We start from the raw sequence: 72,089 nt of genomic DNA on the forward strand, positions 1-72,089 counted from the left end.
CCTCACCCCCACTCCCCCTCTGTATAGTATAACACAGAGGCATGAGAACTTAAAATTTGGAGTAGTTTATTTATGGTAATAATGAAGTTATGAGCAGATCTGATGAAATTATGACTACTTTTTTTTTTTCATTTAGGCAGCCATTTTTATTAGTACATAATAGGTACAGTCATGAAACTTCATACATAATTAGATATTCATATTATCATTTTATCATGTAAAAATTCTCCTTCCTAGGTGTAGTAGTTGCAAAGTCGTAATAGAAAAATGTATTGGGCCTTTGAAATTTGTTGCACAGGCCTCATTGAAATGTTCATTCATTCATTCATTGCCAGACGCCATGTATCCCAAACAGGGTGGCCAAGGGCTTAGAGTTAATTGTTTTACAGGGAGGGGCACTAATCCTTCACCAACCCCACTTGACACGTAGGGAGTGAAATGTGCATTTTTTTTTTTTTTTTTTACTTTTCCATTGTTTTAAAAAAAGCTACTTAAAATACAGCATAATACATATGAAAAGGCACCAGTTCACCATGAAACACATAACTATGTGAAATTTTATAACTCTATGGTGAATACATTCTGATTTCTGGCCCAGAAACGAAATCTCTACAGCACCTTTTGTTGTTGATCTCAGTGATAACAATACCCTCCTCTGTCTTCGACAGGCGAAGAGTAAAAATAGAAACAAGAAGGACCATTCAAAGTGTGGAACAACCGCGCCCTAACAATCCCTAATATTTTACTTTGTCTGGTGGCTTTGACTTTTGGTCATCTGGTTTCAGTATGTACAGTCAATCACGCTTAACTTTTTTTTTTTTTTTTAAATAACAGAACGGAGGAAGGAAAAACAAATGGGGAAAAAAAAATAATCCATAACCAGATTACTGGTGTCCTCTATTCATAAAATACCTGTAACAGTTAGACTTGAACAGTTGTGGGTTGAAATTTGCAGGAAAACAACTCTGGGGAAGCAAGTTCCAGAGAGATGCAGTTCGGGGAATGAAAGAATTCTGATAGGCAGAAGTTCTGCAATATGGTTGAGTGACATTCCAGTCATGAGCGCTACCAGATGCCCGTGTAGCACGAGGGAAGGCATGGAGAGGTGGCACCATGGACGCAACTTCGTCTGAGCATTTGCCAAAAAAATATCTGTAAAATAATGCAAGGGAGGCAACATTCCTTCTTACTTGCAGGGGAGGTAGTTTATATGTAATGGCAGGGTTGTTAATGATTCTAACAGCTTTATTCTGAATTTTGTCTAGTTGTCTTAATGCAACCTCTCCACAACCATTCCACAAGGGTGAGCAATATTCAAGCTGAGAGCGCACATGACTCTTATAAATTATAGCTAACTGCTCATCGGCGAAAAAGTTACGGACTCTATACAATAATCCAAGTTTCTTTGAGGCGGTTTTAGCAAGTGATCTGACATGAGAGGTCCAGCTGAGGGCACTGTTAAGTGAGACACCAAGAATTTCAATACTTTTGGTGATGGGAATATTAGTAGCACCGAAGGTAATGTACGAATCTGGCAATATCTGTCTATTAGTAAACTGTATATAATTAGTTTTACTAGCATTAAAAGAGACAAGGTTGTTTTGTCCCCATTCACTGATTGTAGCTAGATCTTGATTTATGGAGATGGTTGTACTGAGTTGAGAGGCAGAGATATTAGACTTTGTAAGTGGATGTCTGAGTGTGAATGAACTATGTAGTGTTGAGTCATCTGCATATGAGTGAACGGGATTGTGAGTGACAGATAAGAGATCATTAATATGAACCAGAAATAGGGTTGGTGCCAGAACCGATCCCTGCGGCACGCCGGCGTTAATTGAGTGGAAATTCGAATATACATCATCTACTTTTACTCTTATTTTCCTGTCACTAAGATAAGAAGAAATCAAAGGAACAAAAGACGTTAGTCCATAGCAAGGGAGTTTGGACAGCAGGGAACGGTGCCATACTCTGTCAAAAGCTTTAGAGATATCGAGAGCTACTGCATGAGTTTCTCCAAAAAGATCAATTGAGTGATGGATGGTATGAGTTAAGAGGTTGAGTATATCAATGGTGGATCTTTCGTGGCGAAAACCGTATTGTCTATCACTAATTAAGTTGTTGGATTCAAGATGTTTAACAATATGCTTATTAATTAAAGTTTCAAATACCTTACCAACAAAATTGTTTAAGCTGATATTGCCCTTTGACCTTGACCTTTGACCTATTGTATTCAAAATCATATGTTTTCATCTTTAGCTAACCCCAGTTCGTCCACTAAGTTTGGCCCGAGTAAAATAAAAACATTTCAAGTTACAGGGTCGAATATTAGGCCGTGCCTTATAACCTTGATCTTTGCCAGATTGTTCTATTTGAATTCCTTCATCCTTGGTTTTCCCCCAACCCTCCAGCAACTAAACTCACTTGAGGCAAACACCACGGAGCACATAGACTTACTTACCCCCGACTCACCACATGGAAGGGTCTCTCAGTGCAGGCCACCATGCAGCGGCTCTTTTCCCTTCGGTATCTCACGGAATGAAAAATTGACTTGCTTCAGTCATGAGCTTTGCGACCTAAACCTTGCTCCCCACCACCCCAGGCTGACTCTTTCAAATATCACCTTGTAAGCAGGATCAGCCATAGATAACCTAGCCAAGCATCCATATAACTGGAGTTGGTCTTCATGTATAATACAGATAATTGGCCGGGCCAGTCTCATGGAAAAATTACATGCATTAAGTACCCAGTAGTACCAGATGCCTCATGATAATTGAAACCACTCAGTAACAAATAGTGAGTCATTTCAAAGTACTCTTAAGTATCCATTCAGTATTCTTATCGGTTAAAGGAGCTCTCTAACACATTTTGCCAAGCGATTTATTTTTCTTAATGCACCTTACTGTCGTCTTCTGTGTCATATAAATCCTTCTAATATCTCAATACTCTAAATAAATAACTTATAAAACAATATTAACTAGTCATATCCAAAAATAAATCGTTAAGGAAGAGGTGCTAGGGAGCTTCCTGACCAGACGAGAGTACGAACCCATGTCCCACAGCCACAAATAAAGACGGGCAGCACCAGCGCCTTGAAGATGCACCTCTATTTCACGAACGCCTCACCCAATATGCATAAAACGTGCTATTTTGAATTATGTGTGGGAATGACGAGAGAGAGAGAGAGAGAGAGAGAGAGAGAGAGAGAGAGAGAGAGAGAGAGAGACAGACAGACAGACAGACAGACAGACAGACAAACAGACAGACAGAGAGAGAGAGAGAGAGAGAGAGAGAGAGAGAGAGAGAGAGAGAGAGAGAGAATCAATTTCGAAGTAAATCAATTAAAGGTCACAGGTCAACGTTAAGTTCCTTGGAGTTGCGTCATTGTGCTCTGGAAACATATTCTTTATTTTTTTTATCTGTTTCTCCTTCACTTTTTTCTCCTCTCCTTCCTCTTTTCTCACTATTTTTTCATCTTTTTCTCTCTCTGGTCACTCTTAACTGTATAAAAGCCATCTTTCATGCTGATGTTTAAAAGATAAGAACAACACACAAGATACCAATAAGGGGTAGTATGGAAAGTAAGTCGCTAAGGAAAAGGTATTAGCGAGCTTCCTTGAACTGATGCGAATATGGATCTTCGGCTCTTGTAACTCTCTCCCAGCTGAATAAAATCGTCTGGAGTTAGCTGGAATAGAAAGCCAGATGTCAAGACCATTGGAATTGATTGTGCAGGTATTACTACTTTTATTTATGCTTGGCCTAAAATTGTCATCTCTCCGTCCTGAATGCCGAGTTGTAGCAATAGATTAACACCAGAACTCGATGCTAGTCAGGATGAGGTGCCATGGAAGGAGGTATGTCCGTAGCACCGGCGCTTGTCACTGAGTTACGTGAAATAAACTTCAACAGGACGAAAATCTTAGCCAGGTTAGTGTAAAAGGAGGCTCCTATGACTCACTTTCGGCCATTGTAAGGGATTACGGTCAGTATTCTCGCCGGTTAAGAAAGCTCCCGAACACCTCCTCCTTTGCAATTAATGATGTCTGTTTAATATAATTTTGTACTTTTTATGCTGAGTATGGTTTTATGAGAAGGATTTATACAAGACAGAAGAGGATAGTAAGGTGTAATAAAATAAATCGCTTAGGAAAAGGCGTTAGCAAGGTTAAACCGTCGAGAATACTGGCTCAGGGGTGTAAACCTCACACACAGCAATACAAAACTGTCTGCGGCCAGCTGGAAGAAAATAAGAGAGTTTCTTAGACCATGAAAGAGTTAATTCATTCATCTTGCATGTTTTTATCTTGCTCTTTCGCATCTCATTGTTCCATCTTCTTAATGTATTTTCCCTTCAGTTTGTATGTCTGTCTATCTATTGCCAGACGCCTTAATCCCATACTGGGTGGCCACAAACAAATCGCCTCCACGTTGCCCTGTCCCCCGCCATTTCACTGCCCTGCTCCCATCTCACACACCCCTCTCTCATATGCCTCTCCACTCCATCCCTCCATCTCATCCTTGGCTTCCCCCTCCCTCTCTCCCCTTCCATCTCATTCACATACACTCTCATCAGTCTCTCACTCTCCATCTTCAATTTCTGCTTTCTCATCTTTTCTTACTCCTTATCCTTATCCTCTTCACTTCCCTCTCCTCCTCATTTTCTTTCCCTTCCCTCTCTCTTCACTTATCCTCTTCTCGTCCTCTCATCTTCTTTTATCCTCTTCATGTCTCTCCTCTCTACATCCTTTTTCTCTCCTCTTTCTTCTCTCAGCGCCCATCCTATGATCTGCTGTCCTCGTTCTTTACTCTTTTCTCAATATCTCCTTTCCTTCGCCTTTTTTTAAGTTTCCTGTTTTCTTTTTTTTTTCTTTTCTTTCTTCCTATCCTCTCTGTCCCCGTCTCTTCAGTTGATTTTCCTATTTCTCTTTCTTTCCTTTTCTTCCTCCTCTCGTCATCTCTTTTTTCTCCCTCAAATGTCGCTTCCTCTCCTCCTCATTTACTCTTCCACCTCACTCCATCCTAAACTCACTATCTATCTTTCCCGTACTCAGTTCCTCTTCTTTTCCTTCTTTTCTTCTCATCTTCATTTTTTCCTTTCCTCTGCTTTTCTCATTATCATCTCCCCTATCTTTCCTCCTCCTCCCTCCATTCCCTTCACATAGTCCTTTCATCTCTCTCCTTCCTCCCTCGGTTTTGCTTCTTTCAGCGACCCGTCCTTTCATCCGGCATATCTCACTCTCCCCTGTCCTCTTTTTATGCTCTTCTCCCTACTCCTCTTTTTCTCCTCTCTTCTCTTGCTTTTATGTCTCCATGTCCCCTCTGAATTTATCTTTCCTAGCTACTCTTTTTCCTTTTTCCTTCCCTCCTTTCTCTCTCCCTGTCTGTCTGTCTGTCTGTGTCTCTCTGTCTCTGTCTGTCTGTCAGTCTGTCTGTTTCTCTCTCTCTCTCTCTTTCTCTGTCTCTGTCTCTGTCTGTCTGTCTGTCTGTCCGTTTCTCTCTCTCTCTCTCTCTCTCTCTCTCTCCACTCTCTGCACTTATGCCCACCCTTCATTTTTTTCCTCCTTCGTCTCCACCCCCCTACCTCCCGTCCTTCCTTCCTTCCTTCCTTCCTTACATACTATCTTCCCTTCCATCCTATATTTTCATTTTTCTTCTTTCCTTCTTTCCTCCCCTCTTCCTGCCCTCCTTCCTGCCTGTCACCCCTCCTGCCTGCTCTTCTGCCTTTTTTGCTTGTCCTCACTTTTTTCTTACCTCCTTCCCGCCTGCCTCTCTTTCTCCTGTCTGCCTGTCTGTCTTTCCGTCTGTCTGTATGCCTTGCTTTCCCTTCCTCCTTTCCCCTCTTCCATCCTTCATGTCTGTATTGTCTGTCTTCTCTTCTGCCTACTTCCCTTGTTTTCCTACTTCCCCTCCTTCCTGCCTACCTCCACTTCTTCCTTCCTACCTCTCCTCCTTCCTGTCCACCTCCACTCCTTCCAGCTCACCTTCCCTCCTTCCTGCCTACCTCCACTTCTTCCTACATTCCTGCCCTCCTTTCTGCCTACTTTCCCTCCTTCCTTTCCTGCCTACTTCCCCTCCTTCCTGCCTACCTCCCCTCCTTCCTGTCTACCTCCCCTTCTTCCTACCTCCCTCCCTCCCTCCGTTCCTACTCATCTCCCCTCCTTTCAGTCAAACTCTCTTCCTCCACCTCCTTCTTCCCCACATCGCCTTCTTCCTCCTTTCCTTCCCTCATGTCTTCCTACCTACCTTCCTTCCTACTTCCCTTGGTTGCCGACCTTCCATCCCTCCTGTCTGCTGTCCTTCCTCCTTTTCTTTCTTTTCCTCCATTCCTCTCTTCCTTTCTTCTTGCAAAGTTGTTTCCCCTCCCGATCACCTCCTTTCCTTCCTTCTGTCTTCCTTCCACTCCTGCCTTCCTTTTTTCCTGCCTGCCTCCTTTAGTGTCCGCATGTATCATTTCATCCATCCATTATTTCTTCTTTGTCTTCCTACTCTCCTTTTTCACATGCCTTCGTTGTTCTCCCTCCATTTCTCCTTCATTTCAGTCTTCTTTCCTTCCTTCTTTCTCCTTCCTTCCATCATTCTTCCTTGTCCTCTTCCTTTCCACCTCCTTTCCTTCCCATCAACCTTCCCGTCTTTTATTCGTTCAGAAGGCCTTGTTGTTTTCCTTGCTTCCTTTCTCGCCTGTTTCCCTCCTTTATGCACCTCTCTCCCCCTCTCTTCTTTGTTCCTTTTCTCCCTACCTCCCTTTCTGCCTACTTGTGTACCTACCACTCTTCCTGCCTACCTACCTGCCTGCCTCATTCAGTCACTGCCAATTCTATTTAATTATTACCTTATTCCAATCCAGTTCCAATCTGCTTCATCCCTCTTTCTCTCTCTTTTCTTGTTGTCCCGGTCCTACTCTCTTTCTCTCGCTCTCCCTTGTTCCTGTCTTCTTATGTCTCTCTGTTTTATTTATTTTGTTCCTCTTTCCTCTTGTTTTCTTCTTTTCTTAGCTTTTCCTGTCATCCCCAGTTATATTCTTTTTCTCTCCTCCAATTGCCTGTCGTCTCCCTGTCATCCTCTTTTTCTCTCTCGTTTCTTTTTCTCTCATTCTCTCCCCGCTTTCTCTCTCTTTCTCCTCCCTTCCTTACATCCCTCTTCCTCTTAACATTTATCTCTCTCTTTTCCTCTCGACTTCCTGTTTTTCTCTCTTCCCTCCAACCTTCTCTCTCTCTCTCTCTCCTTCCTATGTTGTATTCTCTCCCACAACCCTTTCCCTCCGACTTCCATCACTTCTCTTTCTACCATGTACCTACTTGTCTACCTACATACATGCATCCATACACATCAGTATACCTATCTACGAATAGAGTATATCTTCCTAGCATGTTACATACCTACGAAGCTACCTGCCTAACTTTTTCTCTAATTACCTGACAGCAATTATTGTACCAACTTAATTATGTATGTGCCTAGCTACTGGCCTAACTCTGTATTTACCTACCTACCGACTTACCTGCCTACTTACTTGCATACCTCTCTAGCTTATTTACTAACCTGCTGACAAATAAACTTAACAATGTCTTCTAACTTACCTACCCTTCTCCTTACCTGCCTAAAACTTACCATCCTACCTATCCACCTATCTGCCTGCTACCTACCTACCATTCTACCTAAGAACTTACTTGCCTGTTGCCTAAAACACCATCCTACCTACCTACCTACCTAGTTACTTCTTCCATAACCTTATTCTGTTTCTGTGTTTCTCCTCTCCCCCCCTTTCTCTTCCTACTTCTGTCTTTCCTTCCTGTCATATTTATTACTTTTCACTCTTTTTCAGGTTGCTATGGAATGAGCGGCAAGCCTTGAGATTCCAAGTAACCCATGAAACCACTACAACGCCGGGTGGTAACCATATAATCAGAAAACTGGGTGATGTGGAGCCTACTATGGTGCCCTGTTAACTGGTTGGAGAGAAGCAAATGCGGCATCTATCCAGGAACCAAACCTCCACACTTTTCCCCGCGCCTCTCTGTGACGAGGCGCTGTCATCAGCAAGGGAACTTCGATTCACTACACGGGACAGCAATGAAGGGGCAGCAGTTGCTTTTCTGCGGTTGATGGGTTTGCTCCGCCAGACAGACCGGGTTTGATTAACAACAACTACAACCTACCTATCTACCTGCCAGTCTAAACTACCATTCTACGCATCTGCCTGCATACATAGTACATACCTACCATCCTACCTCCTTACCTACCTACCTACTTGCCTGTTATCTGCCTACCATCATATTTACCTGTCCTGCCTACCTGCTTATAACCAACCTACCACCCTACCTACCTACTACCTACTTACCATCTTACCTAGTACTCTTCATACCTACCTAACATTCAGTTTCCTTCTGTCATTATCTTACTTTTCCTTCCTGTCTTCCATGCAAAGTACCAACCGACCTACTTGCATACCTACTTACCTCATTTCCTCGGGCTTCAAGAGGTGGGTGAGAAGTGGATGGAAGTCTAGGATCTTCATAATTTAACATATTTTTAGGCCACACGAGCAAACACGGGCTCTTCCCTAGCACCCAGAGGAGAGAGAGAGAGAGAGAGAGAGAGAGAGAGAGAGAGAGAGATTTTGAAAATACTGTCAACAATTAAAGGATAAGGTGACAAAACTGAGGAAAAGGACACACTGACAAGTGTAAAAGAAGAAAAAAAGAACGAACAGGAGAAATGATGCACCAAACAACAACAACAACAACAGCATCATCAACAACAACAACAACAACAACAACAACAGCATCATCAACAACAACAACAACAACAACAACAGCATCATCAACAACAACAACAACAACAACAGCATCATCAACAACAACAACAACAACAACAACAGCATCATCAACAACAACAACAACAACAACAGCAGCATCAACAACAACAACAACACTGAAATAATGGGCAGGAAACTGAGGAAAACAAGGAAGAGAAATTGGGAAGAAGGAAGGGAAAAAGAAACCATCTCGGGCCGTATAAGACAGCTACGTAAAAACGTCTGACTTTAGCTAGAATGAGTTACTAGAGCTGCCCTGACCATGAGAGGGTTAAAGGTGACTATTACACAGTCTCCTAATACTCACGAAGCTGAATAAAAAGGTCTGACAAAAAGGGAAAAAATTACTAAGAAATCGCGACCATGAAAAGGTTAAAGGATAGAGTGAACAACGAAAGAGGGAAGAAAAGACTTTAAAAGAGGGAAAAGACAAAGAGTGGAAGAATGAAAGAAAAATTTGTGAATTGGAAACGAAAGAGAAAATGAGAGAATGACCAAGAGAAAAAAATGATACTTTTTAATAATGAAAAGAAGAGAAACCTAAAAGAAAGGATAATTATGAAAGACAGGAGAAAATTAAGAGAAGAGAAACCGTCGAAGGAAGGAGAGGCGGAGAGGAATTGAGAGAGTCTAGAGAGAAAATAGTGGTTGAAGGAAAGAAAGCAACGAAAAAGGGAAGTGCAGGAGGGAGTGTAGAGAGTCTGGAGAGAAAATAGAGAAAGACTGGAGACAAGATAGACACAGAGGAGGAGAACATGGAGAAACATGGAGAATTTAGAGAAATGAATACAGTGACAGAGAGAGAGAGAGAGAGAGAGAGAGAGAGAGAGAGAGAGAGTCAGAACGTGATTGTAAGAACTGGGAGATGTAGGTAAGAATGGGGAAGGATGAGGAAAAATGGAGATAAGCCGAGACAGGAAGCAAGGTAAGATGGAGGAAGGTAGACAGGAAATGAAGGTAAGCTGGAAGGATGTAGGAAAGTATGAACTGAAGCATAAGAGAGGAAAGATGAAGAAAACTTGACTCAGGATAAAAAGTGAGTCAGGCAGGGAGGCAACATGGCTGAAGATTGGGGTACGAAAGTAACGAAATAGGAAAAGGAAACAGGAGAGTTACAAGAAATGGTTCATGTATGAAAAAGGGAAAGCATGAAGGACATGTTAAGTAAGGCAGAAAATAAGAAACTAGCAGGCAAGCAGATGCACAAGAGGAAAGAAGGCAGGCAGGGGAGTTCTGGTAGGCCTGATGGAAGTAGGAAATGACAAGAGTATTCAACAATGTGGCGGATTCAGCTAAAAATATGAGAAGTCACAAAATGAGGCAGGAAGGAGAAAAAAAAAAAAAAGATGGCGATAGTTGGGCAGTGCGGAAGGGTAGGCAGGACGGTTACAGGAAAAGTGGCAGGTAGGCAGAGGTGAGGCAGAAAGATGAAAATATGAAGTCAGGCAGATAATAAGGTAAGCAAGAGAGGCAAGAAAAGATGGAAGAATCAAGGCAGGATATAGGGCGGAGCTGAAGGAGGTAGGAAACATTAAGGTTGGAGTCTATCAACCTACAGCCAGAAGCTATAATCATATAAGCGGTGGCCGTTTGTCTTTCAGTTAGTTGTTTTACGGGAAGAGGCACTAACCCTCCTCCAGCCCACTCGTTGACACGTAGAGAACAATATGAGTTGGTTATATGGTTACCACCCAGCATGATTAATGGTTCCCTGGCTTACAGGAAACCATTAGGCTTTCCACTCAATGTAAAGTCACCTGAATAAGAAAGAAGAGCAATAAAACCGACAGGAAAGATGGGGGCAATAGAAAGAGAGGAGGGCAGACACAGAAAGAGAATGATAAAGGTAAAGGAATTAGTAGGCAGCGCTATATCAAGTGAGTGAATGATGGTCGTCACCACCTATCACCTAGGTTGGAGTATTATTTAAGAATTTAGGAGGAGGAGGAGGAGGAGGAGGAGGAGAAGAAGAAGAGGAAGAAGAAGAAGAAGAAGAAGAAGAAGAAGAAGAAAAGAAGAAGAAAAAAAGAACAAGAGGAGACAGACAGACAGACAGACAGACAGTTAAAGATTAGGAAGTAACAGAGTTGGTGGAGAGATATAGTTGAAGGAGTGGGAGGGCGGTAAAGAGGGATGAAGTGATAGTCAGTAGAAAAGAAGAAAGAGAGAGCACGAAAGAGTAGATGAATATAAAGAGCAGAAGAGTCTGGTGCAAAGAAAGATTAATAAGAGAGTGAGAGCGGAAGAAAGAAGGTATATATGAAGAGAAGGAAGTGAGAATAAAGAGAGAAGGAAGAAAGGTGGGACCGGATATTAATGTGGAAATGAATACAAAAAGTGTGAAAACAAAGGCAAAGCAATAAGAGAGACAAAGGGCCAGAAAAAGGAAAATAATTGGGTTACATGAGAGAGAGAGAGAGAGAGAGAGAGAGAGAGAGAGAGAGAGAGAGAGAGAGAGAGAGAGAGAGAGAGAGAGAGAGAGGCCAGCAGTATGAAGCAGAAGAGGTGATACCGAAAGAAAAATGACAACACGACAGAGGAAACTGAGATGGAAAAACAGGAAGAGGGAAGGTAAAGAGAAACTGAGAATTAAAAATGCCACCCATCTCAAGTAAATTTAAGATGGTCTCAACACAGCTACATTTCACTGATACACTTCTGTGCAAACTGTTATGATGATCATTCGTACGCTTGTGTGGTTCAGCCTTTGATCCCACAAATCCTTTAAAAAACTTAATATATATATATATATATATATATATATATATATATATATATATATATATATATATATATATATATATATATATATATAAAGAAATAATTTAACAAGGCTGAAGTAAACTAGCGAAAAAAGGAGGAAAGAATATCAAACTGAGAAATACTGGGTGGAAAAAAACACAAAAACAAAGACACAGCAACGCGCACAAGCATAAACACACTCACACACACACACACACACACACACACACACACACACACACACGTCATAAAATGACTAAATGTCATAAAAGACTTTGTGGTTCCTTTGTGGTTGAGTTATATATATATTTGACTTATGGACGAGCGGTTTTTATATCTTGGAGTAGCTTCCCATTTGTCATGTAGTGACAGGAGAGGTAAAGAATAGTATGGGACTATTTTTATTTGTCTTGGAAATATTAACAAGTCTCTCACACGGAGCGGAGTACTGAGTCCAGTCCCGCTAGCTATCTGTCTCTGTCTCTCTCTGTCTCTCTCTCTCAAGTTGCCAAGCCCTTCCTTTTTCTGACCTGCCTGTTCTAAGGCTTGTCTCCTTCTGAGCTCTCTTTCCTAAATTCTGGTGTAGCAGGGGTGTGTCACGTGTGTTCCTTGTGAGTGGAAAGTTCTAGCAGCCTGTGTGTGAGTATGTGTGTATGTGTGTGTATGGTCACTAGGTCTTTGTTCACAGTTGGACTGCTGACAAGTAACTGCATCATCTCCTTACTGGTCGCTGTCGTCAGCTTTCCTCAGTGTAATTTGCAAGCTCATTTCCTTTTCCCAGGCTCGCATAGGGCTGTCTATCTATCTATTTATCTATCTATCTATTATGATTTGCAGTTATAATATGGAGTCCTAACACACTGCTCGGCCGCGCGAAAATGGCGTACCATCGACAGTTAATAGTTCTAACATATTAATATATATTATATACACATTATAATGAACTTATAAGCTAATTAAGTGAAATACATAATATTGTAAAAGTAACATAATTGTATGAATATTGTATACATATAATATTCATAGTAAATAGTGATTATTTAGTAATATTACATTTTAAACAAGTTGTATACATTTTGTGAGATGTGTATGTATAACAGACATACGCATATAATTGTGCAATGGTAATACTGCTAGGTTATACATTACATATTTGAGTTATCACTTTAGTAATGTCTAATATTTCACCTAACTTGTATGCTGATACTGGTAAAACAGAATTGTGCTATAATTGTATGACTTATATTGTGTTAATGCATAATTGTGTTGGCCTTATATAAGTGTCTTGGCCTTATAATTGTAGTTAAAGTTACATAAAAGTTACATCTTGTTAATGCAACTGTTAATTGGCAAAGTGTAACATAATGCAATCGTTTGTCGTTACATAATTGTTACATATCGTTTGTAGTTACATTATTGTAGTTAAAGTTACATAAAAGTTACATCTTGTTAATGCAACTGTCACAGAAATGGTACATATTGTTTGTAGTATTGTTTGTAGTTACATAATTGTAGTTAAAGTTACATAAAAGTTACATCTTGTTAATGCAACTGTCACATAAATTGGTACATATTGTTTGTAGTTACATAATTGTAGCAAGTGTAACATAATGTAATCGTTTGTCGTTACATAATTATAATATGGAGTTACATAATTGTAATAATTGCAGTCCTAACATATGCTGCGGTCGATGATAGTGATGATGTGTCATGCCACTTGCTTGTGGAGACAACAATTTGCTTTTTTGTTTGTAGTTTATGTGGTATTTTGGCATATGTAGTAACACTTACACTTATTTTCATTTGTTTGTTATGTGATCTTACTCTATTTCTCTTTTTTCTGTTTTACTTTCTTTCTTTCTTTTTTTTTTTTTTGTATGTATTGATTTTCTATAGTTTGTTTTTCTTCGCTTGTGTACGCTTTTTCTATGTTGTTCATGGTTGCATAATTACTGGCTAATTTCCTTGGGATACTTTTTTAAAGTTTAGTTTATATTGCACATGTATTACTGAAAATGATGTTATATAGTCCCATATTTTGTTATTTTATATAAAAAATATATACACTATATACATTATTAACTATACACACTGACTTGTTGTTCACCTGTACCTATCGTGAGTAATATGTGTGTCAGCAGTGTGTGGAAATCATTGTCTTCACGATTGTGTTGAAGATGTTCACTCTTGCTAACGTCATTTGTGTTGGCCATTTTTTTTTTTTTTCTAGTTTACCTTGTAACTTAATTTATATGTTTCCACTAGGTAGCTTTAATTAATAAATGTTCAATGCAGTTTTTTTTAATTGCTCACTGAGTAACTGTGATGGTATATTTTCTTTATTACTTTGTAGATGTAATAATGTATAGTTGTATATATGAAACACGTATTTTATGTAGGTATAAATGGCAACACTCGTTGGTAGTAAATAAATGCTATAATAAATGAATGAATATATACAGTGTAGAATATTTATTGTTGGTGATTATTTAGTGTTTGAGTTATGCAGATAACTGAAGTAAGTATGTGTATTTAAGCTGTAACTATACAGCACGTTTTATATATTTGTGCAGAAGCTTATTGTCTATCACTGTGTATTGTATAAATGAAGTAACTATGTAACTCACTAATTTTTACCGTGGTGGGAAATGGTGTGAGTGGTGTTGCACGTGGTAATAGCGTTGTCCTTCGCGGGTTGATTAACGTGTTGTCGTCTCAGCACATGGTGACGTCGGCTTCCCACACTGGTAGCTGTCGTGAGTGAATGAGTAGCGATGAGTAACTTGAGTGAAGACGGGTGAGTAAGATGAGTTGTGAATATGGACTTGGTGTTTTGCTGCGTGTCTTGACCTCAGCATCAGCGAATGGCGGGAGAGAGTGGTGGGGGCTTGTGTGCTTGTTGGTCTCTCCTCTTCTTTACTTGCTTTGTTTTATATTCTTCTTGTTGCTGCTTGAAGTTACGTGAAGATTATAGAGTTGTTTTGTAGACTTGTAGGCTATTTGCATTGTAGGCTGTATTTTGTAGGGATTCACTGTAGAACTGAAGCTAATCTTGTAGAGTCTCGCCTGCTTTTGTAGAAATTTGCTTTTAATTCGGAGACGATGTCCGTAGATTCGCTGGTTCGTCGTAGAAGTTGCAAGATCGTATCAATATTTTGTTAAACTACTTGCAAGGCGTCGTGTGATCTCCTGACCTGTGCATCAGCATGATGATCGTGGAGACGGAGGGGGCTGGTTGGAGAGAATACTGTCAGGAGCTGGTTGTGTTGTGAGAGGTATTCTTTTTTTTTTTTTTAATCTTGATATTTTGGAGGAATTCAATGTTGATTCGCAGACGAGGTTCGTATACGTTCGCTGCCACCAAATGTCATAAAATGACTAAATGTCATAAAAGACTTTGTGGTTCCTTTGTGGTTGAGTTATATATATATTAGACTTATGGACGAGCGGTTTTTATATCTTGGGGTAGCTTCCCATTTGTCATGTAGTGACAGGAGAGGTAAAGAATAGTATGGGACTATTTTTATTTGTCTTGGAAATATTAACAAGTCTCTCGCACGGAGCGGAGTATAGAGTCCAGTCCCGCTAGCTATCTCTCTGTCTCTCTCTCTCTCTGTCTCTCTCTCTCTCAAGTTGCCAAGCCCTTCCTTTTTCTGACCTGCCTGTTCTAAGGCTTGTCTCCTTCTGAGCTCTCTTTCCTAAATTCTGGTGTAGCAGGGGTGTGTCACGTGTGTTCCTTGTGAGTGGAAAGTTCTAGCAGCCTGTGTGTGAGTATGTGTGTATGTGTGTGTATGGTCACTAGGTCTTTGTTCACGGTTGGACTGCTGACAAGTAACTGCATCATCTCCTTACTGGCCGCTGTCGTCAGCTTTCCTCAATGTAATTTGCAAGCTCATTTCCTTTTCCCAGGCTCGCATAGGGCTGTCTATCTATCTATTTATCTATCTATCTATTTTGATTTGCAATTATAATATGGAGTCCTAACACACACACACACACACACACAAACAAACAGTCGTCAGCAGTGTATGAGAGTCTAAAAGCAAAAACACAAAAAGGACGAAGGCAAAACTATTAAATGCACAATAAACAAACAGGGAGGAGAGAGGACAATGGAAAGAGAAAAATAAATTAGTTCTTGTAAGTCCGTCTGGCAACCCCACATACATAAAATGGCATGGTTGTAAAATTTAGTAGATCATAGCAGTAGAATTGCCACGATCTCGAAAAAGTTAATGATTAAAACTCCATTCTATCCGACAGAGAGAGTTTTCACCGTTTTTTTTTTTTTTTTTTTTTTAATGTGAGGAAGAAGGAACCAAAGGCAATGAGCCCGCAAAACTGTTCCTTCCAAGAGAAAAACAAAATACAAGAGAGAGCCAAATTCAAGATCCATTCATTTCGAGATGCCTGGACACACTGCTTTTGAAAGACTGGAGATCATAGGAAGCAGGTAATACAGACAGATGGAGACAGTTCCAGAGTTGACCTGTTGCATAAATGAAGGACTGGGAGTAACGGTTAACTCTTGCATTAGAGAATTGGACAGAAAAAGGGTGAGAGTTTGCTGCTAGATTGTGGAAGTGGAGGAATGCATGCAGACAGCTCAGAGGAACAGTGACCATTGAAGTAACGATAGAAAAGAGATAAAGATGCAACACTGCGGCAGAGACAGAGGTTGAAGGGAGTCAGTAAGAAGAGGAGAGTTAATGAGACGAGAAGCCTTTGACTCCACCCTATTGAGAAGAGCTGTATGTGGGTAGCCTCCCCACACATGAGAGCTGTACTCCACACAGGGGCGGATAAAACTCCTGTATAGAGTCAACAATTGTGCTGGGGCAAAGAAGGAACGGAGTCGGCTTAGCACACCCAATCGCTTGGAAGCAGATTTTACAAGAGATGTAATATGATCTTCCCAAGACAAGTCCCAAGCAAGTGAAACCCCAAGCATGTTCAACGATGATGCAGGATTAAGCTGAGCATTATTAAACATAAGTGGGTATACCTGTGGAAGATTTTGTAGGGTTGATAGGTGCAAAAACTGAGTCTTTGATGCATTAAAAACAACCAGATTATTTTTACCTCAGTCAGAGATACGAGCCAAGTCAGACATTAGGTGTGCCATAGCCTCATCCCTTGCCTGTTGAGGTAACTGCTGAGATGGACGTTGTGGGAATCGAATGGAAAGGTGAAGGGTGGAGTCATCAGCATATGAGTGGATAGGGTTAGATGTACAGCTTAGAAGGTCATTGATGAATAAAAGGAAGAGAGTTGGTGATAGGACAGAGCCCTGAGGAACACCACTGTTAATAGATCTAGGAGAAGAACTATAGCCGTCTACAACAGTGGCTATAGAAGGACCAGAAAGGAAGCTAGAGATGAAGGCACAGATAGAAGGATAGAAACCATTAGAGGGCAGTTTGGAAATTAAAGATTTATGCCAGACTCGATCGAATACCTTTGAGATGTCAAGTGCAATGGCAAAGCTTTCGCCAAAGTCCCGAAAGGAGGATGACCAGGAGTCTGAAAGGTAGGTGAGAAGATCGGCTGTGGAGCGTCCCTGACGGAACCCATACTGACGATCAGAAAGAAGGTTGTGATAGGAAAGATGCTTAAAATTTTTCTATTAAGAATAGACTCAAAAACTTTTGAGATACAGGATGTTAAAGTTTTTGCCGGCATTGGTTTGATTGTTTATTTGTTAGTCTGTATGTTTTCTGTCTGTCTGTTAGCAACTTCACTCAAAAAGTTATGAACGAATTTTGATGAAATTTTGTGGAAAGGTGGGCCATGGACCAAGGAAGAAATAATTAGATCTGGGGGCTGATCCGGATCCGGATCCGGAGTATCCCGCACAATATCTCCAAAGGTTTTCAATGAATTTCAATGAAAATTTGTGAAAAAGTCGGCCATATACCAAGACAAAATTCATTAACTTTGGGGGTGGATCCGGATCCTATACCCACGGACCCGGATCCGGATCCGGATCCTTTTTAATGGCAATGGCATTGGAGGAGGTATGCGCTCTCTGAACTTTTGGGACAAGTCCGGTTCGTATTACAGATTCAGAATCCAGAAAACATTTTTTTGCCAAACCCTAATCAATGATGAGAAATTACGTTGCCCTTTTCGGAGAGATGCGCTCTACTGTGTGCCCCTCTAGTGATCAGTTAGATTACCAATGACCTACCCTGCTAAAATCGCCTGGAACTAACCGAAATAAAATACAAACTAGAAAGTGCGTCAGAGAGTGCGTACCTCCGCCAATGCCATTGTCATTAAAAATTAATCGGATCCGAAAACGCCCCCAGATTTAATCATTTCTTTCCTGGTCGTTAGTCCACTTTTCCACAAAACTTCATTGAAATTCATGAAGAATTTTTGAACATATTGTGTTCTATACGAGTACTTCGGATCCGGATCCGGATCCGTCTCAAAATTTAATAGTTTCTTCCTTCGCCCATGGCCCACCCCTCAACAAAATTTAATCAAAATCCGCTCGTAACTTTTTTAATTATCCTGCAAAAAGACAGAAAGACAAGCATACAGACTACGAGACAAACTAAAAACAAACAAAAGCCGGCAAAAACATAACCTCCTTAGAGGAGGTAACAAGATGCGGACGTGAGTGGATTCAACAAAAAGAAGCAATGAAAGAACGAGGAGAGAATATTAACTGAAGGAAAAGAGAAAGTAAAAGAAAGATGAATGGATACATAAAAAGACGGGAAAGGAAAACAAATTAAAAGATTGGCGAAGAGGGGAAAGTGAAATCTGAAAATAATGACAAGAGGGGAAGCAAATAAGACAGGATAAAGATGAGAGTGAGAAACGATAACACACGGGAGATCAGAAAACTTCCAAGGAGTGAGAGGTGGAATAGAGAGGGTTTAGAGAGAAAATAAAGGCTGGAGGAAAGAAATCAAGGAAAGAAGGAAATGCAGGAAGAAATATAGAGTGTGGAGAGAAAAGAGATACACTGGAGACAAAATAAATGTAGACGACGAAAACAGAGAAATTCAAGGAAAATGCACAAAGGCTGAAGTTAAACAGAGAGAGAGAGAGAGAGAGAGAGAGAGAGTAGATAAACAGAACGAGGGAAAGCAAGACAAAGAATATATAAAGAGGGGAAGGGAGTTTGTTTAAATAAAGAGTAGAAGCAGTGAGAGTGGAAGAAAGAAGGCATATATGAAGAGAAGAAAGAACTGAGAGAAAAAAAAAAAAAAAGAGAAGGAAGAAGACAGGAACTGGAAGATTATGTGAAAATATGTGCAAAAAAAACGTGAAAACAAATTTAAAGCAGGAAAGAAAAAAAAGAACTAGGAAAATAACTGGTTTACATAAAAAGGAGAGAAAGACAGACAAACAGACAGACAGGCAGACGGAGGACAACAGTGTAAAGACGAAGAGGGGAAACTGAAAGAAAAATAACAGCACTAAGGAACTGGATACGGAGAAACTGGAAGGCTGGAAAGAACAATTAAAAACGCCACAAATCCCAAGGGAATAAAGGAGAAAATTGGTTCCCCAAACTTGTACGTTTGTATGGGTTAGCCTATGATCCCAGAAGTACATTAGACAGCCTTAATATAAAAATAAAAATACGCTGTTTGTGGGTACTTGATTATGGAACAATTTAGGTGGGGGAGCTCACCATCCACTCACTCGATGAGGTGCTGCTCTCGGGTGACTGCCTTTTCCTCTCTTCCTTCCTTCCTTCCTCTTCTGTCTTTATTTCCTTCATTCCGTCCTCTTCCTTCTGCATATGGATGACCTTGCACTTCCTCTTTCTTTCTCTCCTTCATTCTTTCCTTTTCTGTCTTCCAATGGCTGACTCTACACTGAATGACAAACCAAATGGTTTTCAGTACACCAGGAAACCACTTACCACGCTGGGTGGTAACCATATAACCAAATTATGGCGCTCGGTGGATTAGTGAGGTGCTGCAATCTGATTGAGCCTGTGCAGGTTTCTATCCAAGGGACAACTTGCCTAGACCCAGGCTCCTACGCTCCTCATGGGGCAACACAGGATTAGATGATGGTTGGATGGATGAAATGGATTGGTGAAGAAAGGACGCTGGGGCACCTTACTGAGAAAAGCTTTGAGAAAAGAAGAAACACAATTATATTATGAAAAAATCTCCAACACTGTATTGAACACCAAAAGTAAAAACAGCAAATGGACGAAAGAGACACAAATAAAAGGATACTGAATAAACTGGTAGATGTTGGAGGAAAATTGAAAGAGAAAGAGATTTTTAAATATTTTAAATCCGTCTGTCAACCTAAGATAAGTCCAATGGTCTGGTTGTAAACTGGACCACAGCACTAGAGTTGTCCTGAACTCGGAAAAAGGTAATATTTAAAACTGCACTAACAATTCGACTACCAATGATCTACTTGAATAAAATCATCTGGAGGTAACTGGAACAAAATTACAAATAAGATGCAGTCCTGAGCGGATTCAAGATCAGGAAGTAATGAAAGAACGAAGAGAAGCAATTAAATGAAGGAAAAAAGTGAAAGAAAGACTAATAGATACATAAAAAGAAGGAGGGGAAAAGAAACTGAAAAAATGACTGGGAGAAGGAACTGTGGACTCTGTATAATGAAGAGATTGGAAGCAAATAAGAAAGGATAAAGATGAGAGAGAGAGAGAGAGAGAGAGAGAGAGAGAGAGAGAGACCGATAACACACAAGAGATTAGAAAACTCTGAAGGAGTGAGCGGTTGAAAGGAATGGAGAGGGTTTAGAGAGAAAATAAAAGCTGCAGAAAGAAATCAATGAAAAAAGAAAATACAGGAAGGAATACAGAGTGTGGAGAGAATATACAGATAGACTGGATGCAAAATAAATGCAGACGAGGAAAACAGAAATTCAAGGAGAATGCACAGGGGCTGGAGGTAAATGAGAGAGAGAGAGAGAGAGAGAGAGAAGTGAAATCGAAAGAAAATGAATAACAAACGAGGAAAAGGAAATGGAAGAACTGAGAGGGAAGAGAGACAGAAATTTAGAACTAATAATTACCAAAAATCCCAAGGTAATGCAGGATGGTCTACACACAGATGTAGTTGTCTCAAAACTTTCTTTGCAATTTGCCACGTCGATTACTGACCATAGAAGAAAGATGGTTCAAATTTTTCGTTTCTGTATAGTTAATCTTTGATCCCTAAATCTACTTTAAAAGCGCCTAATTAAGGAAAGAATTTAGTATCTGGAGACATTAGCCTAAGAAACTCTTCCTCCATTCTTCCCAAATCCACTCTGAAGTGGATTTGGGAAGAATGGAGGAAGGACAAGAAGCTGAAAAGTGTGTTTATTAAATGAATTTACTGAGAAGATACAGTAGGCTTCGCCAGAGGGAAGAGGCCTAACAGTAGCAATGACAAAATGACTAAGAAAAACAAATGAAAGAATAAAAAAGAAAGGAGGGATGAAAGAAAACATGGGAGTGGAAAGAGAAATGATCTCTCGCAGGTTCCTTTGGTATCCAGATGAGTACAACAGTGTGATATTAACTGGAGTAGAAAACAAGAGTTGGTCCGACAATGAAAAAGTTTGTCGTGATGGCAGCATTAGTAGCTACGATCCTATGACTCAGTTAAAATCATCTGACGTTGACTGGAGTAAAATACTGGAAATATAAGAGCAGGACTAGATTAAAGAAAATAAAACAACACCGAAAAATGAAGGAAAGCTGAAATAAGGATATGAAAAAGTGAAAGACCAATGAATGTGTGTAATTCACCGGGTCGGTCAGGATCACGTGATGGTTTTGTGATCATCGGCATTTTACCCTCCCGGAAGAGAGCTGAGAGCTCATATAGTACGATCTAAGGGCAAAGCCTTGACCTTCACACACGCACACACCCATCCTCTTGCTCCAGGAGGACAGTGACCACCCGTTTTGTCAGTGAAACTTTTTCGCGTCCCGAGCAAGGCGCGAACCCCCGTCTTAGCAGATGCTAGGCGAGAGCGTTACCACTGTGTGTGTGTGTGTGTGTGTGTGTGTGTGTGTGTGTGTGTGTGTGTGTGTGTGTGTGTGTAAGGAGGAAGAATATAAAATATGATCGAAAAAACAAATGGAAACATGTAAGTTCTGAAAAAGTGGTAAATGCAATACAGAAAATATAAATGTGAGAGAGGGCGAGAGAGGAGAGAAAGAGTCAACAGAAGGAGAGGAGAAAAAGAACTGAGAGAGCCTGGAGGGAAAATAGAGAGAGTCTGGAGAGAAAATAGAGAGTGTCTGGAGAGAAAATAGAGAGAAGCTGGAGAGAAAATAAAGAGAGGTAGGTGAGAAAAAGAGATGCTGGAAAAAACAGAGCAACGAAAGTAGGATATGCTGGAGGCAATATGGAAGAAGAAGGCATAGAGATGGGAGGCAAAAGGAGATAAAGAACAAAGACATTGAGAAATTCGCTGAAAATACACGAACACTGAAGGAGAGAGAGAGAGAGAGAGAGACAAGAATGGGTTGGCGAAGAAGTGAATCCAAAAGAATAATGAGAAAAGAACTGAGTTAATGGAAATAGGAACACTGAGACAGACAAAAAAACTGCCAAAAACCCCATGGGAATACAGGATGGTCTCCACATATTGCCATATACTGTTCCTGAATATAGAAAAACGCACAAAATTTGTACATTTGTATGCTTTAACCATTCACGTCAGAAACTCCTTACAAAAACCTAAATATTGATATAAAAATATTCCTGGAGGTTTTAGGCTAAGAAGATATTTTCCAGGTTTAAAGGGAATTAATGAAGAAATAAAGGAGGGGCAAAAAATTAACAGTGCTTACAGGAAGAGAGAAGAAAGCAAGAGAAAATATAGTATGCCTCCGCCATAGAGTGGAAGTCTAAAAACAGAAGGACGGAAGAAAAACTGAATGAATGAAAATGTAAGAGAGACAGGGAAGAAAAACTGGTCAATTTGCCGTTTCGGACAACAATGAATTTTAATCAAGACACTACGTTTTTCTGGTGCTTTCTGTTGTGAATCAATCGAACTGAAACCTGTCACAAGTCAGCCGTTTCAGAGTTATCCCTCCTACTCTAAAGATAACAGGGGACTGGTAGGGAATTCGGGACTTTGGATGGGGAAACACTGTTGAAAGGGTTAATTTCTGAAATAAAGTGATGGTAGAAATAGATCGAATCACATACACACAAGAAAAAAAAATCCCCCCCCCCCACGCACACCGACATAAACATTATCCTACTTGGGGGGTCTGTGCCCCCCAGACCCCCGGAAAATAATAACAATCTCATTGCATTCAAACCTACCTTCAAAATGCAGAAATCGCATCTCATCTTGTTGGTTGTTTTTACAACAAAATGAAGACAGAAATAAACTGAATCACAATAAACACCAGAAAAACTTGTTATCCCATGGTCTGTGCCACCAGACCCCCTCCTCTCCCCCCCGAGACATTAACCACCTCATCGCGTACAAACCTAACCTTCAAAATGCGGAAATTGTCCCTTCTCCAAGGTTGTCCAGCATCCAGAGTAGTATAACTGCTTGTCTTTTCTGTAACTGCAAGGTAGATTACGGTCAGGACAGCCAACCGCTCTTGGTAACGCTCCGTGATCTCTTAATATGTCAGTAGCTGCATCGTTAAGGAAAAAAAAAAATTCTTCACAAACACCCAATAATTGTAAGAAGAGCCACCACATCCACCAGCCACTTTTGACTGATATCATGTACAGTGTTGAGGAGGTGCGGCTGCATACACGAATGTCACGTGAACCAAAACAGGTACTCCTGTTTCAGTCTGCTTGGTTGGCGCATCTGCCCTGCTTGCCTGTTATCGTCTCTTGTCTGTCCCTCCTCCACACGTGAAGGTCGTATTAGAGATACTTATTAGGGTTAATTGTTCTTTGTGATAACCACTTATATTAGAAAAAAAGTAAACAGAAACTGAGATGTGGAAACTGTCAAAAGCAAACTTCCTAGATCCGTGATTTTCCGAACGAGTATATTGTTCGAATAATATGTGAAGAGAAAGAGAAATTACCTCTCACACGTCCCTCTGGTAACCTAAGATGAGTAAAATTATCTGTCGTTAACTGGAACTGAGAAGCAGAGTTGCCTCGACCACAGGAAAGTTAGTGGTGACTGTAGCATTTACAGTTAGGCTTCCTATATGACTCTATCTATCTATCTATAGCCCGACGCCCTAATCCCGCAAAGGGTGGCCGCAGACAAAACGCCTCCAAGTCACTCTGTCACCCACCATTTGACTCCCCTCCCCCCAACTCACCCCCCCCTCCCTCACATACCTCTCAACTCCATCCCTCCACCTCATCCTCGGTCTACCCCTCCCTCTCCCTCCCTCCACCTCACCTACATACACCCTCTTAGTCAGTCTTTCATTCTCCATCCTCTCCACATGTCCAAACCACCTCAGTGTATTTCTCCTAATCTTTTCAACCACATCCACATCTACCCCACAACGTTCCTTCACTTCTTCATTCGTCAACCTGTCCCTCCATGTCACTCCACATGCTCCTCTCAAGTAACTCATTTCCACTGCTCTCACTCTTGACTTGTTCCCCTCTTGCAAGGTCCACGCCTCGCTTCCATACGTCAGGGTAGGGATCACAATACCATCATGCAGTGACTTCTTAACTTCCATACTCACCTCCCTATTTCTCATCACTGCTTTCAGTGTGCCAACAGCCTTCCTTCCCTGCTGTACCCTTTCACGTACTTCATCCCCCAAAGTTCCATCCTTACTCATCACACTACCCAAGTACTTGAATGCACTTACATTCTCCATATCCTCACCATCCAACCTCACTGCACACTCTGTGACTTCATTCCTCTCAAACACCATAACTTTACTTTTGTTTACATTAACTTTCAGCTTCCTCCTTCCTACACACTGTCCCAAATTCATTCACCAAACCTTGCAACTCCCATTCATCTTCACTCAACAATACTGTATCATCAGCAAACAGCAACACCGGAAGCTTCCAAATCTCACCCTCATTCATTAGGGCCACCCCCCCACATCCACTGCCCTACCTTGTACCTCCTTTACGACCCCATCCATATATATATTAAACAGCCATGGAGACATTACACACCCCTGTTTCAGTCCCACTTTGAGATCAAAGAACTCACTCAGCTCACCATCCACTCGCACCGTAGCCCTCGCTCCCACGTACATACTCTTCACAGCACTCAACAATTTCCCTCCACTCCATATATTCTTAATACCTTCCACATACCTTTCCTATCTATTCTGTCATAAGCTTTCTCCAAGTCCATGAAGGCAGCGTACACTTTCCTTCCCTTCTCTAGATACTTTTCCACTAAACATCTTAGAACAAATATCTGATCTACACACCCTTTTTCCCTTCCTAAATCCCCCTTGTTCTTCTCCAACTAGCTCCTCTGTCATATGCCTAACCCTATCAATGAGTATTCTACCATATATTTTACCAGTCACACTAAGAAGGCAAATACCCCTATGGTTACCACATACTTCTCTCCCCTTTTCCTTTGTACAGAGGAACAATTATACCTGATTTCCAGTCCTCTGGAACCCTTCCCTCTTCCCAAGCCAATCTACACAACTTCCATATCCACTCCACAACAATCTCACCCCCATACCTAAGCATTTCACCACACACTCCATCAATTCCTGGGGCCTTTCCCAGCTTAATCTTCTTCATCGCTTCCACTACTTCTGACCTACTGATCTCTTCCTCCCTCCTCTCATCTCTTCTTCTCCCAGCCATTCCCCAACCACTTATACTCACACTGCTCTCACTCTCTACATTCAACAAATCCTCAAAGTGCTCCTTCCATCTCCTCAATTTCTCTCTCTTCTCCACCAACAATCTATTATTCCTATCTTTCACTCCCCTACTAATTTCCCTTTCACACTGCCTTACTTTCTTTACCTCCTTCCAAAACAATATCTTACTCTCCCTCCATTTCACACTCAGATTCCTCCCAAACTCTTCATCCACTTTCTTCTTACTCTCCTTCACCAGTCTCTTAACCTCCCTTCTCCTGCTCACATATACCTCTCTCTTCTCTCTCTCATCTTCTCCCCTACCTCTACTCGCCAACCATTCACCATATGCCTTCTTCTTTTGTTCCACAGCTCGTTTCACCTCATCATTCCACCATGCTGTTCCTTGCACACCCTTGCATCTCCTCCTCACTCCACAAACCGCCTCACACGCTGCGCTTATCTCTTCCGTGAATATCTTACATACGTCTTCCACCCCTTCCATCTGCTCTAGCTCATACCTTCCCAGTCTTTCTTCCACTATGCTCTTATACTCTGTCCTCTTCTCACTATCTTGCAATTTCTCCACTCTTCTCACAGGAGCTGCTTCCTCCTGTCTTCGCCTTCGCCTCCTCAACCACTTTCTTTGCAGCTCTACCTTGGCCATCACTAAGTGATGGTCCGAGACTCCATTCCCCCACCCTCTCCACACCCTTGCATCCAACACTTGTCTTCTCATTCGCTCATCCACACACACGTAGTCTATCATTGCCTTTCGTTCAACAAGTTCACCATCCATCCTCCTCATTACTCTCCATGTATACCGGTGGATCATCTTATGACGAAAGTAGGTGTTGGCTATTGCCAACCCCTTACCAGCACAGATGTCCACCACTGCTCTACCATTCCCATCTACTTCCGCTGGCACACCCCACTGACCAACCACTCCATCCACTCGTACATTCCCGATTTTGCCATTCATGTCTCCAATCAACAGCACTCTCTCGCTCCTCTCAAACTTGTCCATACATGCTTCTACTCTCGCCCAAAACTCATCTTTCACTCTTGCCACTTGATCCTCTGTTGGAGCATACACACATACAATCGCCCATGCTTGTATACCTACTTTCATCCTCACCCATACAATCCTTGCACCCACTGTTCCATACTCTCTTATATTCTCCTTCCACTTCTTGCTGATCATCAGACATACTCCCTCTCTTGCCCTCTCATTCTCACTGACTCCCGCACATATACCTACACCGTATTCCCATTCTCTCATCCTTTCACCTTTGCATTTAGTTTCAGTCAATCCACATATATCCACTTTTGCATCCTCAAGCACCTGGACAATCTCTCTCTCTTTCACTTCATCATTCACTCCTCTCACATTCCACGTTCCTACTCTCAGAATGTCCTTTGTCCGTTCCTTAGTCGTCAACGTATGGTCCGTCCGGGTCCGAGGCGCTTTATTTGCTTTTTTAGTTAGTTCTTTTTACGGGGTGGGGCACTAACCCACCACCAACCCTTTTAGTCGCCTCATACGACAAGCAGGGATACTGGGGGAGTATTCTTGAAACCCCCCTACCCCCAGGGGGGAAGAACGATACATCTCCACCCAGCGGCTTAGGGTGCTTGGTAGAGACTGTATCTAGGGTGAGAAGTGCTTGTGAGTGTGAGTGTAGTGTTGTAGTGGCTTTGAATGTATGTATAGTCTGTGAACCAAGTGTAATCGGCCCGCATTAAGCCGACTGGGTGCAAGCATACTAGTATGCGACACAAGTTCAGCCACAGCACCCCTTATGCCCGCCAAAGTAGTAAGTGGCTCAGTGAACGCTTCCCAAAGTTTTACAACTCTGGCGGGAGACGAACCTGCATCCACAAGCGTGTAAGACGCACACTCTACCACTGTACCACAGAGGCTCACTTTAAAGCTAAAATTGTTTGGTGTTAGCTGGAATAAAATACTAATAAGCCGCTACGCTGAAGAGGTTAAAAGCTTGAGGAACAGCGAAAGCACGAGCAAAAGCAATTAAATGAAGAAAAAGACAGTGTGAGAGAAAGACGAATGCATGTACAGGTAGAGAGAAGAGAAGGACAAAATGGAATTAATACCAAAAGAAAAAGACTGAGAGAGACTATATTCCCCTTCGTTGCAACCTATAAACCAATCTCTTAAAGTAAAGGAGGCATAAAGGATTTAAAATGTCAAAAAATAGAAAATTGGTCATGAATCGGCCATCCTTCTAAAATTCGGGCATCAACTTCCTATATGGCCCTATAATCACACAGTACAAACTATGAGAATATTCCAACAAATAGTTTCTGAGATACAACGCAGTACGGACGAAAGGACGCATGGACTAACGGACGTACGGTGCGGACGGACATGACCTAACCCAAGATTTCACTTCGTGAGAAACGAAGTAGAATAACAAAGTGAAACACACAGAGAAAACGAGAATAAAAAAAAAAAGAAAAGACAAATATGAGAAACGTATAAACAGGAAAGGAGAAAGAAAGTGTAGAGTGAAGGAGAGGAGTCTGGAGAGAAAACAGAGGCAGGAGAAAAGAAAGCAACGACAGAAGGAAATGCAGGAAGGTATACAGACTGACTGGAGAGGAAATAGAGAGATACTGGAGACAAAACAAACGACGAACAGGAAAAGACAGAAATTCAAGGAAACAATTACAGGAAGTGAAGACAAATGAGAGAGAGAGAGAGAGAGAGAGAGAGAGAGAGAGAGAGAGAGAGAGAGAGAGAGAGAGAGAGAGAGAGAGAGAGAAAGAGAAAGCGAGCAAAGGATTAAGCAAGGAAACAAACTGAACACCTTCATATAAAGAAACGAGCAGAACAAAAAAGGAAGGATGAATATGAGAAAGAATGCAAGACAACACGAAAGAGAATGGAAAACATGGAAGGAATTAGAGGCGGAGAGGAAAAGAAAGTAAGAAGTGGAAATAAGGGAGAGTAAGGAGAGAAAATAAGAGAAAGTATGGTGAGAAAATAAGAGAGAGAGGAGAGAGAAAATAAGAGAGAGGGCAGGGGAAAGGAAGCAACAAAAGAAGCAAACTTAGAGGAATAATGATAAACTGGAGGAAAAATAAATACAGGGGAGGAAAATAGACAAATTCGTGGGAAAAAGCCGGGGAAAACGAGAGAGAGAGAGAGAGAGAGAGAGAGAGAGAGAGAGAGAGAATGGTTAAACGGAAGTGTCCGTTAAGTGTGAGGCACAGGTAATTCGAAATAAGTAGGAAGAAAGAGGGTGCAAGGCAGGCGGTCAGAAGAACGAGAGAGAGAGAGAGAGAGAGAGAGAGAGAGAGAGAGAGAGAGAGAGAGAATTCAAAGAAGAACGTCAAAACTGCCGAAAGTAAAACATCAACAGGTTTGTTGGTCCTTTTGATACTGAATAAGTTATGACTGTTATATCCTATGTGTTTTAGAGACAAAGATGGAAAAACAAAAAGCTTACGCCCTCTCACCCATCACGTCCACCGAAGCTGTCAGGAAAAAATGAGAAAGACCTCCATGCCACATAAAAACAGTCACAATTTCATGGGAAGGTATAAAATAGTGCATGTTGTAGACTGTATGAATGTTAAGGGCATAAGTGAATAGTAGACAGGACGGTAGATAGTGGGGGTCAGGATATGTGATCGGCAAACAGAGAAGTAGGGAATGAAGGTAGGGGCAGCGAAGAGAGAGGTAGGAAAAAGGAGAAAGACAAAAATGAAAAATAGAAAGACCTTGGGGAAAACAAAATCAGGCAAAAAATGAGTAAACAGGCAAGCAAGAGAGGCAGGATAAGGTGAAGAAAGGTAAGCAGAAGCTAAAGTAGGCAGGAAATGAGTGCAGGTAGGAAGGAGGAACAAAGCTGAAGAGACAGGTAAGAGCGAACCAGGGGAGTGAAATTAAGTTAGGCAGAAAATGGGGCAGGCAGGAAGCAAGGAAAGGCAACGTAGGATGTTAGAAAGCATGCAGGACTGAGTGTTAGCAGCAGGGAGGCAGGAATGTGCAGAGGTAGTTTCGACTGTTTTTATGCGAAAAAATGAAGTCAGCCAGAAAACGGTGCAGACAGGAGAGAGACGGTGAAAGATAACAGGCAGGGGGTGAGGGTAGTCAGGAAGAGAGGCAGGGAGTGGCGGGGAAAGGTAAGGATGAAGCAGGAGAAAGAAGACATGAGTCAGGCAGAACATGATGTAGGCAGGTCAAGGAAGAAAACAGAGAAAAATTGAGAGGATGGTGAAGCTGGACAGATCTGTTGTTTGGAAGGGATAGAATGGCGTCAAGTAGAAGGGCAGTGTTGCTGGGTGTTACGGTGAAGACATTGCATCATAGAGATCTTGCAGTCCATTACAGTAAGATATTTCACATTTCGTAGGTAATACATACCCAGTTCAAACTCATTCTGGTGTGTATGTAAGAGCCTGTCTGTGTTTCTTTTAAAATGATCAGCTGTACTTCTGTTAAAACTATCCATGATGAGTCTAATCCAGGTCGGGCAGATCGTTTACATGAAACTTTTTCTCATATATTTGTACTAAGCCTTACCAGTTCTACATTCGTAACGTGTATTGAAACTAATCAGTTTTTATGTTCAGGACTGTCAGATCCATTCAGTGTTTTAAATAGTTCAGTGCGATGACCCTGAAGTCTGCTGGGAACTAAAGAATACTGTGTTAGAGCCATCAGGTGATTTTACTTACTCAGACTCCTGACAGAAGGAATTGGATATTTGTAATCCTAGTCTGTCTCTCTGTCTGTCTGTCGATAGTCGTAGCCGAGGGGTTTAATTAGATGAAGAGAGATATTGTAGGTGTATCGTGGAGTAATGGCTGCCCCTGTATCACCAGTGGAGTGTAACGAGGGCTGCTGCCAGTGAAATGGTGAGACGTCGAGCACAGTTGATAGGTAGGTCTCTCTCTACCTCACTTTCCCTCTCTGTTTTCTTTTATTGAAAGTGAGGTGGGTTATAGCCACATCTTTGGCTGCGGAGTTTTACTGTACAGTTATATTGAGAAGTGATTAAAGAGAGTAACGTAACGCGATGGCAAACCTCCTAACTACTCTCTCTTACTTCTATCTCTGATCGTTCTCTCGGGCTCTCTGCCCTTACAGCTGCATCCCCTGGGATTATATACCGACCAGTGCATAGGTGTGTTTATGTCTGGTACCTTTCCATAGGTAGTTTTCCATGACGTTAGATAACTGGTTCAAGTTGGTTATATCGTGTTCATGAAATACTTGTACTGCCTGGCTAACAGGGTTTTGTGATACATCAGGTGGTCCGACATTCCTGTCTCGAATTATGGCACGACTTTTCCTGAACTGGACATATGCTCGTACATTACATACACCGATGCCTATAGCTATATAGTTACATAGTTACATATTATATATTAATGCCTACATCTCTCTGTCACCCCGTGCTGTGCTATCCCTTTCTCTTACAACTGTGACTAGAGTACCGAAAAATTAATAGTTTAAGGCTTGAGTGCCATTAGGGATCCTGAGATCTGTGTGGTTTGTGTATGTGTGTCAAACACACACACACACACACACACACACACACACACACACACACACACACACACACACACACACACACACACACACACACACACACACACACACACACAAACACACACACACACACACACGCAAGTACATACCTCCTGTACTCACGCACATGCTCCCAAGCACGCATGCACGCGCACTCATACACTCTCCGTCTCTGTCTGTCTGTCTCTCTCTCTCTCTCCCTCTCTCTCTCTCTCTCTCTCTCTCTCTCTCTCTCTCTCTCTCTCTCTCTCTCTCTCTCTCTCTCTCTCGTCTTGCTGTGCTATCTTTTTCTCATACTACTGTGACTAGAATACTGAATAATTATTTGTGTTAAAGCTGGGAATCCTTTAGGGACGGTAATATCTGCGTAGTCTGTGTATCTGTAACTCCCCCCCCCCTCTCTCTCTCTCCCTTTGTTGCATTGTTTGGAAAATTTTAGGTTACTCCTGAACAGTACCCCTAATCCCTTTTCTAAATCGGTAGCCTCTATCGTTATTCCCAAATGTGAATAGGCTTATCCGGGATGTCCATGGCCGCTGTATATTACTCTGCATTACTCCAAGTTAAATGGCATTGCTGTGTCTCAGGCCATTCACCAAACTCTAAATATGTTTGATAGCAGTTTCTGAAGCCCTTCAGGAGTGCTATCATTTGCTCTAAGTTTTGTGTCATCTGTAAACTTTGAGATCACATTTAACAGATCAATATCAGTGTCATCAAAATAAATGATAAACAGGCCTGAACCAAGGACTGACCCTTGTGGAACTCCAGAAGCAACCGATACTCAAAGGAAAATCCGTTTGTTACTGAGGATAGTGAGGTATGTAGGTAGCCGGGAAGATAGGTATAAAACTAGTGTCCATGATGTGGATGATGTGGAGAATCGTTGCTACCAATATTAAGTCGTGAGGCGTTGGATAGCTCGTTGTGGAGTTTTATCTTGAGGTAGGTGCTGCTCTGTCTCCCTTGCCGCTCTGTTGATCTTGTATCGTAAGTGGAGGTGAGATATAGACTCTCTTGGGTTACTGGGTTTATTGTGACACACTTGTATAGTAATGTGATAGGCAGAGTGACGGACCCACGAATTGTTAGCGTGACGGTAAACCTCCTATACTATCTTATCTCCCAAGCTTCCTTCTGTCTTCTCAGGTTCTCCCTGGCTGTCTGACTATCACCTCCGATTTCTAGGAGTATATTCTGCTCGGTGGGTCTCGGTGGGTGTAATGTCTAGTACTTTTCCTGTCACATGAGCTAACAGGCTTTTGGCAGTTACCCCACGTGTTTGCTGCATAATGGGATTCTCGCTCGTCTGGAAAATGTTATGTGTTTTGGATTCTGGTCAGAGGATGCGTACGTCTCTGTCTGAACACCAAACATTGCGAGTTGTGCTAGTGGTGCATATCGCGCTATGATGTATAATAATGCCTATAATTATTACGTGTCTATAACTATTACATATATTAATGGAATTAAAGAGGCTTCTAAATTGAACACCTTATGGAATTTATGTGGATAACAATATGAACATTCATGAAGCAGTAAGAAAGAGCTTTTAAAAGAGTGGAAAAGAGCTGACAAATATATGAGAGAGAGAGAGAGAGAGAGAGAGAGAGAGAGAGAGAGAGAGAGAGAGAGAGAGAGAGGAGGTAAAAGTGCAATGTGAAATGAGTAAAGAGTAAACGAAATATGTATCAGAAAGCGCATACCTCCGCCAACAGCCATAAAACTTGTAATTTACAGTGATAGTTCCTATTTCCTAGCAGATGAATAGTTTTACGTTCGCATAACCAATTACCTGTATGATTTTGGTTTGCCCACACACAAAAAACAGGAGAGTGCATAATTCCGCCAATGCCATGTTAGTTTCTGAATATTCCTACATCGGGTTTCACCTTAAAATTTAAGCATATTCTTCCTTGACCCGCTGCCCACATATCTTCCATGCTTTACTGTAATCAAATAACATCTTGTTGAGAAAAAAAAAACACGGGATAATACATATCGTCTCTCTGACTTCGTTGGTGGAGGTAGTAATAGCAATAGACTTGTTGGTAATTGTACAACCATTTGATATAGATAGGTAAAAAGTATATCCCTTGCATACTTGAAAGACCGGGAGAGCAAAAGAAGCAACCTCTTCCCACCCAAATATTCCTCCAGCCGTAGCCGGCAAGGGAAAAAGAAAATTAGAACGACCTCGAGGAAGCATAATACAAATTCATAATTCATAAAATACGGAATTACTAAAAGTGTGTTCTACACCTGATGTCACAGAACAAAGCTTAATGGGAAACAATAGCTTAGAATCAACATTATATTTAGTAGGCAAAAAGGAAACCAGAAGCAGACGGGGAATGGAAAGTGAAAGCAGTGAAGAGGAAGACAAGAGAAAATGAAGAGGCACGTAGGAAAAATAGTGAGACACGAGGGAAATCAGAATGAGGCAGAAATGAAGTAGGCAAGTGAGCAGGATGGGCAAGATAAGATGAAGGGATATAAGCAGAAAATGAGGATAAGAATGAGGTAGGTAGGAAGGGCCAGAGATATGTAGGAGTGAAGTAAGAGCAATATTAAGTCGAGCAGAAAATGAAGCAGGCAGAAAGGACAGATACGGAAGATAAGACGATGGAAGGTAGGCGGGTAGGCAAGAGGAAGGCAGGAATTGGCAGAGGGAGGTAAGTGTGTGGTTGGCAAACACTAAATATGAAGCAAGCAGAAAGGAGAGGGAAGATAGGACGGAAGAAAGTAAACAGGGAGTGGAGATAGTTAAGAGTGAGGCAGGAAGAGGCAGAGGTAGGTAAGAGTGAGGCAGGAGAAGAGAAACATGAGTCAAGCAGAAAATGTGGCAGACAGACAGGCAGGGAGAATGAGCAATAAAATAGAGAGAAAAAAATGAGAAATTTGTGAGGCAGGAAAGAGCCTGTGTGAGTTAGGGATAAAATGCAGTGAGGTAGGCAGGATATGAAGAGAGAGAGAGAGAGAAAGAGAGAGAGAGAGGGAGGGAGGAAGAGAGAATTGCAGTTTCACAGCTTCACAGATACTCAGATGGCACAGATCTTAGGACTGCAACGAGGTGGTCTGACGTTAATGATGGTAAATAACGATTTGTCCTTACAAAACTAAAAGAAAAAGAAAATAATAGAAAGAAGCCCCTCCTCTCCAAACCCTCTGGCAAGGAGTCGTACGGGAATAAAATATCCAGAGGTAGAAGCCCTTAGAGACTGCACCACATTAGCCTTAAAAATGGTCCAAGTGCCGAATACTTGACTTTGTTACCTTGACATCTGGCCAATTGTTCTCAGATAGGACTAACTTATTCTTGTCTAATAATCCACATTTCCCCAAAGTTTGCAAAAAAGATCAACACTACTCAGGTTGGCTTTCGGGGACCTTGACCTTCGACATCTTGATAACAAAATCGCATTACTCCGACCTTGCTTCATCCTCCATCCTGTCACCAAGATTTACCCAAAACTCTTTGAATTAAAAAGTCAAATATTTGTCCTTGCCATATGATCTTGAGCTTTGCCAAATTTTTCTTAAAAAAAATTGCAGGAGTATTTGATTTAGGGAGGAATTTCAGATGACTAATATTGGATTTCGTTAAAGACACTAAAGTCTATGGGCATTAAGTGGATGCCTCACGACCTTAATCTAGGGATGCAGTGAAGTTGCTAAGTCTGAGTGAGTAAAGTACCTCGCAAAAAAAATTATAAATAAATAAAAATGACACACGGACAGCGCCACTCCTGCGGATGCTCCCGCTGCCAAAAATAGGTCACCCTCTTGGCTGACCGTCAGTCTTTACAGTAAGTTTGGCTAAAATAAGATCAAAACTGTTTTAATATTTTGCTCATGCACAAGCACACAAAGTAGAAGTATGACCTTACCTGTGACCTTGATTATTGATCAAGTGTTCCGAAAATTGCCTGTGAACTCAATGATCTTCTAGCTGCAGACCAGGACCCCATTTGCGATGATGAGCTACTACACATATTTTGCCTTTATCTAGCATTGTTGAATTCTTTTAGAGTGTTTATACTTTCAGTAATGAACAGCGCCACAAATCATAATTCCTTTAGTATTATGGGTTGCTCGTCTGTTTTGGTGCATCGTTAAGAACTCATAAACAATTTTTTGTTAAGATTTTCATCATGCATTGCCTGCCATTTTTCAAAGTTAAGTGACGTTAGCCATTTCATAAAGCATTTACTTTGATATAAAACAATTTGTAGTCATAGCTTCTCATTTTCAGATAGACAGCACTCACTTTAGGTACCACATTCGAAGTTTGACGATGTATTGCTCCAACGCTTCGTCATTTACCTAGACACTACATTGCATTGCACCTAACACTGAACTCTGCGGAACCCTACTTCTGACATTTAATTAAGGTGTAGAAGCTCCATTACAATTTCCCTCTGTTGCCTGCCTGTTAACCAGTTGACTAATAACTCTTTCTCCAAGGTACTTCACTTTATATATTACTTTTTGTGAGGTTCTCATAGTAAATACCCTCTAGAAATTCCAGCTAGTGTCAAATGACCGCGTTTCACCATAAATAAAATATATCTTATTGCGAATTTCAAGCTAAACATTCACACGTAAAGGACCCCAGATGAAGCAATGCTGGTTATCCCTAATCAGATAGCTGATAAGGGCAAGGTATGATATAATTATGTCTATAATACCACGTATCAGTACTCTGTTTATAACTGACGTGTGACTGGACTGTGATTATCAACGAGAGAGAGAGAGAGAGACAGAGAGAGAGACAGAGAGAGAGAGAGACAGAGAGAGAGACAGAGAGAGAGACAGAGACAGAGAGAGAGACAGAGAGAGAGAGAGACAGACAGACAGACAGACAGAGACAGATACAGAGACAGACAGACAGACAGACAGAGGGGCTGGCAATTGAGAGAGGAAGTGGCAGGAAAAAAGCGTGGGAGACAAAGAAAAACGAGAGAGAGAGAGAGAGAGAGAGAGAGAGAGAGAGAGAGAGAGAGAGAGAGAGAAGTACAATGTAAAATGAGTACAGAGTAAACTAGAAAGCACTCAGAGAGCGCATACCTCCCTCATTGCCATTGCCATTAAAAAGGATCCGGAAACGGATTCGTGGAAATATTGTGGGAAATATATAGGATCCATAACCAACCCAAAATATAATTATTGTGTCCTTGACCAATGGCCCACTCTTCCACAAAACTTTAATGAAATTAACTGAGAACTTTTGCAGATATTATTCGGGAAACATAGGATCAGGATCAGGATCAACCCCGAAATTTAATCAGTTCTTTCTTGACCCATGGCCCACCATCCAACAAAATTTCATTTGAGAAGTTTTGGAGATATTGTGCAGGATACTCTGGATCCATATCCGGATCCGCCCCCAAATTTATTCGGTTCTTTCTTGCCTTATGGCCCAAGCTTCCACAAGATTTCATTGAAATTCTCTGAGAACTTTTAAAGACTGTGTGTGGACAAACAGACAAACATAGGTGAATTTATAACCTTCCACAAATCGTTGGCGAAGGTAACTAGAAAGCAATCAGGAAGCGCGTAGCTCAACCACCACCAATAAAATCTATGGTTTTTAGCAGTAATTCCCATTTCCAATCAGATAAATTTTTATGCTGTCTCACATAACCAATTATTCTTTGATCTGCGTCTCCCCTGACACAAAAACTAGGGAGCGCATACCCTTGCCAGTGCCAATGGAATGTATTATTCATTTCTGCATAGGGATCAACTGCACCTCAGAATTTACGCAACTCTTCCTTGACCCACTGCCCACCTATTTACAATATTTTACCGAAATCCGATAACAACTTTTTGAGATATCTTGTACACAAGCAGATAATAAGACGGGTGAGTACATCGTCTCTCTTCGTTGGTGGAGGTACTAACAGCACCAGACTTGTTAGTACCTTTGCATTTATTTATTAATTAGGTAATGACAATGATATCTCTTGTATGCTTGAAAGATAAGGTTACGGTATATAAATACGAAGCCTCCTCCTTCCACCAAAAAATTACTTTAGTAGAATCCGGCAGGAAGAAAATTGACAACGACCACGAAGAAGCATAACAGAAAGTGATAATTCATAAAATACTGGATGACTAAAATTGTGCCCTACACTTGTCACAGAACAAAGCTTAACGGGAAACAACAGATTAAAGTCAACATTACTAGTATATCTGGTATGCTGAGAGGAAGCGGGAAACAGACGGGGAATGAAAGATGAGGGCAGTGACGAGGGAGGCAGGAAAAATGAAGAAAGGCAGGTAGGAGATATAGTGAAACAGGAGGGAAATCAGACTGAGGCAGATTGTAGAAATGGAAGTAGGTAAGCAAGCAGGATAGGCTGTCATAAAAGACTTTGTAGTTACTTGTAGAGAAGTTATATATATATTAGACTTGTGGACGAGCGGTTGTTATACTTGAGTAGCTTTGTAAGTAGATAATCTTCTTTCCCATTTGTCATTCAATGACAAGGAGAGGTAAAGAATAGTATGGAACTATTTTTATTTGTCTTGGAAATATTAACAAGTCTCTCACACAGAGCGAAGTATAAAGTAGAGTCCCGGGAGCTATCTCCCTGTCTCGCTCTCTCTGTCTCTCTCTCAAGTTGCTAAGCCCTTCTCCTTACGACCTGTCCGTTCTATGGCTAGCTTCCTTCTGAGCTCTCTTTCCTAAATTCTGGTGAAACAGGAGACGTATCACGTGTGTTCCCTGTGATTGGAAAGTTCTAGAAGCCTGTGTGTGAGTATGTGTGTATGTGTGTGTATGGTCAACAAGGCTTTGTTCACCCGGTGAATTGCTGACAACTAACTGACTGGCTACTTCGTAATCTGTCGTCAGCTTTTCCTCAGTGTAACTTGCAAGATCATTTCCCATTCCCAGGCTCGCATAGAGCTGTCTATCTATCTATTTATCTATCTATCTATTATGATTTGTAATTATAATATGGACTCATAACAAGGCAAAATAAGATGAAAGGATGTAAGCAGAAAATAAGAATAAGCATGAGGTAGGTAAGAAGGGCCAGAGATATGTAGGAGTGAAGTACGAGAGAAACTATGTCGAGCAGAAAATGAAGTAGGCAGCAAGGATAGATATGGAAGATAAGAGGAAGGAAGGTAGGCGGGAAGTAAGTGTTGGCGAGAGGAAGGCAGGAGTTGGCAACGGGAGGTAAGTGGGTGGTTGGTAAACACTAAAAATGATGCAGGAGGAAAGGAGAGACAAGATAGGACGGAAGAAAGTAAACAGGGAGTGGAGAGAGTTAAGAGTGAGGAAGGAAGAGGCAGAGGTAGGTAAGAGTAAGGCAGGAGGAGCGAAACATGAGTCAGGCAGAAAATGAGGCAGGCAGGGAGAACGAGCAACAAAATAGAGAGAAAAATTGAGAGATTTGTGAGGTAGGAAAGAACCAGTGTGAGTTAGGGATAAAATGCAGTGAGGTAGGCAGGATATAAAGAGGCCGAGAGAGAGAGAGAGAGAGAGAGAGAGAGAGAGAGAGAGAGAGAATTGGAGCTTCGCAGTTACACAAGTGACACAGATCTTAGGACTGCGTAGAGGTGGTCTGACGTTAATGTTGGTAAAGAGTACACTTCTACTCACAAACCATAAAGAATAAAGATATAGCAGAAAGAAGCCTTTTCCCTACAAACCCTCTGAGAAGTAGTGGTACTGAAAACTAAATAGAAAGAGGTAGAAGCACTCAGAGATTACATTACGAGCGCTCTACAAATGGTTTTGGGGCCGAATACTTGAATTTGTCCTTTTACCTTGCCACTAACGGATTGTTCTCAAAATATGATTAATTTATTCTTGTCTGACCCTCAACATTTCCCCTAAGTTTGCAAAAAAAGTATCAACACTACTTCTGTGTACCTCCTGTGACCTTGACCTTTGACCTCTTGATCTTAAAATCAGCTCTCTCCATCCTTGCTTGACCTTTCATCCTTTCATCAACTTAACCCATAACTTTTGATATATAAAGTCAAATATTTGTCCTTGCCATATGATCTTGGCCTTTGACCTTCCGTTTTAAAAAATGTACAGAGTCTTTCATGGAAGGAGGAATTTCATGGGCCTAATATTGGACTTTAGTCTATGGTCAACCCTCAGTGGCCATGGGTTCAGAAATTTGCGGGCTCCCCTGACCCGCCTCGGAACCATTAAAAAAAAAACTTTTTTTTTTTTTTTTTAAATAGTGGGTGGGGGAGCTCACCATCCACTCACTCGATGTAGTGCTGCTGTTGGGTGTCTACCCTTTCCTCTTCTCCATCTTTCTTTTATTCCATCCTCTTCTGTCTTTCTTTCCTTCATTTTTTCCTTGCCTTTCTGCCTACGGGTGACTTAACACTCCCTCTTCTGTCTTTCTTTCCTTCATTCTTTCCTCTTCCTTCTCCCTGTGGGTGACTCTACACTGAGTGACAAGCCAAATGGTTTCCTGAACACCAGGAAACCATTTACTACGCTGGGTGGTAACGATATAACCAAATTTTGGCGACTGGTGGTTTAATGGGAAATTATTGCACTCCAATCAGATTGAGCCGGTGAAGGTTTATATCCAAGGGATGGTTGGGGTAGATTGTTCATGTAATGCCACTCAGGGATGAGTAAGGCTGGTCACTCTCATCTTAAATGTCGGGACCAGCTGCCTAGCCCCGGGCTCCTATGCTCCTCATGGGGCAATGTAGGATTGGATGATGGATGGATGGATGGATTTGTTTTTCTTACATATGTGAAGAGGATTATCTGGCGCACCTGGCATTGTGTTATTTAGTTTTCTAAACCCATCTTGTGATTCGTTATGATTTGAGGAAGGTATCGTAAAATTATTGCAAGTGCCATTAACATGTCAACAGAGGGGGGAAAACATCAGGGAACTTGAGGCCCCCACAAGGAGGGAATCACACAGCAGTGAGCCTATACATATCTAGAGTGGCACGGATTATCACCTTGACCTTGACCTACTTTCACCAATTTCGAACTCGATGATTTTCATCCCTACTACACACTTGTAAAATTTTGTGATGATATCTTGAGCGGTTGTGAAGTTATCGAGCTAAGAGGCATGCAGATGCACAAATAAACTGAAACCAATACTCGTAGGAGATTTTCATCCATACTACACACCTGTAAAACTTTTTCATATCTTGAGCGGTTGTGAAGTTATCATGGTAACAGACAGACAGACCTTGACCTACTTTCACCAGTTTCAAACCAGTGATCGTTTTTTTTTTTTTCCCTACTACACACCTGTAACACTTTGTGATGATATCTTGAGTGGTTGCGAAGTTATCGTGCTAACACACACACACACACACACACACACACACACACACACACACACATTGAAAACAATACCAGCTTCGCTATTGTGTATGGTAGAAAAGTGACCACCTGAGTGCTTTGAATGGCTAGTAGGGTCGGGTAAACGTACTAGTAACCTTCGTTCCCTTCCCATAATTGTTTGCAGTCTTTTATAGCTCGTGCTAATTTGACATCACCGGTATGTTAGAGCAAAACGTTGCTCGATGCCAGCAGCAATCAAGGGGTTAAGTCAATGCCTCAGTGCCTAAATATGGGGATTCGATAAAGTTGCTGAGTCTGAGGGAGGGCAACACTTCATTTTCATATGAATAAATAAATATATAACAGATACATGAACAACACTATTCCTACAATGCTCCCGCTTCGAAATATACTGTAGGTCTACCCATTTGCTGACCAACAATCCTTCAAGCAAATTTGGCTATAATACGATCAAAACTGTTTTAGTATTTTGTTCAAGCACAGACACACAGGAATCGAAGTATGACCTTGCCTGTGACCCTGATTATTGACTGTCTTGAAAATTGCCTTTGAACTCAATGACATCTTAGTTATAGGCCATAAATTCATGTGGGTCAATGATGAACTACTGTAAATATCTTCCCTATTCAAGCTTTGTTGAATTCTTTTAGAATATTAATATATTCATCATTCAACAGTGTCACAGATCATATTATCTTTGATAAAACTGACTGCTCTTAAGTTTTTGTGCATCATGAAAAAGTAATAAATTATTTATATTAAGATTTTCAGCATCCATTACCTGACATTTATTAACATTAACTGACATTAGAATTTTCAGAGATCATTGATGCTGATCTACATCATTTTGCCATCATAACTTGTCATTTTTAGATACATGCACTTTCACTTTAGGTGTCACATTCGAATTTTGACGAACCATTGCTTAATCCCACATAGTCGTCATTTACATATATAGTACATTCCATTCTACCTAACACTGAACTCTGGGGAACCCCCATTTGTAATATTTACTTATGGCATAGATGCTCTCTCGTGGACTTGCCAAATTGTGTTTTTATACATTGATTGATTGATTGTATTAAAAAGAATCTGGCGGCGCAACTGCCAGGGTCATATGCCACTGGAAAACAAAGTATAAGACGCAGCAAAAAAAAAAGTGCATATTAAAAAAAAAAGTTAATATCTGTTAGTAGGAATAAAATATCAAAAATAAGAAGAGAATAGTTTATAAAATATTAATTACTTATAAAAGTGGAAGGAGGCCTGCCTCCTGAAGAAAACCGAAAACAGTAAAATTGCTAGAGGCTTCACTAAGCATCGAGGACAAACAATAGGCACCATCTGCCTCCTTATGCCTATGGAGGAATCTCTGACGTAGGTCCCCCAAGCTCGGACACTCGATCAGCAAATGATGGATAGTAAGGGGAACAAGGCAGTCATCACAATACAATTGAGTCTCACCACTCATGAGGAACCCATGTGCAAACCGAGAGTGTCCAATGTGAAGCCTAACAAGAGCCACCTCCAATCGCCAAGGCATGGAGGGGAGAACCCTTGGCACAACCACTCTCTGAAAGATTTCTTTCAGCTTATTATGTGTAACATCATCCCAGTGTCTCTGCCAAGAAGTACGAATTGTGCACCGCAAGTAAGGAGTTACATCAGAAGCAGGAAGCGGGTAGTCAGTTGGGGGCTGTTGAGAAGACACAGCTTTAGCTAATGTATATGCCCTCTCATTGCCCACCATACCAACATGTGCAGGACCCCAACAGAAGTCCACATGACGGCCACGATGGCCAATAAGAATAAGCCACTCGAAAATTGATAGTACCAATGGATGGGATGCATTAAAAGACTCCAGTGCAGACAGAGCACTATGCGAGTCACTAAAAATCACAAAGATGGACTGGGGGAGAGTAAAAATGATTTTAAGAGCATGTAAAATTGTGGTCAGTTCAGCTGTATACACTGAAGTAATGCCAGGTAGGCTACCGCCCCTACTAAAGGAAGGGAAGACAACATCAAAACCTACTCCAGTATCAGTCTTACACCCATCAGTATAGACGGGGACAGAACCCTCATGAGTGGAGGCATGTTCAAGAGGAGATAAAGGGTCACCTGAGAGGGAAGCGAGCCCTTTTTTTCAACAACGTGTAACGGTATGAATTTACTATCCCCACCGTTATTGTTCATCCAGTGTAATGCCTTAAATTTTATCCCACCAGTATACTTCAATCAGTGTAATGACGGATATTTATAATCTTACCTGTTGTGGGTACTGATCAACTCATCCAGGATAATACAGGTGGTACTCGACTTAGTATAATAGATGATAATTATTTAACCCTTTAACCGCGAGTTAAGAACGAGTAAAAGCAGAGGATGGAAGGATGTTAACTGAGATGGATGCAGTAAGGAAGAGATGGGCAGAGTATTTTGAAAGATTGTTAAATGTAGAGGAGGAAAACGTGGCTGAGATTGTGGCAGATAGAAGGGTGCAAGGAATAAATGTGTTGGGAGAGTTGAATGATTCTTTGATCACGAAGGAGGAAGTGGAGAAGGCAGTAAAGGAGATGAAAACAGGGAAAGCTGCAGGTATGGATGGGTGTGCTGTGGAATGCCTGAAGGGTGGTGGAGTGACTATTGTTGACTGGTTAGTAAGATTATTGAATGTGTGCTTTGAGAAAGGTATGGTGCCAATTGACTGGGCAAGTGCTTGTGTGGTCCCGTTGTATAAAGGCAAGGGTGATAAGTATGAATGTACTAGCTTTAGGGGTATAAGTCTGTTGGGTGTTGTAGGTAAAGTGTATGGTAGAGTGTTAATTATGAGAGTTAGAGAGGGTACAGAGGGAGTGATTAGTGATGAGCAGTGTGGCTTTAGGAGAGGGGAGGGATGCGTTGATCAGGTGTTTGCTGTGAGACAAGTGTGTGAAAAGTATTTAGCGAAAGGCAAGGATGTGTTTTGGGCATTTATGGATTTAGAGAAAGCGTATGATAGAATTGATAGGGAGGCTTTGTGGACTGTTTTAAGATTGTATGGACTTGATGGTAGGTTACTAAAAGGGGTGAAAAGTTTTTATGTAAATAGTAGAGCGTGTGTAAGAGTGGGAAATGCTGTGAGTGATTGGTTTCCCGTGAGAGTGGGGCTGCGACAGGGATGTGTGATGTCGCCTTGGTTGTTTAATATTTACATGGATGGTGTTGTAAGGGAGGTGAATGCAAGAGTTTTAGGTGGTCTGAGTCTGGTAAATGTTGATGGAGGAGAGTGGAATCTGAAGCAACTGCTGTTTGCAGATGATACTGCATTGGTGACTGATTCAGAGGAGAAATTGAGACAGTTGGTAGAGGAGTTTGGAAGGGTGTGTGAAAGGAGGAAATTGAAAGTAAATGAGAATAAGAGTAAAGTGATGAAGTGTACGAGGTTGATAGATGGTAGGGGGATGAATATAGTTTTGAATGGTGAGTTGCTTGAGGAGGTAGATTGTTTTAAATATCTAGGGTCACATGTTGCTGTGGATAGAAGAATAGATGCAGAAGTGAAGTTTAGAATTAATGAAGTAGGAAAGGTGCTGGGAGGAATGAAAAAAGTGTTTAAATGTCGTTCGCTTAGAATGGATGTAAAGAGAAGGCTGTATGAGGGAGTTGTGGTACCGACTGCGTTATATGGGGCTGAAACATGGAATATGGGTGTAGCAGAGAGGAAAAGTTTGAATGTAATGGAGATGAGATGTCTGAGGAGTATGTGTGGAGTGACGCGTATGGATCGAGTGCGAAATGATGAAGTGCGAAGGAGAACTGGAGTTGTTCGGGAGATGGCTGGTAGAGTTGAGCAGAGGGTGTTGCAATGGTTTGGGCATATGGAGAGAATGGATAATGAGCGATTGGTGAAAAAGATAACTAGATCTGATGTGAGAGGTGTAAGACTGAGAGGAAGACCACGAATAGGATGGATGGACAGTGTGAAGAGAGCGCTGGATGCGAGAGGGATGTCTGTTGAGCAAGGAAGAGTGGCTGTGCGTGACAGAAATAAATGGAGAGAAATTGTGAATGAATAAGTGATGACGCAGCCCTGAGGGGATATTCTCCCGCATTTGGTCTGATCAGCTAGTCAGGTCAGGTGCGGGTAAGGGGATGGGTCTGTTATGATGTGGCAGGGGTAAACCAGTTCTGCTGTCGGGCCCTGCTGTGGATGTCACTGCTTGCACTGCGCAGTTGACCCTTGTGCGGTGTGATGCGGTGAGGATCTGTCCGTTCTCCCCTTTGGGGCTAAGATGCGAATGAATGTGTTTGAATGGATGAGTAAATGGAGAGTGAGTCGTCCTGTCTCGGCTACCTCCCTTTCCTTGGGGGAAGCAGCCTAGGTATATAGATAGATAGATAGATTAACCGCGGGTATTGTTTTGGCCTGACTGTCCTCTCCCGCGGGGGTTTCAGCCAAATGTAAACAAACCTTTAAACCTTAATAACTCTGCACAGAATAAAGCTAGAGAAAAAAAATAAGGTACCATTGGAAAGTACTAACCTTCAGCTTTCCATTGATGTAGGTTTCATGACTTTGTTGACTTTCACAGGACGGGCAGTGCCGTTAGAAGTGAGGGGTGTAAAATCACTATTTTTCGCTCACACACCATTACCTTCGCTCATACACCATTACCAAATGCCAACCTCATTCTGATAATAATACTATAAACATATATGAACACTGCACATACGATAAACACCCACTCTGTGTTCACTGAGGCAGGTAAAAGGCACTGTAATTACCCGCACTTCACTGCCACATCAGCGGTGTTGTAATCACTATTTTTCGCTCACACACCATTACCAAATGCCAACCTCATTCTGATAATAATACTATAAACATATATGAACACTGCACATACGATAAACACCCACTCTGTGTTCACTGAGGCAGGTAAAAGGCACTGTAATTGCCCGCACTTCACTGCCATATCAGCTGTGTTGTAATCAATATTTTTCGCTCACACACCATTACCAAATGCCAACCTCATTCTGATAATAATACTATAAACATATATGAACACTGCACATACGATAAACACCCACTCTGTGTTCACTAAGGCAGGTAAAAGGCACTGTAATTGCCTGCACTTCACTATCACATCAGCAGTGTTGTCACTCACACAGCTGGACAGATACTGATGCGTGTTTGGTCCGGGGTGGGGTGGGGGGCCCAGGGGGTGGGAGGTGGGGCCCCAGGGGGGGGAAGAGGGAGGTGGGGGTCGGCTGGAATGAAAGAACTTAATAGCTGCTCTCCCTTGAAACAATTGGCGCACGGAAAAAACGCGGGGTATTCAAAATATTCACAAACATTCGAGAATGACACCCGCGGTTTGGTCCAGTTTTTGCAACGTCATTCTGGAATGACACCCGCGGTTAAAGGGTTAAGAAAAAAAAGAATTTTGGTAGCGTTTGTAATTTTTGGCCGAGCTTAGATTTAATCAGTACCACAGGTGGTCGTCGTTCCCTCAGCGAAGGAATCTTGAATTGGAAGGGGAGCGAATTAGGCTTGAGGACATAATTTCCTTGATTAGGTACACTAAGAAAGTAAAAAAAAAAAGATATATACTTTACTCTACTTTAATAACTTTATGCTGGTTTCCATAAAACATTTTTTAATTACATGACCCTTTGTAGTATGAAAGAAGATTGTACATTAAAACCAGGGTTTGGATGATCATTCCTACAACATTGTCACCAGGCGAAAACAATTTGATACATACAAACGATTTATGAGGTCATTGTACCTTACTTTCCTTTTGTCAGTTACTCTTGGGCTCGACAATAGCCTCAAGACAGGGACCTTTTTATGAGCATGGGTTGTCTTTTCGGGCTGGCATCCTCGAACCAATAAGAACTATTACTCTTGTTCATTTTCGTCCATATAATATACTCTCATCATGTAATTCTCTAGAATCCACTATCAGTTCAGGATTATTTATAGTTCATAATCATCATTACTACATAATCACCAAAAATGTATAATCACTCGGGCTTGTGTAGCCTTGAGGTACAATTTAAAAAAAAAAATTGTTTAATCACTAAAATTCGTAATCACTCGGGCTTGTTTAGCCTCGAGGTACTGTTCAGACATTACTGTATATAATCACCAAGAATACATAATCACTCGGGCTTGTTTAGCCTCGAGGTTCATTTCAAAATTACATCATTGCTCACAATCACTAAGTTCCCTTCCACGCTCCTAATTTCCTAACCTTAATTACAAGAAAGAAAACGGTTAATGGTTTTGAGTTTCGCCCTTCCGTTACCAGATTTCATCACTTTTAAATTTTTATTTCTTATTTACAAAAAAAAATTTACTTGATAGATCAATAATTCTATTACAATTACATTTGGTTTATAAAATAATTCATGGGTAGTGTAAGTGTGTATGTTCTCGTCTAAGGACAATACCACAAAGAGGCCTCATGCTCACACTGACGTCGCCGGTGTCTGGGGACTGAACGAACGTCCATTATACACGACGTCTGGGCCTCGAGTGGGCTTCTTGGGTACACTAGCGACGCCACTGCTAAGTCAAATGGGGTGGTGTTTTTGAAATATGGTGGGTTTCAATTCTCTTTACAATTTATTTAGCAGTGTACCCATGACGCCAGGACTTTTGATTGAACTGGGGAAAATTTGGGATTTAATCCTTACTTTAGATACTGATTTTATCACTATCTCGCTTTGAATTTTGGGGCAGCCCATGCCATCTAGTGACGGCCAAGACAAACGGGACCTTTAAATCCTCACAAATGACATTATTTAGGCCTTTTGGACTGTTAATCTCACATATTTGGGTTCTAGCAGCTACATTAGTAAACATTTCACAACTAGGTTACGGAAAGAATTGTATTTTCACCATTATTCTGTTTAAGGTTTAAACTCGGCACCTCACAATCGACGCATTCATTACTCGACCAGACTGAGGAATTCCCATAGCTCAACATCCACAATTACATCACCCAATGCATACTGTAGATACAGAGATACATACATATAAAAATAAAGTTAACCCTACATTAATCATTAACATATGACTTACTACTTAGGATAGGAATTTATAGACTAGTATTCAGGTTACACCCTATCTAACTTAAAATTACAGTATCTCTAAACACATACATGAATATTAAATTTGTGACACTACACGGCTCCCACGTTCGGAAAACAAATTTTACCCAAGTCAATCTTCTATGACATGTGCATGGATGGAATGTTGTTACTCTTATAACTGCTATGAACATTTTGAATTGGAATACCTTTCCCCATAATCGGTGGCACCTGTCGGTCCACATTAAACACCTGATGCGTACCTCGGAAGGTCGCTTACTCACTTCATTAGGAGGTATGATCACTCCTTACACAGGATATTATGAGGGAATATATGCCCCAGTCAGCCTCAGGTTTTGGAGGATAGATTGTTGCTCACCTGAGCTCGCCAGGGTCTCTTGAGAGTGAGATCACCACGGGAGGCACTTTCCTTCCACTCTTCCATTCGCAATCACATTCACTCTGTCCTTTTGTTTCCAGCTTTCCGCCCACAAGAGATGAGCGCTCATTCTGTCCTGAAGACTCCACTACCTCACAAACCGTGCTAACTGTAAGGTGAGGGGATTGATCACTCCCCTTGAAGTAAGGCACTTCCCGGTTCCAACAGGAACTCTTCTCTCTTTTCCTTTTTTACACCCTCTCCTCGGGGATGAGTCCACCCGGAACATAACTTTAAGCAGTTATGTTTCATAACATTCGTCACATGCACTTATCTACTTTGCTAATACTCCTCTATGAGCCTCCGAGGGGCATTCCTCACTCGCGGTGGTAATCGCTCATCTTCGGGCTCCGGGGCGAGCTCCTATTGCAGCGGTTCTAAGAGCCATTCCTCGGTACCGTAATATGGTTTTACCTTTTCAGCAGCCCTTTGTATTTTTTTTCCATTAAATACATTTCCAATGATATAAACACTTCCATCTAGCAGCACCTTAATCACTTTATACGGGCCGTCCCATTTGGCATTCAGTTTTCTACAGGTACCCGGCTGTATGGTCTCTTTTTTCGCCCACACCAAGCTATTGATTCCAACCTTCTGTGCTCTCCTCCGCCTGTTGGCCACCTCCCGGTATCGTCTAGTCATCCTTTGGTTAGTACCCTTGATGAGCGTGTGTGCTATCACCAGGTCGTCCTCCTCTGCATCCACGAAAGGCAATAAGGTACCAATGAGGTGAGGGGGATGGCGTGAGAAGAAGGCATAATAAGGCTGTTGTCCCGTGCTCGAGTGACCACTTGATTTATAATGGTTTGACACGATTCGAGCAGCTGAGGCCAACGCAAGGGGTGTCCGTTGCAGAGAGATGCTAGGATGCTTTTCACAGTCCGATGCATCCTTTCAGTGGTGGAATTTCCCTGGGGATGATAAGGGGTGACGTAGAACAAGTCCACCTGGTTCCTCCGGCAGAACTTCTTGAACTCTCCACTCGTGAACTCTCCGCCGTTGTCCAGCACGATACCTCGTGGCGTCCCAAAGTCGGTAAAGTATTGCCCAAGACAGTGTATGATGTGTTGTGTATGTTTATCTCTGAGAGGATAATATTTCACAAACCTACCATAATGATCTATCACAGTAAGGACATAGTGGTAACCCTGAGATCCAGCAACCATGTCAGTCAAGTGAATCCCGATATGTTCCAATGGTTTGCTTACAGGCGGGAAACCTTTCCAAGGTTGCTGCAGCCCAGTTTCACCTTTGAATCTCTGACAAGTGGGACACTGTTTCACATACTCGCATACATCTACCTTTAGATTTGGCCAATAGAATAGTTCTTCGGCTTTCTTAATGGATTTTTTCTGACCTAGATGCCCTGAGATTTCATGAGCGTGTTTGATAGCTTCTTTAATGATTGACTTAGGAATCACCAGACAATATTGGATGCTACCATCATTTGTTTCACGGGCAAAATATAATAGTTCGTCAATCAATGCGAACTGGCTCAACATAGCTTTCGGTAGTCTTTTAGCAGGGAGCTTCTCACTACGCAAGTACTTAACTAACTCATCCCACATGGGTTCTTCTCATTGCTTATCTCTCATCTCTTCTCAACTAAATCCAAGCCAGTTGGTTTCTGACTGGTGGAATATCACTCTGACAGGTCTAGAAAGTTGATTGGTGACTACATTATATTTACCCTTGACGTACTGCACGTTGTAGTCGTACTCACGCATCTCGAGAATCCATCTGTTCATACGTGGGGATTTGGTTTTACGCTTAAAAATGCTGGTAAGCGGTTGATGGTCTGACAAGATAGTAAAGTGGGAACCCCACAAGTAATGGTGAAAACTGCGGCATGTGAGAACGACTGCCAATGCTTCTTTGTCTGCTGCAGAATATTTTCTCTCGCAAGGATTGAGCTTTTTGGAAAAGTAACCAATAGGCAAGTTGGAGTTGTTGGGTTGGATCTGACTTAATACGCCACCAATATGGGTGTTGCTCGCGTCGGTGGTTACAATGAATGGTCGAGTCACGTTGGCTCTTACCAATACTGGCGCATTCACTAAGCTCGTCTTCAATTGATCAAATGCGGATTGACACTCATCTGACCATTCGAACGCTACTCTGGATCTGGTTAAGTTAGTAAGGGGAGCTGCTATTTTTGCGAACGAAGGTACGTGTTTACGGTAGAACCCGCACATTCCAAGGAATCTCCGGACTTCTTTTACTTTGGTGGGTCGTTTCATTTTGTTGATAGCCTCTTATGTTTTTTGGGTCCAGCGTACTCCCGGCCGCTGAGATTTGATGGCCAAGAATGGTTACTTCTTTTAACCCAAAGGTACATTTGCTTAAATTTAACTTGGCCCCATTCTGTGTGAGTAAAGTGAACAGTTGCTGTAAGCGACTCAACAACGTGGGGAAGTCATCAGCCCAAATTATCAAATCGTCCAAATAATTCTTTACGCAGCCTTGCTTCAACAATGGAGTAAGAATGTCCTGCATTCGTCGGGAAAATATGGCTGGTGAACATTTTAGTCCGAATGGTAAGCGCCTAAATCTGTAAAGTGTGACTCCATCACTGAATGTGGTTAAATCACGACTTTCCTCGTCCAGCATGATTTGAAAATATGCCTCACTCATATCAAGAGTCATATAATAATTATGACCTGTGGCCTGCTCGACTAATTCTTCCAGTCTGGGCAGTGGATAGATATCCGTGGCTAGATGTTGATTCACGTGGCGATAATCTAAACACATGCGCTTGCTGCCGTCCGGCTTGTTAACTAATACAATAGGAGATAACCAGGCAGCTGTTGATCTTTCAATAATTTCTCTCTCTTCCATGTCTTGCAACATTTCAGCGATCACCTGTTTAGCTTGTTCAGGGTATCGATAGATTGGTCCACGGCTGGGCTGTGGATCTGCTACTTTAATGTGAACGGGGGGACCGCTGATGGTTCCTAGTTCCCCTTTTTCCAAAATGAAGAGGGGATTGTGTTGCAGGATTACGTTAGCTAATTCTTCTTGTTCAGCTGAATCTAAGTGTGGCCATGTCTGTTCGTCAATTAGCTTTCGAAGTTGTTGAACACGAGTTCCGCTTTCATCAGTTCGATCACTGGTAGGGATCAGGTCATTATGAATTTTGGTAACTGAGTTGACTGTACTTACAGAAGGGTTGTCAATGATTTCATATGAGCCTAGAATGGTACCTATCCGAAACAGTTTATCTTGTTTGGCTCTATTATTGAGGGGTAAATAGACCAGGCCCTCTGAATTCACCTGTAATAAGTAAGGGTGACTATTATGACTGAAACGTGCTTGTGGGTAAAACAATAAAGTGGTTTTAGGTTCCTCACTCACTGGCACGGCAACGAATTTGGTTTGATATGGGGTGAGTCTCTCTACTGTTACAAGATTAATTTGCTTCAACTGTTGAGGGTTCCTGACGGCTCTGATAGGGGTGGCCTGGACTCGCTCAACTTTTCCTTTCTGCCACGGAATATAGTTTCCGACGTACGGGGCTCCTCCCCACATCAGCGCTCGTTGCGCACCACTCCAGATCAAAGGAGATTGTCCAAGGACATCACATCCCAACAACATTTCAGTAGTCAAGTAGGCGTTCGGAATGACTGGACACCACTGTTGATGAACTTTCTCATCTCCCACTCTGATATCTACCTTGACCATACCCAGGATACGGAGTGGCGCTCCTGTGACTCCCTGTAATCTTGGTGGATTTCTCCTCGTGTTTATTTCTGTTCCTAGCCGCTTCGTGGTGGCCTCTTTAAGTAAGGTATATCCACTCCCTGTATCAACAACAGTGTCCACTATCTTATTATTCACGCTGACACTTATTGTGGGCGATGTTATACCTGCGGATAGTCAAATAGCCTGATGGGGGACCTTTGTTTGAGTGGCGGTCTGCCTTGCATTTGGACTGGGTGGGTGAAATCTGTTACTGCTCTGCGTCGCAGCGCTATGGTTTATACGACCTGGGCAATCATTACTGCCTCTACGACATCCCAACCTACGGCAATCAAAACAGTGGCCTGGTGGTGGTTTGGCCCAACATTCTTGCAATGTGTGTGAACTCTTCAGACAATGACTACAGTATTTTCGCCTCGGTGTTACAGTAGATTGTTTTTGATTGAGTTGCTCTAAATTTGTTTTCAAATCCCTTAATTGAGCTCTCAATTCAGTCACTTCCTTGTCTGACTCGGGTTGACAGTTATCATGGGATGGTCTTGGTGGAGTATCAACTACATTGGTATCTGAGGGATCTTCACTTTTATTATCTCTATCCGGCATTGCATTAACTCTGGTGGTATGCCTCTCTTCGAGAAGCTGCCTTTCATTTTCGATCCTGTCAATGAATTTACGGAGTGGATATCCGTCATCAAGGTAACCTTCCAATTTTTCCCTAGACTCGAGCGGAAGACCTTACCACAGTTTCTTCTTGATCCGTTTATCTCGCGAGGGAAACTTTTCTTTTGGGAACTTTGTTTTGAGAGCCGCATGCTTACACATGAACCTATGTACAAACGCCTGGGGTGATTCCTCCCAGTCATAGGCCATGTTCTCTAACTCTTGCCAAGCTTGATCTACACTCAGCTCAATGGCAAACTCCGCACTCAAGAATTTTTAAAACTCGGGCCACGACAGTGCAAAATGCTTCTTTTGATAATTATGAATAAAAGTGGCCAATTCAGAACCCATTCGACTTTTGGCAACCTGGATTCTGGTTGCGTTGCTGGTATGAGTTTGTTCCACCGCCTCACAAAACATTTCGAGGCGAGATGTAGCTTCCATCCCTTGCAGCTGATTTAATTCCAAAATTGGGATATCGCGCGGTTTTGTGAGAAAATGATGTGAATTCATAATGTGTGAACAAGGGGTCGAGTGTGAAAGCAGCGTTCTGTTAGTAGTACCAAACTGTTCCTCAACCTCATCCAATTGAATGGTTGCATGATCTCTCCCCACTTGTGAGGACGATCAGCTTCCGGCTGCGTCTGAGCAAACAACTGTCCATACAGAGACATGGTGACCCTAATGTACTATTCTTACTCACAAAAAAAAGGAAATTAAATTTTGAAATATTGTCTCTCTTTACCTTTCACTTCCCTTCATTTTGTCACCAACGCCACTAATTTGGGAACGATGAATATCCCACCGCTATTGCCACCAGTGTAACGGTATGAATTTACTATCCCCACCGTTATTGTTCATCCAGTGTAATGCCTTAAATTTTATCCCACCAGTATACTTCAATCAGTGTAATGACGGATATTTATAATCTTACCTGTTGTGGGTACTGATCAACTCATCCAGGATAATACAGGTGGTACTCGACTTAGTATAATAGATGATAATTATTTAAGAAAAAAAAAAAAGAATTTTGGTAGCGTTTGTAATTTTTGGCCGAGCTTAGATTTAATCAGTACCACAGGTGGTCGTCGTTCCCTCAGCGAAGGAATCTTGAATTGGAAGGGGAGTGAATTAGGCTTGAGGACATAATTTCCTTGATTAGGTACACTAAGAAAGTAAAAAAAAAATATATATACTTTACTTTAATAACTTTATGCTGGTTTCCATAAAACATTTTTTAATTACATGACCCTTTGTAGTATGAAAGAAGATTGTACATTAAAACCAGGGTTTGGATGATCATTCCTACAACATTGTCACCAGGCGAAAACAATTTGATACATACAAACGATTTATGAGGTCATTGTACCTTACTTTCCTTTTGTCAGTTACTCTTGGGCTCGACAATAGCCTCAAGACAGGGACCTTTTTATGAGCATGGGTTGTCTTTTCGGGCTGGCATAGCCTCGAACCAATAAGAATTATTACTCGTGTTCATTTTCGTCCATATAATATACTCTCATCATGTAATTCTCTAGAATCCACTATCAGTTCAGGATTATTTATAGTTCATAATCATCATTACTACATAATCACCAAAAATGTATAATCACTCGGGCTTGTGTAGCCTCGAGGTACAATTAAAAAAAAAAAATTGTTTAATCACTAAAATTCGTAATCACTCGGGCTTGTTTAGCCTCGAGGTACTGTTCAGACATTATATAATCACCAAGAATACATAATCACTCGGGCTTGTTTAGCCTCGAGGTTCATTTCAAAATTACATCATTGCTCACAATCACTAAGTTCCCTTCCACGCTCCTAATTTCCTAACCTTAATTACAAGAAAGAAAATGGTTAATGGTTTTGAATTTCGCCCTTCCATTACCAGATTTCATCACTTTTAAATTTCTATTTCTTATTTACAAAAAAAAAAAATTCACTTGATAGATCAATAATTCTATTACAATTACATTTGGTTTATAAAATAATTCAGGGGTAGTGTAAGTGTGTATGTTCTCGTCTAAGGACAATACCACAAAGAGGCCTCATGCTCACACTGACGTCGCCGGTGTCTGGGGACTGAACGAACGTCCATTATACACGACGTCTGGGCCTCGAGTGGGCTTCTTGGGTACGCTAGCGACGCCACTGCTAAGTCAAATGGGGTGGTGTTTTTGAAATATGGTGGGTTTCAATTCTCTTTACAATTTATTTAGCAGTGTACCCATGACGCCAGGACTTTTGATTGAATTGGGGAAAATTTGGGATTTAATCCTTACTTAATTTAGATACTGATTTTATCACTATCTCGCTTTGAAATTTGGGGCAGCCCATGCCATCTAGTGACGGCCAAGACAAACGGGACCTTTAAATCCTCACAAATGACATTATTTAGGCCTTTTGGACTGTTAATCTCACATATTTGGGTTCTAGCAGCTACATTAGTAAACATTTCACAACTAGGTTACGGAAAGAATTGTATTTTCATCATTATTCTGTTTAAGGTTTAAACTCGGCGCCCCACAATCGACGCATAAAGAAGGGGACAAGCTGCGCGCATCTGTTATTCATTACTCGACCAGACGGAGGAATTCTCATAGCTCAACATCCACAATTACATCACCCAATGCATAGATACAGAGATACATACATATAATAATAAAGTTAACCCTACATTAATCATTAACATATGAATTACTACTTAGGATAGGAATTTATAGACTAGTATTCAGGTTACACCCTATCTAACTTAAAATTACAGTACCTCTAAACACATACATGAATATTAAATTTGTGGCACTACAAACGGACCTACAAAATGTCACACGAGGGAGTAGCCAAGAAATCACCCTTGGGGTCCGATGTGGACAAACTGCCAGTCTCGGAACATAGAAGGCTAACATAACAGTGCGGACCCAGTAACCAAAGGGCTTCGGGAAACTAGGACGGGTGTCATAAACAGTAGATCGGGAATCCTGGGAGACGATGACACAAGAAATTGAGTCTGGAATGCGGTGAAGACGATAGTGTTTTTATACAAATTCATGACATTGTATTATTATAGGAACGGAAGATGCATTAGTGAAAAACCCAGAAATATTCACTCAGCTAACTGTCCTGACAGTGCTCCAATCGGGATTGTTCTCAAAATGTCCGTCATTGTTTCACTAGTGATTGTTTTTATGCACGCCCTTGGCGCATTCCTGAGTGATACTTTTGTGTATTTATCGTTCCACCGCCCTGACTCTTTAGCCGTTAAGTAAGCCACGCCTACTTTCGGTGATCATGTATTGCTTTGTGGCTAGTGTGAAAACATTAGTCACCTGATGTAGTGCTGCCATGGGAGGAGGACGCTGAGAACAGTGCAGAGAAGCGAAGACCCCGTCTTAGCGGCTTATCACCCAGTCTCTAGCAGTGCTACTACCCACGCAGCTGGTGATCGGCAACAGTGGACGTCAGTACGGTGCACAGTAATTGACCTGAGTAGCAGTGCTATCCAGTCTCTTCACAGCCACAAGTTCGTTTTCACCACTGACCAGTATTTTTTTCTGTGTTTTCTAGGCTTAAGAGTATTAGCAAGCTGTCTGATTTGAGTGCATGATTACTCGTTTATCTTGTAACGTAAGAATTCATTTTGTTTGTAGTGAAAAAAATTTTCAGTTCTCTTCTTTGAGCTTGTTTAAAATGGAAGAATCATGCTTCATTTCTCCTTACTGTGCTTACGTCAGTTTGGTACTCCCAGTTTGCACAAACTTCTTATATTAATCACGACTGGTAGTTAAGCCAGTTCTTTCATATTCATAAATCCGTTTGCGCCAGCCAGGAACTAGCACCAGCAGGAGTCTGTCTTTATTAGTATTAATTATCGATTGTCAGGGCTAAGGACACTTTATCAGGGGCGAACAGTATCAACAGTTCAGCATTTGTGAGTGATTAGTCTCCGCTGTGTACTATTGAGAAAATTTATGAAATTCTCGTTTTGTAGAGAATGGCAAAGTAAGCCAGAATAAAGTAAAACTTATTACTTTGTTTCACAGGTCAATTGCTGTCGTGTCAGTGGTGACTCCTTTTTCTCCCATAAGTAGTGGAGATATATTCAGTATAGATATTGTATACTCAGTATATTCCTTTTCCCACTGCGACAACTGACGACTTATTGGTAATTTATTCATATTTCACTTCCCCCCTTGACATGCTCCACTTACTATTACTCCCTGTCACCTGCCATTTAGCCAGTTCACTGTCAACTGGTCCTCGTGGGTTCTGCACTTTTTCAGTACTTCTTGTGAGGTTCTGTTGGTAAGTCCTCTAGAAATTTCAGTTAAAGTGTCATGTGTCCGCGTTTCATCATAAACACTATATATATATCTATATCTATATATATGTATATATATATATATATATATATATATATATAACAGTAAATTTCAGGCTAAAAGCCAGACATGATCTACCTCACATGAAACCATATTGGGTATCCTTATCGAAATAGCTGATTAGTGCAATGTATGACATAATTCCATCTGTAAAACCATGACTTAGTACTCTGCTTATAACTAACGTGCAAATGACTGGTACGGAATCATGAGAGAGAGAGGGTTAGGTAGGAATTGCTGGTCCGAGTGAGAAACAGAATTAAGTGAAGATATGAGGAGAGAGAGAGAGAGCGAGAGAGAGAGAGAGGCAGGAATAGCTGGTGTGATTGAGAAGCAAAATTACTTCAAGAGAGGAGGAGACAGGAAAGAGAGAGAGAGAGAGAGAGAGAGAGAGAGAGAATGTGGAGTTTCGTGAGGTATAAATTAATATTCTTGAACAAATGAGGCTCCTAAAACTGCAGACACTAGGAGGAGACCATAGTTATGAAGACAAGAATGTGAGCATAAAATAGAGGAGAAAAGAAGAGAGTGTGGAAGGGAGCAGGAAGAATAGTGATTTTGAAGGAGGAGTTGGAAGAAAGGGCGAGAAACCAGGATGCAATCATTGCAAAAAAATAGGAATAAAAGCTTTCATATGGGGAGGAAAATAATATACATGACTAGGTAGCATATAGTAAATGACAGAGAAAGTAAGAACTACAGTTCGTTAACTGAGGCCGGTATAGCCACCAGCGGGCATACCCATAGACTGCGTGACCATCAACTGGTATAACCATCAGAAGGTATAACCATCAGCTGGTATAAACATCAACTGGTATAACCATCAGAAGGTATAACCATCAGCTGGTATAAACATCAAATGGTATAATCATCAACTGGTATAACCATCAGAAGGTATAACCATCAGCTGGTATAAACATCAAATGGTATAACCATCAACTGGTATAACCATCAGAAGGTATAACCATCAGCTGGTATAAACATCAAATGGTATAACCATCAGATAGTTTAACCACCAGCTGATATAACTATTAGCTGGTATAATCATCAGCCAGCATAGCCATCAGCCAGCATAACCGTTAGTAAACATAACGGTCAAGCGGCATAGCTATCTGCCAGCATACCCATCAACCTCCACAGTCATCAGCTGGAATATTGTTGGCCAGTGTAATCAAAAGCTGACATTAATCATAGCCGGCATAACCATCAGCCGTCAATAGCCTGGCATAGCCATCGGTTGGAATAACCATCAGCTGACATAAGAGTAACCTGGCATAGCCATCAGTTGGAATAACCATCAGCTGGCATAACAGTTAGCCTGTATAACTGTCGTTCAGCATTACCATCAGCTGACACTACTGGCAGCCTACTTAGCCATCAGTTGGCATTATAGTCAGCCAGTATAACCATCGTCCTGCAGAACCGTCAGCCGACATGCATGTCAGCCAAGAAAGCCATAAGAAGAGTTAAGATGAGTATTTAAGATACAGCTGCATCCTTTTTGTGGGTTAATTCAACCATACTCAGCCCCAGAGAAAGCAATGTCGATTTAGTCAGTTCAGGTCTACATTATGTAGGTTTGATCCATTCAGACTGGCATGAGGTCATGATGGTTCAATTAGGTATATTTTGGTTAACTGCATTACTACAAGAACGACTTTTATACCCTTACTAGGTTCTTCATACTTTCAGGCGAGTATTCACCTTAGGAGGGAATTTTTGAATTGAAGGAGCTAGATCTTGCCTCCTTTAACTGTTTCCTTAAAGAGATCTCCCGAAACTGAGTAGAATCGCTTACTTACAGGCAGCAACAATATATCAACGCAACACATCCTCTGTTTTAGGGTTCTTCACATCTTCACATCCAGTTCTGCTCAGCTAGATAAATATTTGATCATTCAGATATTGATGGATCGGGAAGGCCGATTAATTTTCATCTGTGTCTGTGAAAAGTTAGGCTCATCACATCAATTTCGGTCGTCAGACTGCTTGAAGTCAGCTTAGGGAACGTCAGGACCATGTAGGTAAAACTTAGTCAGTGAACGTTCTCCACAACAGTTCAGGAACAGTCAGTTCAGTGGAGGTCCGTGCAGGTCTAGTAATATCCACTCATAGCCTTCATGTTTAACCAGGTCCACTCTGATCACACCCGATTTCTTCATATCCTTTTACATCAACTGAGGTCCATTCTAGATTCTAGTCCATGACCAGGTACATCGTTTCATGACTGGCTAATTCTGTTTAGATCCATTTTGGTCACTTCATGTCTATAATATTAATTAAGGTTGTGCAGCCAAGGACCATTTTCAAGGCCCAGTTAGGTCAGCTTCGGGCCAATAAAGGTCAGTTCAAGACCATTCGGGGCAGTTAAGTCCATCCAGGTAAATCAGTGCCACCTCAGGTCCAATCAGCCTTATCACTTCTGTTTGGCATTGTTAAGTCATTATAGGCTAGTTTAAGTATTCTCGTTTCCATTTACTTCCATTCAGGTCCGAGCAGATTTGAATTATGATTCAGTCGCCTCCACTCAAGTCAGCTGTACATCAAGCAACTATTATTCATTCCAGTCATGTTCAGATCCAGTTATATCAGGTCTAGACTATTTCACTTAACTTAGGTCCTCTCAGGTTACTTAACGTCATTTTTGTCGATTTATATCAAGAAGAATCCATTGAGATTATGCTTAAGAATACATGTGACAAATATTAGCCCTATTCATGACGGCTCAAGTTTAAAGTCTTTTCTGACCTCTTTTAGTCCACAGGTTGAATGGGGACAAACCAGATATTTTCAGCACATGTCAAAATACCCACATGTTAAAAAACAGCCCCATTTACTCAAAAGTTTGATGAATTTTATCGGTAAAGGACTTTCAGAACAGAGTGAAATGAACGGACAAGAGTGAGTTAGATGGGAAGGGACGATTAAGGGTGGCAGGTCACAGTTGAGGGTGTTACTGTGTGAATGGGTGTCGAAGTTCAGTTAGTAGCAGAGCAGACGTTGATGCGATATTCACCACATCAGAGTAGAAACGGATGAGGTGGATGGAGAGGACTGGGTGAGATGGACTGTGATGGTGATGCATGGTGAGGAAGGTTGGGAAAAAATAGACATTATGAAGATAGGCATAAGCACAGTAGGCTAGCCGGTCTCAGGAAGCTGGTGTTTGGAAAGAAAAAAAAACATAAGATAACGAGAAATAGGAAGAGAGAAAAAAAAAACAAGCAGACATAGAATGAACTTTTCCTTGTTCCGATGCGCGCGCGCAGATACACACACACACACACACACACACACACACACACACACACACACACACACACACACACACACACACACACAGCGAAGCTTTGGAAAGAAATGTTAATGTGAAGGTTAAAAAAAAAAAAAGAAAATTGTGGGACGCGAGAAAATTGAAAGGATCCGAGAGAGAGAGAGAGAGAGAGAGAGAGAGAGAGAGAGAGAGAGAGAGAATATGTAGGGGTGGGGGTAAGAAGAAAGGTGAACAGCGGGAACGCAATAAGAAAGATGATAAAGAAAAGCATAAAAGGAAAGAGTAAGAGGAGTAGAAGAGATGAAGAGGAGGGCAAGGATGATGAGAAGATAAAGTCATCAGAGAGAGAGAGAGAGAGAGAGAGAGAGAGAGATTTAGTATGATTAGGAGGAAGAGAGGTGAAGGGGAAGAGCTGGAAGAGGACATAAGGAAGATTGAAAGTGAGAGAGAGTGCTTTGTTTGGAGGAAGAAAGGAGAGACGGAGTGGTGGCGTTAAGTAAGAGAGAGAGAGAGAGAGACGGAAGGTTGAGTGAGGAAAGTAGAGAAGAGGATGGAAGTGGAAGAAAGAGGAAATAGAGAGAAGAGATGAAGGCTGGAGTGAGGAAAGTGAGAGGGAAGGAGAAAAAAAGGAGGTACATATTAAAAAAATTTATATATTAGAAGAAAGAGGGTGATAGCACTGCTTGGATGAACTAAGAATAGAAAAACACTACGGAAGGGAGAAAGGAAGAAAAAATTAGGAAAGCAGAGAGAGAGAGAGAGGTAAGGAGGGAGGTGAGAGAAAAAAAATGACGAAGGAAGGAAGGAATGAGGAGTGAGAGGAAACAGCAGGTGAAACAAATTTGGAAGAGAGAGAGAGAGCAGTGAGCAGGAGGAATACTGGAAGTGATATGGTGGAGCTTTAGCTGAGATGGATGAGAAGAACGAAGGACGGAAAGGAGAAGGGGGAAGGAGAAAGGGATAAGACGTAAAGAGAGAAGGAGGAAGTAAAAAAGAAGGGAAAGGGAAGGGAGAGAAGGAGAAGAACTAATGTACTCCTTTTTAGTCTAACTTGGCCTAAAATTGTCACCTCTGCATCATCAGTGCTGGATTTTAACATTGGGATTATCACTAGAATATGATACTGGTTAAGAATAGCCTACAAGTATGAAAAAGATATCTAGAAATTGAGCTGTGTTTTACTACTTCTTAGCTACGTGAAATAGGTTGCAGAGAATTACAGTCTAGGGTAAGTTAGGTGAAATTGGTACGGATACGTTGAAAAACTAAGTTGCCTTTTTGCTCTTAAGCGTCTGTGCAGGGTTAAAAATAAATACATTAAAGAGATGAACAAAGATGTTAGAGGAAAGCACATAGCAAGAGAACTACTTTGGTCATTTCAAGACAAAGGAATTCTATAACTCAGACAAGGATAGCAAAGTAGGAACACCACGCCCTTTAATCTTTCCAGTCGTAGACAGCAAGAAAAAGTGAAGCACTACCACACAGCATATAAATTTGTCATGGAAATTCATAATAAAGGGTGAAATGGGAAAAATTTACTTCACTATATCTGTGAGGAAAAGTAACATCAAGTATTCATTAGTACATACAGTAACAATATTTTTCAGTTGTATCCTCCACACTTTACTTCTAGAAAACGTTATACATTAGAAATATTTAATTCATGAATGAGTATGCTTAATTGGAGATTAGGTCTCAAAACTTATCTTTGCGATTATAAATGTTGGTACAGTATGACGTTTTACCCTACTGGAAAACGATTAGTAGATGGCATCACTGTTGTAGAAGAATTGCTTAGTTTCATGTGAATGGAATCTCTTGCCAACAGATTTTAAAAACATTACCACTTATTCGATGAGCATACTGTGAAGCATTTGCCAACTACCAGACAGTCTTGTCCTTTACAAATTGTGTATCTTCTCACGGGCTGTGCCTAGCAGATATACAGATTCATACTTTTTAAGCGTTCCTCATATTTCTCAGCGTAGATATAGTTTGTGTTAACTCTTACTATACTTTGCAGTTCTATATTTATACTATTTTTTGTTTTCGATGTGGCAATATCTCTAGGAGCAGTTCTGTCATTCACTAACGTTTTTCGGACTTGAAGTGCGTTGCTTCCATAGACATTAACAAAGCCCCATATTACGGCCTTGAACCATTGTACTTTTCGTAATAAAATGGCCAGCAATGGTAGAACTGTTTCGAGTGTTGATGTAGTAGAACAGAGGTTCTTTCTTCTTTTTTTTTTTTTTTCGTTTAATGGCCCCCCAGACAAAATACAATAACATTCGTGGTCCCCATCTGTCTTCATTTGAAGAAGTTCAGCAACTTGCTTGAATGAACATGCTCGATATGTATTTTTAACACCTATGACAATTAAACAGAGATCCATTGCATGCACATCAAAGGTTACTCAGAAACTGAAATGAAAACTCAAGTGTACAGTCAGTTTATAATGTCTGTTGGCTTATCATTGGTTCTGAAACAATAAAGGCACTGAATGGGTAATTTTGATCGTGGAACAAATTAGTCTTTCGGTCTGGCGCTTAACAGCAGACTTTTCGTATAGTTCGGTACGAGCCGATTCGAAGCACACAGTCAGTGCGGCGTGGTGTTTCAGGTGCTACTATAGTGTGCGGTTTACCGGGATATTAACACTATAGCGTGCGGTTAGGATAGGATAGGATAGGTTAGGGTAAGATAGGATAGGTTAGGGTAAGATAGGTTAGGTTAGGTCAAGATAGCTTAGGATAGGTTTGGGCAGCTTGGGTTAGGTTAGATTAGGATAGGATAGGGCAGGACAGAACCTAACTTAACCTAACGTAACCTATCCTCTCCTGTCCTACCCTATTCTTTCCCACCGTGTATAGTTCTGTCCTGTCCTATCTTAACTTTACCTACCCTAACTTATCCTGTCCAAACTTAACCTAACCTATCAGATTCTAACCAAATCTAACCTAACTTTACCTAACCTAACCTAACCTAATCTAACCTATCCTAGCCTAGCCGCACGCTGTAGTGTAAATGCCTGGTAGACCTCACACAATAGTGGCACCATGTATCATTCTTACACTGTACTCTTTTCTTCTGCTACGTTCTTTTCTTCGATTGTTCTTCGATGTATGAGACACTTTAAAATTCTCTCAGTTCATCGTGCATTGCTTCCAGGTATGCCTCGAAGGAGACCATTTGACAGAAAAATGGGGTGGGGGATTGCTCACAAATCTTGCCTCAGAGTTACAAAAATGTTATATATATATATATATATATATATATATATATATATATATATATATATATATATATATATATATATATTCTACTTGCGTAGATGTAATTCAAGAGAATGTCCGTAGTGTTGCTGCTGGGTTGTGAGGGGAAGTACTGTATATCCTCTGCACCCCAGGTCTCTGTCTCTGTCTCTGTTTCTGTCTGTCTGTCTCTGTCTGTCTGTCTGTCTGTCTCTCTCTCTCTCTGTCTCTCTCTCTCTCTCCTGCTCTTTAGCGTTATATACAGAATCTATACCTCCTATTATTTTTATTATACTTTTCGAGGGTAGAGCAAGCAAGAAGAGAGAAGGTAGCGGAGAGGAGAAGACGAAGTTGAGAAGGAGAAAACGGGATAGAGGATGAAAGAATGAGAAAGGAAAAGTGGTGGAAGAAGAGAAAGGAACAGAGAAGAAAGATTGGGAGAAATAGGGAGAGTAAAAAGATGAGACGAGAGACAGAAGGAAAAGAATACCATGAGTTAGAAGGGAAAACGAGGGAAGGACAATAAGCCGGAAGGAAGAAGTGTTGATGAAAATGAACGTAGACTGAGTAAGAAATCTATAAAGAATATGATCGTAGGAAGAAAAGGATGGAGAGAGAGAGAGAGAGAGAGAGAGAGAGAGACAGAGAGAGAGAGACAGAGACAGAGACAGAGAGACAGACAGACAGACAGAGACAGAATAAAGGAAAGAAAAAGAAGAGAGCGTTCTGACAGACTAAGATAAGGGAGAGGAGAGGAGAAAATATGAAGGAAAATGGAGAACGAACTAGAGGTGTGTGTGTGTGTGTGTGTGTGTGTGTGTGTGTGTGTGTGTGAGTGAGTGAGAGAGAGAGTTACACCATATTCGGTAATTTCTTCAACAATTCAGTTCATTCGACATTACATAAACTTTCACAGTCAAAAAATGTGTAAACGTAGCAAGGCGAGAAAACAAATAATAGATTTTAATAATGACAATCCTTGTCTAAAACTACAGGGCTGCAATCAAACAAAATATAATTATGACTGAACAGAAGCTTAGGTAGGTATTCTATGTTTGATACGGGAAACATGCGCTCACCCGCACATAGGCATACATATTGACATGCAATCACTCGCACAGACATACATAATGCATAGTACATACATACATACAAAAGCACAACATACACGAATGTACACATACATACCTCTCTCTCTCTCTCTCTCTCTCTCTCTCTCTCTCTCTCTCTCTCTATCACACACACACACACACACACACACACACACACTCAAAGTGATTACAGTACTCCCATTTGCACTTGCGTCGAAACCAATCAGAAAAAATGAGCTGCTTAAAGCCATACGCACAGACAAGGTAAGGAAAGAGAGAGAGAGAGAGAGAGAGAGAGGATATGCCAAGGAAAACAGAGAGAGGAAGAGTTTTAGGCGTGGAGGGGACGAAGAGGAGGAAGAGATAGTAGGAGGCAAGGATGATGAAAAACGAGACTCTTAAGTGAATGAAAATAAAGGAGAGATAGAGATAGGAGAGAACAAGAGGAAAGGCGACAGCAACAGTGTGGAGGATAAGAGAGAGAATAAAGCGAAAATAGCACTAGGAGGAAATGAGTTCATGGAAAAAGAAGACATGACCACATGGATATGTAGAAAGACTGAGAGACATAAAGATAGATATAGACGGCCTGATATATGGAGTGAGAGAGAGATTAAAAAGGGGTGTTACAAAGAGAAAACAAGAGCAAACAGAGATTGCAAACCTACGCCATGGCGGAGTGTGTGGTAGATCTTATGGAGATGTTATCTTGAAGTTTTTGGCAAGAATTGTGGGCATTATTTACTGAGTTAGACGTAAAAACGTTGAAATTGCCAATGTCCTTTCAGTGGTAGAGAATCTTAACAAATTCATGGATCCGGATGATGATCCGGATCACCACCAACATCTAATGGACTGTTCATTGGGCCATACCCTACTCCTAAAAAAAAGAAAAAAGAAAAAGAAAAAGAAAATCCGTTCAAACTTTATGAGTAATGCTGCTAACAGATAAACAAACAAACAAACGCTGGCAAAAATATAACCTCCTTGGCGGAGGTAAGAAATTGGAAAGATAGGGACTATATGAAATTAGAGCAATAGATAAGTCAATAAAAGTGGAACGAGATGCGAGGAAAGAGGAAGCAAAGGAGTCAACAGTAAATGAGGAAGCAACGGAAGAGAAAGATTGTAGGTGATAGGGTGTAGGAGGGATAGAAAACATGCGGGGAGTAAGGGATACTGAGGAAGGAGGAATGGGAGTGACGAGAAATTAAACGAAAGACGACAAAGCAAACAAAAACAAGTGAATATAAAAGGGAGATGGAACGAAAAGTAAGCAGTAAAATTAAAGAAAATAAAGGAAACGGTCGAGAAACGGATGATTAATGAACGAGAGAGAGAGAGAGAGAGAGAGAGAGAGAGAGAGAGAGAGAGAGAGAGAGAGAGAGAGAGAGGAGGGAACGACAAGGGGACATTGAAAGTAGGAGGAAGGGCTTTAGACAAAGTTGGGAAGAAGAGGAGGAAGAACAAGAGGAGGAGGAGGAGGAGGAAGAAGAACAAGAGGAGAAGTAGGAGGAGCTAAATGGAGGCAGCAAGGAAAAAATATACCTAAGTCAGGGATCAAAGGTGGGGAAGAAATGGAAAGAAGAGGAAGACAAACACAGAAACAGGGGCTGAGAGAGTAAATGTGTGGAGAATGAAAAAGGACACCCAGAGATGAAGGTAAGACTTAGATGAGATGGTTTCGTAGATGAGAGAGTTATGGTACATAGAATTACGCAAGGACACAGACCTCTCACATCCTACCGTCTCTACGACGTGGTCCGGTTAACGCTAGAACATAAACCTAGTCACAAAAGTACGAAAAAATATTAGTACAGCAGAAGGTTCTCCCCCACCCTCCACACTCTCCGGCATCTGCCATGGTGGAAAAGCAAGTGAAAAGTAAGCAACACCTTGCAGGATTGCAAAGCCTGAAGTATATTTAATAGAATCGGAAGAAAGTACTCTCAGAATTTAAGCAAAAATAATGAATATGGAGTAATATAATAATACGTTACACAATGAACACAACTTTTTTAAACACTAACAAGTGAATTTAATTTAAACATAAACTTTTTTGTGCGTGTTAATAATACAATGTTTCAACATGATAGTCTCGTCTTCTTATCTTGACAACAACAGAGATGTACTGTAAATGCATGTTTACATCCATTTAAATGATGTGTACACACACACACACACACACACACACACACACACACACACACACACACACACACACACACACACACGCATATTCCTACAAGTGCATTTTTTAAGTTGAGGCAAACTTTTAGAACTAATGGAAGAGCTGTCTGGGATGATTTCGTAGCTCTTTGGGTGAGGTCATCCGCCCACACCCAACAGATTGTGTTAGATCAGGAAAAGTCAGATTTCATGGGTTACATTGTGCCTAGGGGGGACAAATGGTGGTCTAGTCTGTTCTGGAAAGTGTTTATGGAGGTACTTTCCACTATATAATTATTCAGGTTCCTCTCCCCGATCACATCGTTGGTAAAGAAATACTTAGTATTTTCTAGGTTAACTCTGTTTCCCTTGAGTTTGAGGCTATTTGCACGTGTTGACAAGTTTGGGCAAAGGAGAAAAACTGTTATTCTTGCAGTATCAAATCCTTGAAGAATCTTAAATGCTTCTCATGAAAACGGTGATTTTTCACAGAAAAAAGTACAGTTCTCTTTATTTCTCATCATATGGCTTGTTACGAAAGGAAGGTATTTATTTTGTTGCACGCAGATGTACAGATTATAGTTTAGCAAAGTCTTTACGTTGGTGTGGAGACCAGAACTTCACTGGAAATATTAGATGTGGTCGTACCAGGCTTTTATAATGTGGGATGGTTAAATCTCTACTTTTAAATTTGAAATTTCTATTGGCGACTATCAATACCCTATTTGCATTCTTGGAAAATTGGTTACACTGTTGTGAGATTTTGAGATCCTTTATATCGTCACTGCTAAATCTCTTACACAGTTGATCTGCCTTGATTTCTGGCCAGGCATATGATATTCACATTTTTTTCATCTTCCGATCTGCAAAATTTGACATTGTTATCATTAAATAGCATATGACATTATGTATACCATTCATTAAATTATATTTAAATCTTGCTTTAAGTTTATTTTGTCTTCATCAGACAGAAAAGCACCACTTATTCTGGTATCATCTCCAAATTTATATGTAAGATTCTTAAGGCTCACATCCATGTTGTTAATGTATACTGTAAAGAGAAAGGACCCTAGCACTGAATCCTGTGGCACTTCGCTATTCACTGAGATACACACACACACACACATACACACACACACACACACACACACACACACACACACACACACACACACACACACACACACACACACACCGGACATAAAGGCAAACAGGGCGCAAGAGGGAAAAAGATAATGATAACATAATATAAAAAGAGGGGATGGCTGCAGTATGACAGCTGGCCCATGATAGGCAGCTCTTACAAGAGCGTCACTAAACTGGAATAAGACAAGGATAAGCAATAAGAAAGGAAATGTTTTAAAAGAAGATAAACAGTAGAAAATAAAATCAGAGTGTAGAGTAATGAGGGACTGCGCAAAAATGCATGAATGAAACTAGAGAAAGAGCGGAAAGTAAATGAGATAATGGAATAAAGAGAATGACAAACGAATAAGAGAAGGAGGGAAGAGAAAATACATCATTAAGTTGAAGTAGTAGCAACATAAAATTACTGAGAGAGAGAGAGAGAGAGAGAGAGAGAGAGAGAGAGAGGTCAAGGAAAGAATGGTTGCTACAAAAAGAAGTGGGAGAGTAAGGGCTAAAGGGAAGAAGAAAAATTTTATTGGATAAAAGATATGTTAAAGATGACTGCCGGGAGACTGACTATTGAGGAAGCAGAAGAGTGTACAGTAATTGAGGGAGTAGGAAAAGAGGCAGATGGTAGGAGATAGGGAAAGAGTAGGTGGTAGAGAACGAATGAGGAGACAGGGAATCGAAAAAAAAAAAAAGAGAGAGAGGAGGAGGAGAACAACTAACAGAAGTAAATAAAAAATCAGGTAACTAGGAGGCACAGAAAATGGAGATGATAAGAGAAATAAACAGTAAAACTATAAACATCAAAGGAAGCGGCGGAGAAAGCGATGGGTAATGACAATAATAAAGGAGAGAGAGAGAGAGAGAGAAGGGGGGAAAGGGCTTGGGAGAGATAAAGAAGTAAGAAGACACGCCGGGGAAAATTGAAAGTGAGGGGCAGAGCTTTGGACGAGAATGGGAAGAGGAAGAAGAGGAAAGTGAGATAATAGGAGGAGGCAGGAAGGAGATATATCAGGACTGAGGGACCGATGCTGGAGGGAAGTGAAAAAGAGGGAGAGAGGAGAGAAAAAGAGAGTGAAAGAGCAAGTGTCTGGAAAGTGATGAAAGGCAGACTGAAATGAAAATAAATCTTTTGTGTGTGTGTGTGTGTGTGAGAGAGAGAGAGAGAGAGAGAGAGAGAGAGAGAGAGAGAGAGAGAGAGAGAGAGAGAGATACTTGTAGTTCATATTAATCTTACGGTTCCCCGCGCACGCACGCACGCATGCTCGCGCGCACACACACACACACACACACACACACACACACACACACACACACACACACACACACACACACACACACACACACACACACACACACACACACACACACACACTTTGTTTCATGCTCTCAATTAACCTCACAAGTTGAGAGAAGCCCCCAGTGAGGATAAAGGTAAGTACATTCTCTGAAATTCAATTGCTCATCTGTCCTACATAATCGCCTAAACAAAGCAATTTTAAACCATCCTCAACCAGGCAGAACTGATTTGTGGTTTGCTCCAGTCCTTTCAGCTTTTTTGTTGTTATATACAGATCACTCCCAGCAAGCCAGCATTTCCATTAAATAGTTTATTCCAATTTTTTTCTTTTCTATTTGCATCTTTCACTTTTATAGATGCTCAGATCTCTATCATTCTGTGTCACATCAACACCAAACTTATATTTACTTGACGTCCCAAGTTCCTTCTCATTGAATATGCTTGTGATTGTATATCTTTATTCTCATATCATCCTTTCTTTCCATATGGCAAAACCACACTAGCACTTTGTCTCGAACTTTCCATCATACTGCTGTTGCTTCCACGCCTCTCTTTTATAGCATCATTTTCCACAAACAGACCTTCTCACCCCTTTTATTGGTCTGGGATGCTTAATTCTAACACCTCTATTTTTTTTTTTTTTTTTCATGTGCTTTGCATTCAGGGCTCACAAATCTGATCAACACAGCACAGTGGACACGAATATCTCTTCACATGTTTGAATAATTCATCTGAACAGTTACTGGTCTTTCTTTTCAAACACTTGTGGATACCCCGAACACTTTGACATTATTATCCTATCATTTATTTCAAGTCCTGTAGTTCAGTCTTCTGTTATATGTATTCGACACCGAAATGTATAAAATGCTTCACTTCCTCCACCCCTTCCTCATTTAGACTTATACCGTTTTTCTCTGTCTCTGTCCTTCACCATTTTGCTATTTCTTACATTGATTGTCATTATCCTTCTGTCGCAAACTTTTACACCGGAGTTTCTAATCGCCGAAGTTTACCTACCCAGTCTGCGACTAATACTATATCATCTAGTAACAACAACGACTTTCCTTCCCTCTCCCTCCTATCTCGGCATCTCTCAAACATGCCCCTCTTCCTAGCATTCTTATGTCTACCTCTTTTTCCAGCCCATTCATATATAGGTGAACAGCACAATAATATAATGCATCTCTGAAGCAACTCCACATAATTCTCAAACTATTCACTCCTTTTTCTCCCTACTCGCCTACCCTACTCTACTTCTTCAGTATTAAAATAAAAGTCAATTCATCTGTTTAAAGACGTACATTAAATTAATTCTTTTATTCTCCAGACAATTATCTTCCGTATATGAGAAACTGTTCAAGCTGGGTAACCTATATTCAATAATCTCTAACTCCATTACTACTGTACGTCTCATATAACCAGTAAAGTGAGATTCGTGAGGCGTGAGGACCGAGCGAGCGCCATGTTATCACAATGTCCCTCTGATATAAAATTATAGACGGAATCTCCGATGTGCTAGTGTTGGTGCGAATAAACTCAGTTTTACAGTAAAATGGATAATCTTATTTTAATCTGATTTCGTACTTGAGGCGTTCACCGATTAGAGCCGAACGCTTCCATGGAAAACTCAAGATTCCAAGGGGTTCCTACGCCTTTATGGGTAGGTTTTTAGTTGATAACATTTATTGAACGAATGTATCACATGCAGAAAGAATTTCAACTCTACTTCACATAGGACTCAAGTTATTAGCGTGATGGTCGAGTCGGGACTGACCAGGTCCGGCTGGGTCGGGCCGCTCATTTCCAACCTTAACTAAGAGTAAACATTGTTTTCTCTCTCGTAATTATCTTGGGAAAGCATGAAGAAAAAGGAAAAATCGTCACTGTCAAGCAGGCAGGTGTTAAAAGCTTCCCTCCCACCCTGTATCATAGTAAAGCATACCAGAAGACGTATCTATCATCTCTGTTAAATGCCTCCTCCAGTTCAATAAAAGCATCAATGACCTTCTAAGCTGTACATCTAACCCTATCCACTCGTACGCTGATGACTCCACCCTTCACCTTTCCATTCGGTTCCCGCAACGTCCATCTCAGCAGTTACTTCAACAAACAAGGGATGAGGGTATGGCACACCTAATGTCTGACTTGGCTCGTATCTCTGACTGGGGTAAAAATAATCTTGTTGTTTTTAATGCATCAAAGACTCAGTTCTTACACCTATCAACCCGACAAAACCTTCCACAGGTGTACCCACTAATGTTTAATAATACTCATCTTAATCCTGCATCATCCTTGAACATGCTTGGGGTTTCATTCACTCGGGACATAACTTGGAAAGATCATATTACATCTCTTGTAAAATCTGCTTCTAAGAGATTAGATGTGCTAAGCCGAGTCCGTTCCCTTTTTACCCCTGCACAATTGTTGAGTCTATACAGGGGTTTTATCCGCCCCCGTATAAAGTACAACTCGCATGTGTGGGGAGGTTCTGCACATACAGCTCTTCTCAATAGGGTGAAGTCAAAGGCTTTTCGTCTCATTAACACTCCTCCTCTTACTGGCTCCCTTCAGCCTCTGTCTCTTCGCCGCACTGTTGCATCTTTATCTCCTTTCTATCGCTACTTCAATGGTCGCTGCTCCTCTGAACTGTCTGCATACATTCCTCCACCTCTACGACGGGCGCGTAGCACCTGTCAACCAGCAAACTCTCATCCCTTTTCTGTCCAACTCTCTAATGCAGGAGTTAACCGTTACTCCCAGTCCTTCATTTATGCAACAGGTCAACTCTGTAACTGTCTCCCTCTGCCTGTATTTCCTGCTTCCTATGATCTCCAGTCTTTCAAACGCAGTGTGTCCAGGCATCTCGAAATGATCGGATCTTGAATTTGGCTCTCATTTGTATTTTGTTCGCTTGGAAGGAACAGTTTTTGCGGGCTTGTTGCCTTTGGTTCCCTCTTCCTAGCATAAAAAACAAAACACAGAGATAATTTACCTTTTCTATATACTTCTCACTCAGATCAATCAACTAATTAATATACCAGTCGCACATGTGACATATTCCTCTTACTCCTCAATATGGTGGCTAGTATGTTACAATAACTTTCGATCACCAATTTCCCATATTCTGTACCTGGTATGTGTAAGGGACATTTACCTCTGAAATCCAAGTGTTCCCTTTCCCCTTGCCCCTATACAGCAGCGCAATATAAGCTCTCTGGTCCTAACCTTCATCCAGCCATACACTGAAAAGTCTGAGTAACTACTCCACAACGCTGTCTTCTTTTTAGATACTCAGATGTAATCCCATCTATTCCCACAGCTGCCCCATACTCCAGTATACGTACTGCTCTCTTTACTTCCTACTCCATCAAACAGAGAGACAGTTTATATAAATACATGCATATATGCTCCTTCT

The sequence above is a fragment of the Coenobita brevimanus genome, chromosome 2, assembly GCF_032717465.1.
Source record: "Coenobita brevimanus isolate Jiangsu-jjx chromosome 2, ASM3271746v2, whole genome shotgun sequence".
Lineage (NCBI taxonomy): Eukaryota > Metazoa > Arthropoda > Malacostraca > Decapoda > Coenobitidae > Coenobita > Coenobita brevimanus.